The 72,089-nt window shown below is 49.1% G+C and overlaps 1 pseudogene across 1 annotated transcript; it reads left to right on the forward strand.

Annotated features, from left to right (window-relative positions):
• The first annotated feature begins 10,876 nt into the window (after positions 1-10,876).
• LOC144130127 (methionine-R-sulfoxide reductase B1-like) lies at positions 10,877-52,596 on the forward strand (annotated as a pseudogene). Its single transcript, XR_013313980.1, has 4 exons — positions 10,877-11,020; positions 18,803-18,951; positions 38,182-38,293; positions 52,193-52,596. The product of XR_013313980.1 is annotated as a methionine-R-sulfoxide reductase B1-like (transcript).
• Positions 52,597-72,089: the final 19,493 nt, after the last annotated feature.

A 72,089-nucleotide genomic window follows, 5' to 3' on the forward strand; every position in this document is an offset into this window, starting at 1 on the left:
TAGGTGTACCCGGCGCACTTGCCTTTACTGGAGTCGCTCGACTCCCACTTGGACACCCAGCGGCCAATCTCATCTAGGCCACTCTCACGAAACGCGCCTGACACGAAATATATTTGCCAGCGTCTTCTTAACGCGTTCGTCTTACGTCGCCACAAGCCCCTTTCTGAACCAACCAGGCTCCAGAATAACTCGCTCTAACCTCGTCGGTGCCCCGCAGAATTACCGCATTCGCTTCGAACGACCAACGCGGACGCGTTAATCGCGCTTATCGGCTGAAAGTGATCTTCGGCGCTCTTTGCTTCCGGCCGCCGGACAAGTGGGCTGCGTCCCTGCCCACCTCGCCGCCATTGTTTCGTGCATCTTCTTGTGTACTCGGAATCCTTCACTCGAGCCCCATTAAGTCGTTCGCCGGTGCCACATGGACTGGGCGCCCACCACTAGCATGATCGCACCCTTTCCCTGCCGCTCGTGGTGCGCTGCACACCGAAAGCTTGACGGCGCACTGCACGGCTACACTCTTAATCTCGGCTCCACATAAACTGGCGTGGTTCCACATAGGTTCAGGCTAAAATCTGTGTTCCATTTATTTTATCTGGAACGAGGCTGGTTTCGTTTTTTCTAAAGTGAGACGCACACTTTTGCAGCACTTTCTCTCTTTTATAAATGAAACTTGCGTGGAACACGTTCATATTACTGGAACAGCCAGCTCGTCGGTTTTCTCGAAACGGCTATGTGCAACACAGGTTCCAGTTCCAGATAGAACTAGGTCACTGCTCACGAGATGAAAAGGTGGCGAGCGCCGCACTGGGAGACTGCTTGTTTTTTCCGCCTTTGGACACTTGACCAGTGTGCGCGTGATGTCTGGGATCTAATGTCCTGAAAGTTCCCGCCGAAGCGGGGCCGTCGCTGGCTTCGTCTCAGCCGGCAGCGGCGCTCTATCTTCCTTTACTGCACGATTTTTTTTTGCGCTTGGATTCCTTGAGAGGGATGGGGATAAAAAGAAGGACGAAAAGGCAGGGAGGTTAACTAGGCGATGCCCACTAGGCTACACTACACGTGGGGAGGGGAACAAAAGGGAAAGAAAGGGAAGAAAGAGCAGCAATGAAATGAATTTTTCACGTGTCCATCGACCACTGTGACAAGGGGACAGAGGGCGCACGCTTAAAACTCAAGGTTTATATTTGGGAACTCAACCCCGACTCCTTTATGAACTTCAGGAGCGCCTTCACCGCTTTCCTTTGTGGTGAAGTTTTAGACAAGGCCGCAGATAATTGGTTTTTGTAAGGGGACGAGGGTCCAAGCTGCGGAGTGTGGCAGCCAGGAAGCAACGCTCTCGCTCAAAACGAGGGCAGTCGCAGAGTAAGTGTCCGATCGTTTCATCACATCCGAACTGCTCACACGCTTGATAGTCTGTCATTGTCATGGGATAGAATTATGCGTTTGTGAACACCGCTCCCAGCCACAGGCGGCACAACTGCGCAGTATCACAGTGGGGGAGGCCGAATGGTATTTGAAATTCAAGTAAGGAGTCCAAGTGGTGCGAGCCTCCAGGGGTATACCACGACAGTACAGCCACGTTTCCCGCCAGCAGTTGAAGGTGCCTTGCTGCCTCAGCTCTTGTTAGTGTTATGTGGACAATGTTGGTTGCATTGCGAGCCGATCGAGCAGCATCGTCAGCTATGTCGTTGCCAACAATGCCACTATGGCCTGGTGCCCACTGGAAGATGGTTTTCTGACCCTCCTCTAATGCCCGATGGCGCAGATGTCGTACCTCCTCTACAAGTTGCTCATGGTCGCTATGGCTCAAGGAATATAGAAGACATCGTAGGGTAGGTTTAGAATCGCAGAAAACAGCCCATTTTTGACGAGATTGTTGAGAGATGTACTTTACCGCCACAAGAAGTGCGGTCAAATCTTTTCCAGTAGAGGTAGTCTTATGCGACATTTGTTGGTTAAGGTTGGTCTGTCTCGCATGAACGACCACGGCGCAAGCAGAACTTGTAGAGGTTACCGAGCTATCCATACAGACGTGAGTGCGGTCCCAATATTCAAAGTGTAGCATGGACAGTGTCAGTTTTTTAATGGCTGGCGTTGATACATTTGATTTCTTCGCTATCTCCGGAATAGCAAGGCGCACACATGGGAGCCGCAGACACCACACTGGAGAGGAAGGTCGTGCTGCCGGAGTGAACTGTTTTGGGATGGACGACATTTTTATTACCTTTGCAAATGCAGATTGTGCTCTCTGCAGAGGCACAGGCGCGAGGTGACGCCGTGGAATCCTTGAAATATGACGTATGTGCATTAGCAAGGAGTCTAGGGAACTATACGTCGAAATCGGATGGTCTTTTGGAAGTGCAATGCCTCGCAGTGTTGATGCGCTCCGAGGGAGATCCAGGCATTTGTGAATGGCCTGAACCTGGACTTTCTAGATGGTACGCAAATTAGTATTGCACGTAAAAAAAGTAAGGCTGTACTGTACCACAAGAATCCCAGAAATAGTGTTCTGTACAACACTACCATCGACTGGACTGACGAGCCCCCTGATTTTCTGCCTAGAAATGGGAGTAAGTGAGCGATAGATGTTAGCCTTTTTTTCAGTACGGTGCAATCCGGGCTCCATGATAGGTTGCGGTTTTTCGAAATACTTAAGAAATGATGACATTTGCAGTAAGAAATGGTGTGACCGTCGACGCATACCAGATAGCGAGCCATACATTTGCATTTAAATGCAACTAGCGCGCACTTTTCCGGTGAAACGCTGAGACCTTGCTTCTGGAGATAGGAAGAAGTTTTTGTTGATGCCCATTGAATTCTTGCACGCACCTGGAGAGCGATAAGTGCCAGATTAAACAAAGTAGGGCTAAGAGAACTGCCCTGGGGAACACCACGGTAGGTGTAATGCGCAGGTGACGGGCCACCTTCACACTGAATAAAAATGATGTTTTGATCAGATAGCCCTCTATCCACGCAAACATCCGACCACCGATGCCCACAGTTCGCAGCGCATCAAGGATGGAATCATGGGCCACGTTGTCGCAGGCCCCTTTCACACCAAGAAAGAGTGCGACGGACAAACGTTTCATTCGCTTCTGTTGTTGAACCGTGGATACGAGATCAACAGCCGAAAATCGGCCATTGCATTGGGGTCTATTTTACAGTGCTCGAGATACTACTCAAGGCGCGTCAAAATCATTCTCCATGACCTTTGCCACGCAACTGCCAAGGCTGTTGGCCTGTGCGATGTGATCTCGAGCGGAGATTTCCCTGGTTAGAGTACGGGTATGGGCCGACCGGATTTCCATTCGTGAGGAACCACACCGTCGAGCCAGGAGTGGTTGCGATGTTTGAGGAGCTCTTCTCGCACGTTGTGGCCAAGGTGGGAGAGTGCAACTTATGCGATTCCATCTGGCCCTGGTTAAAACGAACGCTTACATCCCGAAAGAGCAGCGTAGAGTTCCTCACGAGAAAAAATGACATCCATAGCTGAAGTTCTCATCAAGTGCTGAGCCTTGGAATATCATCACCTAGACTGCCTCGCTGAGCAGCAATGAACTTCGTGTTCGTAGCTGCTCGGCGGATGCATACTCCCGCGCCGTCGCCCGCAAGCCTCAATACCACAACGGCTTCCATTATGGCCTTCTGGCTTCCCTGCTGACAGGTGGCCATCTTGGTATTCCTTTTCGCTCCACCGCTTCTGCGGTGGTCTCGCGAGAACCTTTCGCAGCCCATGCGCTTCTCCCGTCGTGCGGCGACCTCTACTTCCTGGACTCATACTCCTCTGCTATTTGTCGGCCCTCAACTTATCCTGCGCGCACCTTGACGGGCACTTCCCATCGTGAAGGTTGCCGCGGTGTCTGCTAACTCCTGGGGCGGTGACGGTGGTGGCGTCCCTGCCCGTGGGTCGCGGTTCCTGCAGGGGCTGCAGCATCCCCCCCCCTTTTGTCCCCCTTCCAGTGTCTTTCGTCCCTACGCGATGGATTTTCTACCAAAATCAGCTGCAGCTTCCCCCCGTGTCTCAGATGATTGGAGATCCTGGGAGGCAGAAATATTGGTTTCTACCTGCGGCTACTCAATGCCCGTTCGCCTTCGCTGCTCTACGCGGACTGCCGGGCGGGTTGCCGCCGCTCGTCACTTCGATGATTTGGTTCCTTTCGAAGCACAGCATCTCTTCTGTCTTCCATCTTTTTTTTACTTGCACTATGCTCCTTTTTTACATTTTATGGGACCTGCAGTTCACTCTTCTTCTTTTCTTCTTTTAGCTTCTAAGAAAGTACCGGCGGAACGACGGCGACATCAGGCCTATTCGCTGTGATGTACTCAACACAAGTGCAGGCTGGGTTGAAACCAGTGCATAGGCAGCTCCAGGTGAGGACAATACTGTGCGTACATGTAATTTGCGTAGTATTTCCTAGTGTGTCGGCCTCGAGCGCTGCGTATTCAGGGCGTTCAATCAAATGCAGCAACATATGGTGCTTTGTTGCGTGGCAACTTGTGCTCTGCTTTGCACGGTAAGCGCTTCATTAGACTATACGGTGCATCTTTCTCGTTCCTCAACGAATGGATGCTTACGATAAGTGCGCATCATTTCAGCGACTGTCAGGTAAGAAGGCACATTTTTAAAATTTATTTATGTCCAAGGCTACTCTTAGCAGTATACTATACATGCTTAATCTACTTCCACATAAGTTCCAGTTACTAACTGGAACTTAATTGGAAACGATGTTCCAGATAGAAAACTGAGAAAATATGTAGAGCAGCATTTCTGTTAAACGGGCAAGGTTTTAAGTTAAACACAAAGCTCCACATACATGTGTCTTGAACACATGTTCCACATGCAGACAGTCCGCGAGTACCGACCTAATTGACGGCTTCGCTGCTCCGTGTCCTGCACGACAGGGACGCCCAACTCTGCTGGGTGTTCAGCGACCTCACATTGCGTGTTTTGGACACTGTAGACACTAACCCGAAGGCATGTTGAGGCATCAGTGAACTGGATCAAAAGAACCCTTTGCACGAAGCGTACATTTCCGCAAATGACACTGCTTGGCCATACATATAGCGAGAAATCTCAGTGGTTAAAGATGATGCGATTTTATGGCCCGAAGCTGCACTGTTTACGTGACCATACATCTGCTCGCATTTGCATAGAGTGTTATCTGTTATTTTCGTTGGGAGGAAATAGACGCGCTGAATTTCAACCTCAGCTGCTGAAGCACTAACGAAAGCCACAAGAGAAGTGCAGGTGTTGGGTGAATCACCATATGGAATAAATTACATCTCCTACAGACTCAAAAAAGCCAAATAACAAATCTCATCAAACGCGTATCCAAACACAATAACCGAGTGAAGGAAAACAGCAATCTGCGCTTCGTAGACACACTAATAAACAATAGACTGCCATACCACCTACCATGCCATAACCCAGCCATTAAGACACAACTGACTAAACTCAACACAAAACACCAAACAGCTTTCTAGGCAGCGCTACACCTACCCCTTTATTGTAAAAGTCTCAGGAAATCCATAAAATAACACTGAATAAACTCAACCCAATACACCAAACAGCTTTCAAGGCAGCGCTACACCTACCCCTTTATTGTAAAACTCTCAAGCAATACATAAAATAACACTGACTAAACTCTGCACAATACACCAAACAGCTTTCAAGGCAGCGCTACACCTACCCCTTTATTGCAAAACTCCCAGGAAATACATAAAATAACACTGACTAAACTCAACACAATAAACCAAACAGCTTTCAAAACAGCGCTACACCTACCCCTTTATTGTAAAACTCCCAGGAAATACATAAAATAACGCTGAGAGAAAGCCGGCACCGAAGCAGAGGTCATCGAAGACGAAAAAATGAAAATAAAAGAAAAAAAAGCAAATGCCCAAGTGAAATTTAAGCAAAACCAATTAGAAAAAAAAATGGCACAAATGACGGCCGGGCAAGGGTGGTTTTTAGGGCAGAGAGGCCCCACAAGGATTAATAATCAACTTGGAAGAACAGAAAGATGGCTGGATACAAAGTGTCCGGGAGCTTCAGATATGATCGCAGGTGGCCAGGAGGAGAGAAGGTGCGGGGATCTGTAGGAATGAAGAGGAGGCGAATAAAGAAGAGGAAAGTAAAAACAGGAGATAAATGGGCCAAAGAAAGCAGAAGGGGTATATAAAAAGTGGGAGAGAGAATAGTGAACCAGGAGAAATGAGAAAAAGGTGTTGGGTAGGTGCTATCACCATGATATCTGATACCTGATTTAATATCTGCGGCGGGTCATTGGACCTAAGATATTAAACTTATTTTTTATTATTGAATACTTATATTATTTATTTCCGCCACGCTGAAGGCACGAAATGCTAGCGTAATGCAGCTGTCGCTACAAAAAAAAAAGAAATAACTGTGGGTGCATGCAGGGCGGCGCAAACTGCAAGACCCTCATGCCCGCGTGGCAGGGGCAGAGCCACGGCCCACGAAAATTGGTCACATGGTGCCCCCGACCACATGAGACATGTGGGAAGCTCAGTAATGGCAGGCAGGCCTACGAACCATCGGGGCGGGAATGAACAGGATAGACGGGTGTAAGGAAAGAAGAAACGCGAACGGCAATGCGAATAAGCAACGCACGAGACCGAGGGGAGGATAACAAAGACGAGAAGTCGTGAGGGGAAAGTGCGGATAGCCGCAGAGCCGCGCTGCTATGTCCGCGGTAAGAGGACAGGCGAATAGGTAATGGAGAACGTCACCCACATCGGCACCGCATGGACAGGATGGCGAAGGACGGAGTGAAAAGCGATGGAAGTACGAAGAAAAGTGGCCGTGTCCAGTTAGCAGAGGGGCAAGAGATCGGGGTGGGAGGGCAAGAGAGCGGGAGACGGGGAATGGAGGGGACAAAAACAGACAAGAGGGTTTCAGAGTGATCCGCGGTCCAGGCGGATTCCCAGAGCCTGAGGACGGTTGTGGGCATGCGTGTGCGCACAGACAAGGGCGACAGCCGCGACAGAAGCAGGAAGCCGTGCGCCGAAGCCGCAGAAGAGGCCCGGCCTGCTAGCTCGCTGCTCCAGACACCACAATTGGTGGGTACATGATACAGGAAGACGGGACGGTGAAGAGAAATGGTCGAAAGGGTGCGCTTTATTTCTCGGATGCAGAAAGAGAAGGTGGAAAGAGAGTGAAGAGCCTGAAGGAGAGAAATGCAATCAGAGTAGACGTACAAGTGTAAAGGAGAGGGGACGCGCCGGGCATAACAAGCCTCTTGAACAGCCTCTGCGCAGAAGGCGCTGAAGGCTGTCTCAAGACGAAACTGGGCTACATGCCGCAGCGCGCCAGAACACGATAATGAGACATAGGCAGCGCTTGCAGACTGCGAGGTGTAGGAACCGTCCATGAAGATGTGAAGGGCGGGAAGGAAGGAATGACAGGGAAAGCGAGACGAGAGAAGACGGGCAAAGGAGGAGCCGGAGGCCAGAGAGGGATGGTTGCACCAGGTATGCGGTGCAACCACGGCCAGATAACAGCACCAAACTGCTACAGCTGGGATTACATAGCGCAGAGGAAATAATTGAAGCCCACATATCCGATCAGCGATGCAGACTCACAAAAACACCCACTGGGCTCCACTTACTCAGAACACTGGGCTACAACCCGTCTTATACCGCCGCCCCGAAGCTAACAAGCCGCACTCCTCACCTACAAAGCAACCTGCATCAAAAGCCATTCTCATGAAACATGGACCTTGACCACCACAAAAGTCAGGGAAGCACGCGCGTCTCACCACCCAAAACTATACAACTGAACGCAAGGAATTCTATATACCTACGCATCACTGCGACCCCAGTTCTAAGGCACCCACGCAGCCATCTGTACAGATGCCCAAGCAGCAGAAAGGCAATGTTCCTTCATCTTCAGCCCACATGCCGTTGTAACGCCACCGCTGAGACTCGCGGAGACGAAGTGGTGGCACGCGCCCGCTCGGTAGTACACGCCAGGTTACCGGTGTTAGCGGATTGAATTGAATTGCCTTTATCTCCATAAATATACAATTTATGGGGGATTTTGGGAAAAAGTTGCCTGCCATTGAGTCCCAGCATCGACGCCCGCGGTCCCGGCCGTTCAGCCACAACGACTGCGGGCCATGGGCCTACCGCCGGACGAGTGGCGCCCGCCCATCGTCGCAAATCCCGCTACGCTGCGCCTCCCGCCTTTCTGGTTGTCAGGTTTGTGCAGGCCGACTCTCTGCTATGAGTCAACGGCATCAGTTCATCGTCCCGGCACTTCCTGTTGGTCCAGTGCAGCCTGTCTGATGAGCTGTACCATCAGCTCGAACTGCCGCCTCCAGACGAAGGCCTCCGGAATTACTGTATCTCCCCTCTCGTCTCACCACCCGACAACGACCTCGACGCGGACTCATTCAGCCCAAAACACTACTGAGTTCTTTTTCCCCCACTGCTCCACACTTTTATTTGCTTCGTTTACTCGACATGCGGTCTGGGAGGGGGGCCTATGTAGCGACACCGCTGAGGCTCGTGGAGACGAAGAAGAGGTGGGGGCATGCGCGCGCTCGGTAGAACACTCCAGGCTATGGTGTCAGCGGATGCGGCCTCTAAGGCGCCCGCCTCGCAGCCTTCAAATAAATGTGGCCCCTGCTGCCACACCATCTGTTATGCCAGCAACACAGCAAAAAATCCCCATTACATGGGGCCCTGGGAACGAGGGCGCCTAAGAAATGAGCGCTTTCTTGCGTTTGCCCAGGAACGTAGCGTCCGGGAGCCGGTGAATAGCCTTTTCCAATCCACAGCCATATGCGCACACCGAAAATGAGCCCCTTGACTACCACACTGTCATTCTCATCCGCTAAGTTTGCCTACTTGTTCCACTCCACCCTCTTCGCTTCGTACTGTACCACCTTGAATTAGAGAAAACTTAGCGCCAGAACCATGCAAACCACAAGGACGAACGACGACGAGACATCAGCGCTTGTGTCTCGTCGTTGTTCGTCCTTGTGGTTTGCATGGTTTTGGCGCTAGGTTTTCTTTATTTCAAGTATGCACCAACTAGCCCAAAAAGAGGTGTTAATGCACTGTACCACCTGCGAAGCAACCCCCCCCCCTTCCCTTTATCACTACGTCTGGGAATTCCCGTATTCCATCTGCGCTCTTCGTCCGTCCGCGCAGTGCAAGGGCCGCATAAAAAATCCTGACACTGCAGATCGACGGCACCAATCTGCCCTGGAAACCGCAAGTGAGGTACCTCGGTCTCACCGTTGACCATCGCCTCACGTGGATTCCGGCAGACAAGCCCCACTTATACCCCTGCCACACGGCAATTTAATGTCATTCCCATCGAATGACATTAGCACCTAATGCCATTAATCGGCTGCTACACGGGAACATTTAATTTCATTAGGTTGGAATGACATTCGCCATCGAATGAGTTTGGGGAACTCATTCGCATTCGATCTCGAACCCAATGTGTACTCTGGACACCAGATGCGGAGCAGAAACAGGCGACGCGAAAAAATAGCATCCGCACTGCCAAAGTTAGAAATTGTATTTATTTAGTTCTGCTAAAGAAATATTAATTTTGGTGCGAACCTTTTGACACTAGAAGCTGTCGTGGATAGCTGTTACTCTTGGTCCCAGTAGCAGCCAACGGCAGCGGCCGACCATGAAGCAGGGCCTTTCCCACGACTGTCGATCATTTTGGGTTGCGTGTTTCTTGTTGGTTGGCATTCCATGTTCGTTTAGCTCGCAAGTATATAAATACGTAACTGAGCACTTCACCTTTTGGAAGGTTTCTATGCTACACGCGCCTGCCATTTTGCTTGTTTACGTTTATCGAATGGTTGACTTTGTACTTGGCTTGGCTTTTTATGGCTAAAGTGCTGTAGAATTGCCAGAAATAATACTTTAAGCTTATATTATTGCACTGAAATGTTCTCACCCACTTGTGAAACACTACATAACAATTTCAAACATCTTTTATGCGCGCTGATGTCTTTCAATTGTACTATTTTTTTCATTGATCGTCACTGCCATCATTTTCGAATGACATTTTTTACCTTGTAGCACCGAAGGAGGCCGAATGGCATTCCATTCGAATCACATTAACTTTGTCGTGTGGCAGAGGTATTAGTCCACCTGAACGCCGTCGGCCGAGCAGCCGACGTAGTCATCACAACCTGCCCACCGGATTGTGAGAAAACTGCCCACCATGGCAGGAGCCAGTATAATTAATGATTGCTCGGAAGAGATTGCCTGCGAAGAGCAACCTTGGTCGCACAAGCCCCACCGGTGGCAGCACCTACCATCGCAGGGCAGCGGCTCATCGCCAGTGGGCAGTTCACAGCAGACACCACGAAATGCTAAACTTTAACAAAAACGAGAATGCGGAAATTGTAGGTGCGTATTTGCTGCGGGTTTCATTGAAGAGGAGCGGAGATATTTTCGCACATTCAACGTTCGCATTGAAAGGGGTGCAATAGAAAGCTTTTCTTTTCTTCATTGCTTTTGTGACGAATCTCTATAGGCAAGCGAGGAAGGAAAGCAGTTCGGGAATATTCCTTAACACTCCGTCATGCAGATCTCCTCAAATCTCGATGTTATGCGGCCATGGTTCGTTGGTGAATTCTGTACAACGCGACTTTGTTTTCCTTCCCGTTGACAGACGGCGCTGCCGAGCTTCGGAATCGTCTTCAACTTTTCGCAAACACATTAATCACCAATGTCGCCAGATTCATGTAGTGTAGAATAGTTTCATTAACAACATTGTCTCACTGATGTTTCACGGACGCTCCCGTTTTGTATGAGTGTCTACTTTCACTTGGCGTGGATTATCGCTGCGACAGCGGGTAAACACGACACAGCGAGAAGGAAGTTGTCTCGACCTGCGAGCGACAGAGGGCGGTGCTCGCGATAGTCCGGTGCAGGTCGACGTTGCGCTGCTCTCAGACGTCCTCCGCGATGTCCCACGGCAGCTGGAAGGAGGATGAGGTGTATCGTGACCACTTCGAGCCCGGTGAGCGGCGCCCGCCTTTGGGCGCGCCAACTTCGTCGAGAGCGCTCTTGCACGTCGCCTATTACGCACCTGACAGCACAGCGAGCTTCTTTGTTTTCTTTCTTTTTGCTGTCAGGTCGCTCCAACGCTGAAAGCTTCAAGGGAGACTGAGGATAAGTTGAAGTTGATATGTGTCGATATGATACCGCGTTCTGATAACAAAAATACCACTCTAAAAGAAAACTGAGCGTTTGCGCTCTACACACGAGCACGGCTATATGGTCGTAAATAGCGATAAAAAACATTCTTTAGCACACTTTCTTTATAAATCAGCTTACTCTCTTATCGCTCCTTTCTGTTTAGAATGTATAAGCTATAGAAAAGACCAAAAGCGAAATACACTTGCCGCCACAGCCAGTGCCCTCATGAATGTAAACTCTCAATAATGAAAAACGATGACGCATTGATTAATGTGGCTGGTTTAGAGAAAAACAAAACAGTGTATTATATGCGTAGCGTAGAGCCTTGGAATATTAAGACATATCGTACAAGTTATGGCCATCAGATGTTGGAATACATTTTACCTAACTTATTTAACCGCCGCCGCGGTGGCTGAGTGGTTACGGCGCTCGGCTGTCGGCCCGAAAGACGCGGGTTCGATCCCGGCCGCGGCGGTCGAATTTCGATGGAGGCGAAATTCTAGAGGCCCGTGTACTGTGCGATGTCAGTGCACGTTAAAGAACCCCAGGTGGTCGAAATTTCCGGAGCCCTTCACTACGGCGTCTCTCATAGCCTGAGTCGCTTTGGGACGTTAAACCCCCATAAACCAAACCTAAGTTATTGAACCAGTTACACAGCCGTGACAATCTTGACTTGTCTGATGTTTCTCTACAAGAATTTCGACAAAGATTCATGTATGTTTATGAGCCGCCGCGGTGGCTTAGTGGTTATGGCAGTCGGCTGCCGGCCAGAAAGACGCGGGTTCGATCCCGGCCGCGGCGGTCTAATTTTGATGGAGGCGAAATTCTAGAGGCGCGTGTGCTGTGCGATGTCAGTGCACGTTAAAGAACCCCAGGTGGTCGAAATTTCCGGAGCCCTTCACTACGGTGTCTCTCATTGCCGGAGTCACTTTGGGACGTTAAACCCCCATAAAACCAAACAAATCTTGTATGTTTATGTTGCTATTGTCGTGAGTACCCCCCCCCCTTTCCTGTAGTCCTTTTTTTCTTTTGCGTGCTGCATCCAGATATTTATTTTTATTTACAAGTATATATGTATTATGTGACGCATATGCTTTCATGATGTTCCCAGTTTTTACTTTATCTGTTCTTTGCTCTCGTGCTTCCGCCACCGTCAATGCTGCTGTGTAGAGGGGAAGTCAGGATCCCTCAAGCTGTTTATACAGCTTTTTTCCTGGCTTTCCTCGCAACACTTTGTTGCAAAATAAACTTCAACTTCAACTTTTGGGTGCGGATCCTGGAGACTACTCTACAGGGGAGTGCATATTGCAACCGCTCAAAACGACGAGGGACGAAGAGAAGAATGCACAAGACACAACGCTTACTCTTCGTCCCTCGTTGTTTTGCGCGGTTGCAATATGCACTCCCCTGTTAACCACCAACTAGCCCGCCTTTGCCTTTAAAAAAAAAGACTACTCTACAGCGGCACTCACTTCTAAACGGTGTAAACGCCATTTTTTTCGGTAAGGACGCCTAGAGTGGGAATCGGCTGGTGAGCAATAACATTTTTAAATCCAAATTTCTTGTCAATAAATATGTCCTTCACTGGCGGACAATCGTCAGCATAGACAGAAATACCCAGGTAATAAGTTTGAGCTGACAAGAGTAATTGGATAAAGTTTCCCCCACTGTTTTCAGTGGTGGACTACGCCGTAGATGGCTTCTTATTAGCGGTGACCAGCTATGAACATATGGTGTTATTGGAAATGAGTGATATGGGTCATATGGATATGGATAATATTGGTAGTATGAGAAATATGGTTCACGTGGGGAGCGCATATTTTGAAAATGTTGGAGCCATGGCCACATGATTCCGATCTACGTGGTAACTTAAGGATACACCTGCAAAATAAGTAGAACGCAATAAAAAAGACGAGAAAAAAGAAGGTGGCAGAACCCGCTTTCTCCCAGCCGCCTTTAGATTCTCAGCTGAGCACGCCAACGACTAAGCCGCGTCGAGAGTCGGGAGGAAATGCATTATTTTTGCATGCCTATAGCAAATGCGCCTTTTCGCACTATATTTGAGCACAGTGCGGTCGTAGCTAGCTGGTTGCTTTTCAGATGTGCTCTAATATTCTTGGTGTCTATCAGGAGGTGTGACCTACACCATGCATCTTTATTAAGCCTCGCATGTGGTAGTACCACCTGAGAATGTCATAATTACACAATGCGAGGTCTCATTTTGTCCTCTCAGAATCCACGTAATTCTTCCTCTACGCACAGCTATCCGGCTCATCAATTCCTGTCATAATGGGACATTTACCTTCACACGTGTCCAGCGGAAGAGCGTCGCCGGGAATGAAGTTCGTAGTAAGCATTTAAAGGCACGCAAATACACAAGATACCAAGGAATGGGGGCAGGGTGCATTATTGTTTACACATAGCCATGCACGTTATGTACATTTCCACCTAAGCAGGACTCATATGGGCGTATGGGCACATATGCCCGTAGGCCACATATCACCTTTCGTATCAACTACATACTTGCTCCCCTGTGCCCTACAAGAAGTGATACTGGTCCACATATGGGACACATATGTCTTGTTATGTATGCCATATGAATTTATTTGTCCCATATGAATTCATAGGTTTGCGCATGAATTTTTATGTGTCCGATATAAAGTCATATGGGTTTATTCCAATAGGAAATGACCAGTGTACACGGCTGTTTAGGTTCGTTTGTGTGGAACTACGGCTTCTGACACTGCGTTCAAACCATGACGCATATCAAAATGATGCTGCTACTGCAGTGGCGCCTTACACCCTGAACACGAACAGGCTTCTATGGGAGTAAAAAGGAACCGCTTACTCTCTTCTTACTCCTTTCTATTTAGAGTGATAGACCTGTTTCTTATGCGACAATATCAGCTTCTCAGGCGCCGCAAATTCACTTCTTAGACATTGCATACGCCTTGTCAGTCAAACGTGCCGCAACACCTGAGTTTGGAAACGGGGAGTGCATGCACAACATACGCGCATCTTTTCACGAGACTTATTACTGGTCTAAGTTTCTGCACTGAAATTCCGTTTGCTGCCTTCCGTGTGACTACCTGCTAACCGGCGACAAGTGAATGCATGCATCCTGGCCGCAGTTTTTAGGCGTACTTTAACGCCGAGCGAGCAGTGGGAAGCCTGCGCGTATCTCCTGTAAGAGACCCTGACCTTGCTAAAGTCACGATTAGAAGAGCTGAGAATTGAGCGAGTTGGTGGCGATCCATCGTATTAAAAGCCAGCGCTAAAAACCCTGACAAAGGACGAGACTAGAGACACAGAAAGCGCTGAACTTACAACTGAATTTTATTGGATGGTAAGAAGTCAATTTATACAATACTTATACAATACAAGAAGGGTCTGCAAAATCACGAAGAGCGAGTGGTGGCGCCAGGCCAGATTCTTCAAGGATGTGCTACGGACGAAATGCGGCGGCCATAATATTCATCAGAACGTGTGGTGCTTTCGCGATTGGTGTAGGGCCACTGACCAACTTACTGAATTCCTATGGAATGCCGTCCGCCCTTATCTTCCCAAGCCTCCTAAACGACCTCCATCAGAAGGGAAGCTTCCTGCCCTCGGCGACATCGACTTGGCTCCCGATCATATCAGGACTTTACGTCTGGGACCTAAGCATTGCCTGGAGCCAGGTGTGAACGTTGAAAAATTGGCCTTCGCGCGTCACGTTGCGTCTTAAGGCCCCGTTGAGGAGAGACCGAGATGTGTGTCTGAGTGCATTGATGCTGTTGCCGGTGGCGGCAGTACGAATGATCAACGTAACAAAATCTGTTCCTTGGGTAACTATCTATGTGAAAATCGGTTGCGCGCCATGCAAGCAGACAAAGAGGGGTTTTTTGTAGTACCCTCTGAGAATGCGTTTGGTAAGAAAGCACATGATGCGGTGCTAAAGAATTTTAGAGCCATTAAAGCCAATCCATCTCGGTGCAAACAGAAGGCATTAGCTTTACTTCAGAGTTTTAGTCTCGAGGGTTTGGCAAGAAAGGTGAAGGGGGCTGAATCTTCTGCACTAGAAATTTTCTTCACAGCCAAAACCCATAAACCAAACGTACCGTTCAGAACTATCTTGTCTGAGCATAACTCGTGGCCGATGATTGTTTCCACCTTTCTTTCCAAGCACCTTTCGGCCCTTAAGGTTAATGACCCGTTCCTTATTCCCAACTCGGAAGCCCTTGCAAACTTTCCCCTGAAGGAGAATCCTGCCACATGCCTGGGTTTTAGTATTGATGTTGTTGATTTGTTCTTTTCGCTTCCACATGTTCAACTTATGCAGTATGTTCAAGAGTGCATCACAGATGACGATGATGAATGCAGTTTTAAAAAACCGTTGTGGCATTAGTACTGCATCTTTCATGGAACTGTTTTTTTTTTACCTTAACAACACGTATGTAGAATGGGATGGTCAGGTGTGTTTGCAAAAACCTGGGGTCTGCATAGGTTCCGTAGTAGCCCCCATTCTTAGTAACATTTTTCTAGGCAGGGTTGACAGATTAGTTGGGGAAGAGCTGGCCGGAAGTAACACTCGCATTTTCCGCTATGTCGACGATTTTTTTTGTACTAGGCAGGTCTCTATTCCCGGGTATTATTTCTCACGTTCTCTATGTTTCTTTACCGCAGTGGGTCAGGACTAGAGTTTACACATGAAGTTCCTCATCAAAGACCCTTGCAGTTTCTGGATTTGAAATGAAACTTTGATCCTGAGCATGTCTGTTGGGAGTACTCCCCTCTGAGCTAAAAACTTTTGCTCAACTGCGGTTCTTTCCATTATAAACTTGTAAAAACTGGTATTGTAAACAACCGCATTGGTATGGCATTGAAAAAATCTTGCCCCATGGAATGGAATCAAGCCTCAAGGCACAGGTCAGCAGGTGCAGGGATGCAGGTTACCCGGATGCTCTTATCGTGTGCTGTGCGGAAAAGGTGTCTAAAACGCTGAAGACAACCGGGCTCCCCTCAGAACCCGGCTCTGGTCCAAAAGAAAGGAAGTTGGCGGTAATGCCGTACATTCACGCCCTGTCTCACTGGCTTAAAACAGAAGGAGCCCGACACGGAGTAAGCTTGGTTTTTTCTGCTCCCAGTAAACTGGGAAAAGTAGGGGCTGCAGTAAAGAGGAAATGTGAGGGGAAGATTAGTGAGAAACAATGCATTATTAAGCATGGGGACAAATATGTTTGCTGTAAGAAAAACTTGGTGCATCTTATCCCTTCGTCTTCTGGGCGTATATGCATCGGCCAAACTGGGCGGTGTATCAACGTTCGCCTTGCCGAGCATGCCAATTCCGTCAGCAGCAAAGAAAATAGAAATGTAGCACAACACTGCCTTGCGTGGAACTGTTCTCCTGTTCTCCGTTTTTTGTTGACACGACAGTGCTGTTTGTACATGATGACCAGCGCAAAGAGAGATCGCTGAGGCATTCGACATCCTCAGAAAGGGCGATGGATGCGTGAACAAAACCTCGATTAACTTGTCAATCAGGAAAATGAGCTTGCTTCATTGTGGGTAGCGGGGTTGACGATATCGCATGTGCCTTGTAAATTTGTTTCATGCTCTCTTTCTTGGTTTTAACGCATGTGGGTGATTGCAGTACGTCTATGTTTGACAAGACATCCTCACACGTGTTTGTGTATTGTATAAATTGATTTCTTACTATCGAATAAAATTCAATTGTAAGTTCAGCGCCTTCTGTGTGTCTAGTCTCGTCCTTTGTCTGTGTTTTTTAGCGCTGGTTTTTAATACGATGGATCACGATTAGAGATAAGCGTCAAATAAGGTCGACTGAGGAGGTAACGCCAGTGCACTCGCTATTTCTTTTCTTTTTATTGCGAAAGCACTGCGTGGCTGATTGGCAACGAAACCTCGAGTCGGCGTTGACCAGCAGCAGTGCTCCCGAAAATCCCAGATGACGTCACAGTAATGTCAAAGGAAAGCGAAATTTCTTCCGAAGGTGCGGGGAATTGAACCCAGGACCTTCATAATGCGAGACGAGCATGCAAACCATGGGCCGAGAAACGACGTTGCTTCGTAGCAAAGGCAAACCTTGTATCTGCGCTGCCTTACTACTCTATGCTAATGATTCGAAAAGAATATAAAAATAAACAAAAATGAAATAAAAACAATAAAACAATGCTTTAGCATTCAGATCACGCAAGCAGTCTCTGAAATTTTTCTATTTCTCCGGAACTAATGCCGTTTGAAATGTTCTCGCGGTGGGTGCAACTTCGCAAGCCTTTGTGAGCACTGCACGAGGCGCCAGTTGTACGTGTGAAGGACTGTGTTTCGTTCGAACCTCTCTAGAGCATTCTGAATGCGTACCGTATTCGCATGACGGAAGCCAACTGTCACCGAAACCAACGAGCATTGGGCATGCTTTTTATTAATTCTGCAGTTTTTCATCAATGGGACATTAAGAAAATCAGAAGAAAAACAACCGCATGCGCAGACGGAATCCGAACCCACGACCTCTGAATTTTGCGTCTGCTGCTCTACCGACAGAGCTGCGGCTGTCCAATCCTCTGCTTTCGGGACTATTTACGCGTATTGTAACCGAACCGTCTTATGCTACTAATGGCATCAAGACTGCCAGATTCGAGGCCCTCGTTAAACTGTTCAGCTGAAAAGAGAATGGAAAGAGGTGCTCGCTATGACATACATGGCGGAAGCCAACAGTCACCGACACGAAGCGACATATGGGACTCTCAACGTGCGGTTATATACTGCACATAAATACCCCCGACAGCAGAATTTTGGACAGCCGTCGCCGTAGCTCAGTTGGGCACCGGACGGGAAATTCGAAAGTCGTGGGTTTGGATCCCACCGGCGGCATGTGGTTGTTTTTTGTAGCGATAGCTACATTACGCTAGCATTTCGAGCCTTCAGGGTGGCGGCGCAGCCACGTTGTCACGTGGTTGGTGACGTGGTTGGTCGCCTGGTGCGGAGCAGCTGCCGGCGGCGCGGCGCGCCGGCGAAACCGAATTGAGAGGGGGAGAGGGGGAGAGTGTGAATCACGTCTAGGGACGAAGATGAAGGAATGCCCAGCAAAAAGGAGCGGCGAAACACTGGCTTTGCAACTCGACTGAGCGAGTTCCACTCAGCCAGCTGTAGCTATCGCGTCACTCCAGGTTTAGCCAGAGCTAAACCACTGCCATTTTTTTTATTCATCACCCATTGATTAAAGATCCGCTATGCTCCTTGGTTTCTGTGATTCTTGGCTTCCGTCATGTCGGTCACGACGAGCACCTTTTTCCTCCCCTTATCTGCTGGAGCGTACATGAAGTTTTTCATGGTCTGCTTCTCCAACTTCAGTCGTTACTGCTTTCTTCTTGCATGAATTTGTGGGTATTAATATGCCTGTATTCACATTGTCTATCAAGGATATGTGACGACAGTAGCCAACAAGTGCAGTATGTGCTAGAAATGCTTCAGAACTAAGGCATAAAACACCGAGCCGCATGCCACTTTTTTCTCGATCTAATCCCCAGTCCCTTACTCCTCATCGGATCATATTCGTTTCGTGGTGTCACCGCACCTTAATCGGGGGTCGTTCATTCAAGCGCAGGTGTGTACGTATGCGCCTCATGTGACAACAAGCTGTTTGAGAGCGGATCCAAGTTTGCGCACAAGTCGCCCTGGCCGGCATTCAGCCGCACAGTGCACGCCGGCAGCGTCAAGAAGGAGCCAGAACCTAACAAGCCCAAGACTCTCAGGGTGAGCTCCGGATTTTTTCTGAACATGTTTTGCAATTACGCGTGTGTCAAGAAAGAACTCGCTGTGGCGGCTGAACGCAGCCAGATAACGGGCAAATCGCCGTGATTGTAATTATAATGTAGGGCTGCGAATATTTATGAAATGTAACGCTTTCTCGACTTGCATCGGGACTGGTCCGCTTCAATGGCTAACCTGTAAACCACTGCTCAGCCGAATGTGTTTCTTGGCACAGTGACCTCCAGCGGCTTCGCAGCCTTATGTACATGCCAACAGGAGTGCACTCGAAAACAAGATACTCCCAATGGTGAAGATGAGATAACAATGTTCAAGAATAAGTTAATTTCGATCAGGCATGAAATCCCCAATTTTCGGCTACGTCCACACCGGTGCCGAAAACTTAGCAGGAAGACGAAGAAGCCGTAATTGAGGCAGGCCGTCAGAGGACCGGCAAATCTGGTTAGAAAGAGAGTCGAAATGGAATATTAAATCAAAAAGTTCTGCTGCAATGCTTCCTTGCGTTTCTGGGACACTAGCGTGGAGGGCGCGTCGCACGGGGCACGTGAGAACGGCCATTTTCGCGTATTTGTCGGTCAGCAACGATACATTTCACGGAGTGCTGAGTTGATACGCACCGGTAATGTCGAATTGTTACAAATCAAATTCTGCAGTTGCGGCAGCTTCCTGTGATAATTTTAAAATTTTTTTAGCGTTCCCCAAAAATTTTCTTCACTTTTATGCGCTCAATCATGATTTTCCGATTTTTCTTGCCACGTAAAATTTTTAAATCAGGCGTAAAGCATTACTGAAGACATTATTACACTGCTGATTAGCATCGTGCCACACAAACGAAAAAGTTGGCACTGCCGTTAAGGCTTCGGTGCTGCCTTCTCACCGTCTTTAACGAAGGTCTTTCTTCTTTTTTGACTGATACTGTCAGACCTACTGAAGGGCCATTACAGGAGTGGAAACGAAAGAAAATGTCATAAATTCGAGCGCGGAATACATATAGATTAAGAACTAATTACAACGAATAACAGAAGTTTCATGTCCAACGATTAATCACAAACACCATATTACCACATTAAAATAAGATACCTATTATCTGTCAGCAGTATTATTCACATGCACTATAATTGCACAGAGGAACAGTAGAGTTACTGTATTAGTACCTAGGGTTGCGCGTTCGTTTTCTCTGCGCCGCTCGCCCTCTATTGGATAAATGCGATCACATGGTTAAAAAGTATCCTTGAATTGCGGAGAAGCCAACTCCTTTGCATCATTTAGCACTAGACCAATGCTGGCAGTCCATCAGTATACCTTATGCTGTCACACATTGCGGAATTTTATTTTCTGCGAGTGGACACGTTCACTGAAAGCTGTTGTAGGCAGTAGCCACGTGCAGTGGCTAGGCGTCTGCGTGGCTTGGCTTGGCTGTGGGCGGCGGCCCACGGGCGGCCCGCGGCGGCTGGCGCGCGTCTCGTGCTCGTGCCGGCATTAGCTGGGCTGGAATAGAACTGTCCGGCTGGCGTCTCAACGCTCTAGCTTTTCCTCAACCCAACATGGTGTCAGAAGTAACGGAATTCCCACAGTAAGCCTAGCCGGGGCTGCTTCATCTCGCTCGGATACGCGTCAACGGTGGCACACGTCACAGCAGCGTCTACGGCCTGGACTACGCTGCCAGTACATGGCGTCCTTCGTCATTCAACCGCCCGAGGCCTTCTGCTTCACGACTCCTGCTGACTGGCCGAAATGGAGGAAGCGGTTCGAGCGTTTCTACACGGCTTCCGGTCTCTGCGACAAATCAGGGTCACATCAGGTCGACGCGCTCCTTTACGTGATGGGCGACCAGGCCGAGGACGTCTTCGCAACCTGCAAACTCTCAGGTGAGAACGCTCAGAACTTGGAAGTCGTCCTAAAGCAGTTCGACAGCTACTCCATACCGCGGCGCAACGTCATTTTTGAACGGGCACGCTTCAACACGAGGGTCCAAAACGACGGCGAATCCGTGGAAGACTTCGTAACTGCGCTTCACACGCTTTCCAATTATTGTGAGTACGACATCCCCCAAAAGGAACTGGTTCGAGACAGACTGGTCGTCGGCATTGAAGACCAGAAATTGTCAGCGAGACTGCAACTAGACGCTGATCTTACTCTTCAGGAGGCGCTTGAGAGTATCAGACAGGTCAAAAGCGTTCGTCAGCAGCAAGCGGAGCTTCACCCCGAAACGCTGACCGTCAACAAAGTTGCATCAGGCAAACAGCAAGTCAGGCACCCCACGAACGCTGCTCACGTCAACGACAGCCAAGATCACTTTGAATCAAGGCCACATCCGCGTCCAGCTCATATCGTTCCGTCATCGTGTCGTTGGTGTGGGAAAGAACGGCACCCGCGTTCCCAGCGCGGACGCAGGTATGCAGGGGCTGCTACAAAAAGGGCCACTACGCGTCTATCTGGATGTCACGCCGGGTTGGCATCGTTGAAGCATCAGAACCCGACAGCCAAGGGGGATTTCTCGGAAACTTCTCGTCCTTCGATACGTCGACATTGGAGACAATCATCCTCGTGCAAGGCCAACCTGTCAAATTCAATATCGACACAGGTGCCGACGAATCTGTCCTCCCACCTACGACTTTCAGGATGCTCCGACATCAGCCTCCATTGTCTGTAGCTCCTCGGAAGCTGTACGGTCCTGATGAGAGACCTCTGGCAGCCAAGGGCGTTGCGCGTCGTCAACTAACCTACCATGAACGTGAAACGCTTCAAGACGTCTACGTGCTGGGAGATGTCCACACTCCCTTACTCGGCAAGCCCGCTATCAGAGACTTGCAGGTGCTAACCCTCGTCAGCGCCGTCGCAAAGAAGGTGAGCCCAAGTGGCGAATTTCCTTCGTTGTTTCAAGGCCTCGGCAAGCTGCTAAGATAGCACCACATTCGCCTGCGCGAAGCAGCGAAACCATTTGCTTTGAGCACCCCCCGCCATATACCAATTCTGCTCTACACGAAAACAAGGCTTGAACTGCAGCAAGTGGAAAATATTGGCGCAATTTCACCTGTTCATGAGCCGACTGAATGGTGTGCACCAATGGTGGTAGTCCAAAAACCAAACGGTGATGTTAGAATTTGCGCCGACTTCACCGAGCTCAAATGTCACGTCCTAAGAGAGTGGCATCCGATTCCCTCTGTTGGGCATACACTCGGGCTGCTCCATTGAGGCAACGTGTTTTCGAAGCTGGATGCCAATTCAGGGTTCTGGCAGATATCTGGTTCTGGCACCCAGGGCAGGCAGCAAGAAGCTCACTCCCTTCATCACGCCATTCGGGAGGTTTTCCTTCAACAGGCTTCCATTTAGCATCGCGTCCTCTCCCGAGTGCTTCCAAAAGCAGATGTCAAAAATTCTGGAAGGTGTTAACAGAGTTGTGTGTCATATGGACGACATCCTTATCTGGGGCTCAGACGAAACAGAACACAACCAGACACTCCGCACCGTTCTTCAACGACTAACTAAGGCAGTTGTCACGCTAAACGAGAACAAGTGCCTGTTTAACGTCGACCAGCTCACGTTCCTGGGTCACAAGCATGACCAGCAAGGAATCAAACCCGACGACAAAAAGGTTGAGGCCATCTTAAAGATGAACAGCCCGACCAACAGAAGCGAGCTTCAAAGGGTGCTTGGTATGGCAACCTATCTTGTCCGCTTTGTCCCCAACCTCCATGACGTGCTCCAACCGCTCACTGGCTTGCTGTCAAAAAAGCAGGAATTTGTTTGAAACATTCCTCAGCAGCAAGCGTTTGACAAGTGGAAGCGACTACTTTCGTCATGCCCAGTGCTAGGGGTGTACGACCCTGCGAAGGATACAGTAGTCAGTGCAGACGCTTCTTCCTATGGTCTGGGGGTGGTGATTCGACAGAAACAGGCCAATGGCAAGTTTTCGCTCATCGCTTATGCCTCCCGGCTTCTATCTGATACAGAGAAACGCTATGCGCAAATAGAGAAAGGGGCTCTTGCCTTGGTTTGGGCTTGCGGAAAGTTCAACTATCTCGTCGGCAAGTTCTTCACACTCGAGACCGACCATAAGCCGCTGGTACCAATCTTTATGTCAAAGAGTCTTGATGACCTTACACCTGGACTACAGAGGCTCGAAATGAGGATGATGTGGGGCCAGTACGAGGCGGCGTGCGTCCCTGGTAAATATTTCCTCGCCGCTGACACGCTTTCCAAAGCGCCGGTTCAACAGACCGGTGACACCGAGCTAGAGGGCGACATAGAAGCTTTCGTCCGCTGTGTGAGGACAAATCTCCGCATTAAGCAGCACTGCCTTGAGTGGCTGAAAGAGTCCCAAAAATCAGATCACGTGTGCTTGTATCACCGAGAACTCCACAAGAAAATCTAGCCTTACAGACAGGATTTGCCCCTTGAGGTCAGGCCTCTCTACGAGAATCGTGGCCAACTCACCGTGGAGGACGATCTGCTACTCTACGCAGCCCGGGTGGTTGTCCCACTCACGTGCAGGAACGAAATTCTGCGTCTTCTGCACGAAGACCACATCGGCATTACGAAGACGCAAGCTCGCGCCAAGGACACCGTTTGGTGACCTACAGTGGCCAAAGACATCGCAACCACGAAAAAACACTGTCCGGAATGTGAAATGTGTCAAGACGTCCAGCAACCGAAAAATGTCCCTTCGAAGCACCGAGTTTTCTTCAAGACTATGGGAGAGAGTTGCAATGGACCCGTTTTTCTTCAACAGCCACTGGTGGTTAATCGCGACTGATTATTACTCCAGATATCCGAAACTGACTCGTGTAGAGAAGCTGTCATCTAGTAGAGTGATCAATCACTGCAAATCAATTTTCGCCCGGCACAGCATTCCAGAGGTGGTAGCCTCCGATAATGGGCCTGTTTTTCTTCAACAGCCACTGGTGGTTAATCGCGACTGATTATTACTCCAGATATCCGGAACTGACTCGTGTAGAGAAGCTGTCATCTAGTAGAGTGATCAATCACTGCAAATCAATTTTCGCCCGGCACGGCATTCCAGAGGTGGTAGCCTCCGATAATGGTCGGCAGTTCTCGTCCTCCGACTTCGCAAAGTTTGCTCAATAATAGGGGTTCAAACACGTCACATCAAGCCGACAATACCCTCAGGGCAACGGACTCGCTGAGGCTGCGGTAAAAATCATCAAAACTTCAATGAAGACCCAAGACCCGTACCTGACCCTCTTGTCCTACAGGTCAACTCCATTGAAAAATGGATACACCCCCTCTGAACAATTGATGGGGAGGCGGTTGCAGACCAAGATTCCTCTGACTCCCGGAAGGCTTGCTCCCCGTTTGCCAGACGCCACTAAACTTCGGAATTAATTGAAACCCAATACCGCGAACAGCAGCGAAGAGATTACGATAGACGACATCGGTAACTTCCGACCCTTCTGGAAGGAGATGAAGGCTGGATGACAGACTTAAAGCGAAAAGGCAACGTGGTGTCGCCCGCAAGCGAGGCTAGGTCATGTATAGTTGACACTGGGAACGGCACTATACGGCGAAATCGAAGCCATCTTATCCCTTTTCTCAAGCCCGCGAAAGAGGAGAGGGACCACCAAGACGACGTATACAACGAATCTCTCCCTGGGACTTCAGTTTCTCAGGAAGATTCCCAAACAACCTGTGCTGACGTCTCCTACGAGAAATCTCCCCCTGGGATGTCAGTTTCGCTAGAAGATTCTAAAACAACCTGCGCTGACGCCTCCCACCGGCACACCAAGTGCGGACGTTTGGATGTTGCGTCATTCCTCCCAAGAGGTTGCTTTTTTGTCGGGGGAGATGATGTAGGCAGTAGCCACATGCAGCGGCTAGGCGTCTGCGTGGCTTGGCTTGACTGCGGGCGGCGGCCCACGGGCGGCTGGCGCGTGTCTCGCGCTCGTGCCGGCATTCGCTGGGCTGGAATAGAACTGTTCGGTTGGCGTCTCAACGCTCTCGTTTTTCCTCAACCCAACAAAAACGATGTTTTTTGCGTGTGATTTGGGGCGTTTACAAGTGATGGCGCTATTTATCCATAACATGGAGAGTATTTTGTTCGTCACTTATTGAGATAGGTCTTGGTGCAGTCGAGCATTTCTAGCAAGCTGTGTCATTCAATGCAACAGTAATCTGCCTAGAATGAAGCATGTACGGCAGACAGAATCATGCGGATTGAGCCTGCACTTGCCACTGCACCAAGTCTGCCTCTTGCATGCGTTACTTGCGGCGTTCCCTCGTAGTATGGATGCTTGGGGGAGCAATATGGCCCGCCTACGCACAACTCTAGGTACTGTACAGTAACTCTATGAAACACAAGCTTCCGCCGAGTATTAGACATATTTCTGTACCATGGTACCATGTACCCTGTACCTGTACCATAGCTGTTCGCGCGATGTAATGTTGCATGTTTAGCCATATCGTAACGATAGCTACATTACGGTAGCATTTCGAGCCTTCATCTTGGTGGCGCCGCGGCGGTGGGTACGCCGTTGGCTGATCACTTGGTTGGTCACGTGACCAGCCACGTGGTGCGGAGCAGCTGCTGTTGCCGGCGCCGCGCCGCGCCGACGAAACCGAGCTGCCGCAGCTGTGCGCACGCGCCGTGTTAAGTGGGTCTGAGATGAAGAAAGTACGCCCAACGAAACGCAGCGGCGAAAGACTGACTTTGCAATTCACTGAGCAAGTTTCACTCGGCCAGCTGTAGCTATCGTGTCACTCCAGGTCTAACCAGAGCGAAACCACCGCCATTTTTTTCACCATCGCGGGCAACGCATTCGCTACAATCGAAGCAGCGCTGGTTATTCAAGCTGCACAAGTTACACGGTCCAGTTAGCCACGAAGGATCCCTAGTTGCAAACTCTTATTAGCACGTTGATCTGATTCACTACTGACCTGAAATTATGGAGTACTATATGGGACTTCAGACATGTGATCGTAGGGCTACTGACGGTTATGTCCCACTAGTGGAAAGGAAAACATTGGGAATACACTGTGAACAATGACGAACGTGTGGTGTAATGTTGTGTTCTTGAACAGCAGATTAGACGAAATACGAGGTACATGCAGGAATGAGGCTACAAATTGGCGGCATTTGTAGCTACCACTTCAGCGCCAGAAAAATGTGACCGAGTTTAATTTTCACTATGCAAGGAAATTCAAGAGGAGAGAGAATGTCCAAGAGATGGAAAGAGTAACTTTCTCACATGAGGATAAACATATTTTCTCACTCGGGAACACACCATTCCCTGCAGGACACGGTTTTCACTAAAACAATAACTAAATTATGAGCTGTAGTGGCAGGGCGGAATAAGAGGCTGAAAAGGACCCTGTGCTGCATCCTAAGCACTGCCATGTCAGCTCAGCAACAACATTTTGCTTTAAAGCTCTTAAGTTGGAAACACTGAACGAGGGTATTGAACAATGTACGACGGCCGTGAAAAGTGAATAGAAGGCGACTGTATAGAAAATAGTTAATTTCTGTTAATCCAAAACATAATGGTCGAGACTTATTCGCGCAAAGTGTAATTCGCGCAATCGCATTAAGTGTGCGTATAACTGGCGAAAGTAAACTACATTAGAATGAAATTTTTTCGCTAATGTTATGCAATCCATTTGCTTTTGAGAGTGCTTGCACATAATAGTTAATAAAATATTAGTGTAGCGACACTATCACCAGCAGCAGTGCTGCGCCGCCTCGGCTCGTGACATGCGCTCGCGCTGGCTACGTGGGGCCACGTGTGGAGTAGAATAAAGACAGTTGATTCCTGGTTCCCGGCCTGTTCACTTCGTCCGCGTCGCGTTTCGTTAATTTGTAGGGGACTAAGTCTCTGTCCCTCTACAGTTTGGGGAGCCCGGACGTGATGGACGCGGATAACGCCACCACGGTTGCGGCTACCAGGCCCCCGGCCGGTCCCGGCTCAACACCGGCTGCGGAGGACATCGCAAGCGTCCACTTTCAGCTGCCGTCATTTTGTCCTCGGAATCCTGCCATATGGTTCGCGGAAATGAAGGCTGTGTTCGACCTTCGGCGCATCGCTTCACAGCGCGTGAAGTATCTCCACGTCGTGTCGACTCACTCCCCCGAGGTAATGGACGAGCTTGACGGTGTTTTGAAGACGCCCGACCCTTCCTCCACATATGATCGTTTCAAGGCTACGGTCCTGATCCGGAAGAGCATCTCGGAGCGCAGCCGCCTGCTGCAATTGCTCAGCACTGAGTACCTTGGCGACCGTCGACCATCTCAGCTCCTCCATCGCATGCGACAGCTGCTCAGCGACCGCCCACAGGACGTCAACAGCCCGCTACTCCGCGAGCTGTTCCTTCGGCGCCTGCCTCAGAACCTCGCGGTCGTCCTGGCTGCCGCAGGTGATGTCAGCTAAGATAAGCTCGTGGAGTTGGCTGACCGTGTCTCGGACTACTCTGGCCCGCGTTCTGTGGCTGCAATTCCTTCCGCCGCGTCGTCCATTCTCGTCGACCGACAGTGAAGCCTCGAGGCTACAATCGATCGCCTCGCGAGCACCGTTGCTGCACTGCGAGCGTCGATTCCTCGTTGCTACCAGTGTTCCTCTCACCAGCGGTTGCGCCATCGTTCCAGTTCCAGTCATCGATCGAGCCCTGCCCGTGACGGGTTCTGCTGGTACCACAGCTAGTTCGGCGCCGCTGCCCGCTAGTGCCCGCAGCCTTGCCTATGGTCGGGAAACGCGCCGGCGAGTCACTGATGACGGCCCGTGACTCTGGCTCTGCATCCAGCCACCTACTATACGTCACGGACAGGATCTCGGGATGCCGCTTCCTTGTAAACCCCGGTGCACAGGTTAGCGTCGCGTCTGCCTCCCGCCTCGATCGACAACGCGGTGTTCAAGGAGCGCCTTTGCAGGTTGTCAGCACCTCCCAGATGGCTACCTACGGACAGCGCTCAGTCACCCTCGATTTGAGCTTACGCCGCACATTCCGGTGGATTATCATTATCGCGGACATGTAGTTTGCCATCCTAGGAGCTGACTTTCTCGCCACTTTTTGCCTGGCTGTCGACGTTCGATCTCGTCGACTGGTGGACCACACGACTCACTTGTCTGTGAACGGTTCCCCCGCTCCGGTGGCCACCCCCATCTTCCAAGCCACTCTGCAGATGCCGTCGTCCGCCTTTGCTGCGATTCTGGCCGATTTTCCTGACATCACGCGGCCCAGCAACCTTGAGCTTCCCGTCCGTCACACCGTCACGAGCCCACCAACGTTCTGCTGACCGCGAAGCCTTGCTGGCGGCCACCTCGTCATTGTTCGGTGCGAATTCGGCCATATGCTGCAAATGGGCATCATTCGGTCGTCGTCCAACAGTTGGTCTTCGCCGCTGCATATGCTGCCGAAACGTGACCCCGGCGATTGGCACCCCTGCGACGACTATCGTGCCCTCAACGCCCAAACTTTCCCGGATCGATATCCTCTCCCTCATATTCACGACTTTTCGGCCGACCTGCATGGCATGACCATATTTTCCAAGATTGACCTGGTGAAGGCCTACCATCAGGTTCCGCTGGAGCGTGCAGACATCCCTAAGACTGCCATTGTAACACCGTTTGGCCTCTTCGAGTACGTCCGTATGCCCTTTGGCCTGCGAAACGCTGCTCAGACATTCTAGCGCTTCATCAACGAGGTCACTCGTGGCCGGCGTTTTGTGTTCGCGTATCTCGATGATCTGCTGGTTGCCAGTTCTTCTTCAGAAGAACACGCTGAACAACTGTGCCTACTCTTTTCACGCCTCGAAGCGCACGGTCTAGTCATCAATCCGGCCAAAAGCGTTTTTGAAGTCGACGCCATCCAGTTCCTTGGCCATCACGTCACAGCGCAGGTAATTCGCTCTTTGGAGAGTAAGGTGCGCGCCATCCGCGACTTTCCTCGCCCAAAGTCGCTTCGCAGGCTTCACGAGTTCCTCGGCCTCCTGAACTTCCACCGACGTTTCTTGCCCGGCATTGCCCGCATTACCCTGCCCCTCACTGATCTCTTAAAGTCACCGCATGGTCCTCACACTCCTCTCGAGTGGACGTCAGCTGCCGAACCCGCCTTCCAAGCCGCCAAGAACACCCTAACCGATGCTATTCTGCTCATGCACCCGCTGGCCTACGCCCCGTTGCGTCTCATCACCGACGCCTCTTGTGCAGCTGTAGGTGCCGTGCTGCAACAGCTTCAGGAAGACTGCTGGTGCCCGCTGGGTTTCTTCTCCCAGAGGCTCAAGCCCACATAGAGGCGCTACAGTACTTTCGGCTAGCTATCTCGCCATTCGAAACTTCCGTCACATTTTGGAAGCAGCCGTTTTTTATGTGCTCATGGACCACAAGCCCTTAACTTTTGCTTTTCGTGTGAACCAAAGGTCATACACTGCACGAGAGATACGGCGCCTTGAGTTTTATTTCTGAATTTAGAGTAGATATAAGACACATCGAAGTACCCGTGAACCGTGCCGCCGATGCGCCCTTCTGCGTCGCTGCTCTTGCATCAGGCGCGCTTGACTTCGCAGCGCTGGCTGCCGCACAGGCGTTAGGCAGTGAGCTTCAAGCCCTCCAAGCCAACCCCGGTTCTCTGACCTTGTCGCCAGTGCCCCTGCCGTTTTGCTCAGACACCATCGTGTGGGACGTTTCCAGTGGTTCTCCACGGCCTTTTGTACCCACCTCGTTCCGCCGCCGCCAAGTCTTCGAAGAGCTGCACTACGCAAGCCATACCGACATTCGTGCTACACAGCGGCTCGTGACGTCTAGGTTCGTCTGGCCAAACGTCAAACGAGATGTCCGCCGCTGGGCTTGTGAGTGCCTGCAATGTCAGCGTGCAAAAACAACGCACCACACGCGGTCACCTCAGCACCCTTTCCGGCACCCCCCGACTGTCGTTTAGACCATGTCCACGTCGACATCGTTGGCCCTCTTCCTCCATCACGAGGTTTTCACTACGTCTTTACGTGTGTTGACCGCTACACACGGTGGCCCGAAACCTTTCCGCTGCCCGATATCACGGTGTCTATACAGTGGCGTCAATTTTTGTCAGTGGATGGATTTCCTGTTACGGCTGCCCCATTGTAGTGATGACGGATCGTGGCCGCCAGTTTCAGTGCGCCTTGTTTCGCGCCCTGACATCTCTGCTTGGCGTGCGCCATGTTCACACAACAGCGTATCATCCCTCCGCGAACGGCATGATGTAACGCTTACACCAACAGCTGAAGGCTGCCCTTGTTGCACGCGAAGCTCGCACCTCTTGGCCCGATTCTCTTGCTTCTCGGCCTTCGATCAGCCTTTAAAGAAGATCTGCGGTGCACGGCGGCGGAAATGGTCTACGGTACTACCGTCCATTTGCCAGGCGAGTTCTCCGTTTCGGCCCGCAACGAGGGCATATCTCCACCTGCATACGTTGTACAACTACGCCTGCTCTTCAGCCGCCTGCAACCTGTCCCCACACGTCCATCGACTCCCAAAGTCGTCGTAAGCAAAGACCTCGCCACGTCCGCACAAGTCTTTGTATGCCGAGACGTCATCAAGCCTTCGCTCACCCCTCCCTACGGTGGCCCTTATCCCGTCCTGCAGCGGGGTGAGAAAACTCTGAAGCTGTCCGTTTATAGACGAGAAGAAATCGTTGCCATCGACCGCGTGATACCCGCCTACATAGCGCATGTTTTTCTTTCAACGCGCCAACACGAAATCTCAAGATCCAGTGCTTCCACTGACGAAGTACGCGCAGCCAGCAAGCATGTCTCATGGATGCCGGCGCTGTTGACTGCCATTCCCCTTCGTGTCCGCGGAGGGGGGGGGGGGGGGGGGGGGGGGCTTGTAGCGCGCTATCACCACATGTGCTCGAGCTGGCTACGTGGGGCCACGTGCGGTGTAGAATAAAGACAGTTGATTCCTGGTGCCCGGCCTGTTCGCTTCATCCTAGTCGCGCTCCGATAATTTGTAGGGGAATAAGTCTCTGTCGCTCAATAATTAGCAACATCCAGTTCACAGAGTTGCACAGGTATGTAGTTTGTGTTGGCTTTCAACATGTCCAAACTCAAAGTCGCCGCGGTGGCTCAGTGGATTTGGCGCTCGGCTGCTGACCCGAAAGACGTGGGTTCGATTCCGGCAGCGGCGTGCGCATGTCGATGGAGACGAAATGCTAGAGGCCTGTGTACTGTGGGATGTCAGTGCACGTTAAAGAACCCCAGGTGGTCGAAATTATCCGAGCCCTCCACTACGCGTCCCTCATATCCAGGGTTGCTTTGGTGGCGTTAAATTCCGCAATACATGTCAAAACTAATGATCTGGATGTTAGCTTTCCTAAGCCTTAGAAGGTGATTTTGGAGCTGGCTAGACACCTTTTTCTTTCAGCTTTTAAGCTCTTTGCATGGCCGGAAACGCTCTTCGTGCCCCAGAATATCAAAGGGCAATGAGAACAACTGGATTACAATTTTGTTCTTAGTACAAATCGATTATTTGCGGGAATGTTTGCGTTTGTCCGACCAGAAGATACCTTTATTAATGCGAATTCAATAGAAGCCCGGTTCAGCCGCGAAACTGGTGTGGTCACGAAAACTGGCGGCACAGAACTTAATGAAGTCACAGGGACTGCCAATAGTCAAATATAGTTAAGAGTTGTCAATAAATAATAGCCAGTTATTTGGCGATAGTCAACAAGGCCTAAGTGATAATTAGCAGACACTAAGTCATCATCATCATCCTCATAAGCTTGACTACGCCCACTGCAGATCAAAGGCCTCTCCCATATATCTCCAATGAACCCTGTCCCGCGCCAGCCGCGGTCACCCTAGGCCCGCGAACTTCTTAAAGAAGAACCGCGATGCTTTTATCAGTACCGATTAATATCCCTAAATAGGTACAGCATGTTCTCCAGGGACCAGTGCAAAAACAATTACTGAAATCGGAGCATGCAAACAAAATTTATTCCACTTTGAAAATAAAAAAAAAGATCAGACGAAAATGCGTTGCAATCACCCATTTCAATCACCCAGTACCGAGATTGGACGCTAAAAATCAGAACCGCGCCTAGGGCGCATGGAGCGGAAAATTGCATGCATTGCTCCTTTGTCGCGGCAGCCCACAGCCGTGCATTTTAACGGCGTCGTCCTGTCGTGTACGCGGCGGTGTGGACAGGACAGGGGTGACTGATAAAAAAGGACGCTTCCAGACGTTTCTTTCTTGGTAAGATTGGAAGGCTATCGGCTCCGTCTCGCTTGCAATAGGACCGGAGTTAAAATCTCGGTGCCGCGAAATCCTCCAACGGATAAAAAAAATCCGCGCGTCGATGGATTTGCATAACTTGGCCTGGGGTGCGACCTGATCTCGGCGACCAGAACCGGCAACGCACTCACTCACCAGAGCAGGATATGGCCACCCTGGTGTAGTACTTGGCCGCTACCTGTTTATATTTATACACCTATTAACCCTCTGCCCTCAGTCCCCATCGGCTGCGGAGCAACTGACCGAGGTGGTGGTCAGAGCTGCGACGCCGCGGAGGGTGCTAAGAATCACCGTCTTTGGACAGGCGGCCATTGGAGTCTGAACCCAGAGACGTTTAACGCTAGAACCTTATCCAGTGAGACTAGTCTGGCAGGGCTGTTCGAGGAACTAGCCGGTATTAATTAGGATGTCATAGGCCTCAGTGAGGTTAGGAGGGGAGGTGAGGCCTAAACAATGTTAAAATGCGTGCACGTACTCTTCTGTCGTAGATTAGCGGACAGAGGAGAACTACGTGTGGGATTATTCATCAATCAGGATATAGCTGGCAATATAGAGAAATTCTATCGCTATCGAAATTAAGCTTAAAAAGAGATACAAAATGAAGGTGGTACAGGCCTACGCGCCCACATTCAGCCTGATGACCAAATCGTCGAAAGCGTCTATGAAGACGTGTAATCGGCAATGAGGAAAGTAAAAACAGAGTACACTGTATGGATGGCGACTTCAATGCGAAGGTGGGCAAGAAGCAGGCTGTAGACCAGGCGGTGGGCGACTATGGCATAGGCTCTAGGAATAGCAGGCGCGAGTTATTAGTAGAGTCCGCACACACAAATAATTTAGGCACCATGAATACCTTCTTCGGCAGACGAGAGAACAGGAAGTGCACGTGGGAGAGCCCCAGTGGTTAAGTAGAAATGAAATATACTATGCGCTCACCCTGGCCTCGTGCAGGACGTGGAGGTCCTCGGAAAGGTGCGCTGTAGCGACCACAGAATGGTAAGGTCTCGAATTAGCTTAGACTTGAAGAGGGAACGGAGGAACCAAGTGAAGAGGAAGTCCATTAACGAGCTATCGGTAAGGGGGAAATTAGAGGAATTCAGGATTTCGCTGCAGAACTGAAGTTCATCTCTAAGTGAGGACCACGACCTTAATGTTCAAGCAGTGAACGATGATCTCGCAACTATCATTACAGAGTGCGCAGTAGAGGCCCAGCGGCGGCCTAGCGGTTTGAGCATCTGCCTCGTAAGCGGGAGGTGCGGGGTTCGATCCCCATTGCCGCCGGGTACCCACCAGTGATACAATGGGCACAAGCTTTCCCCTGCCTGGTGCTAGGCTTGTTAGGGTGAAAATGCTTGGGAAATGGGTCTTTGACCTTACCTTGTGAAATGAAAAACTACCTTGTGCCATGGCGCTCTTTAGCCAAAGCTGCCCTTGCACCATAAAAATTCATCTTCATCATCAAGACAGCGCAGTAGAAGCAGGCCGTAAGATGTTTAAACAGGATACCGGCAAGCTCTCACAGGAAACGAAAGATATGATTAAAACCAAACCGTCAAAGCCGCTAACCCCACAGAAAAAAATACAACTGGCAGGACTACCAAAGTTAATCAGTAAGCGCAAGGTTAGCGACAAAAGGAAGTTTAATACGAAGACAATCGAGCATGCTGTAAATAAAAGAGGCAGCCTAACAGGGGTGAAGAGGAAGCTAAATATAAGTAAAAATCAGATGTATGCGCTAATAGACAAACATGGCAATGTCATTAGTATTATGGATAAGATTGTTAAAGTAGCCGAAGAGTTCTACACAAATCTATAGAGCTGCTAATGTAATCAGGGCCTTAATAATAAGAGAGGCAGTAGCGCAAAGCAAGGAGACATCGCGGCAATAACAAAAGATGAGGTAAAGAGAGCCTTAGGAGCAATGCAAAGAGAGAAATCAGCTGGTGAGGATCAACTAACAACAGATATTGTGCTAGAAAAAGTAGCCACCCTCTGTCCGCAATGCCTTACGACCCCGAGCGTATCGGATGCTTGGAAGAACGCTAACATAATGTTATTTCATAAGAAAGGAGACGTCAAGGAGTTGAAAATTACAGACCGATCAGCGTACTGTCCGGTTCCTACAAGGTATTTACTAAGGTAATCACAAATAGAATCAAGACAACCATAGACTTCAATAAACCAAACGATCAGGCTTTCGTAACAGATACTGGAATATAGACTACATTCACACAGTCAATCAGGTGACAGAAAAATGCGCAGAATTTAACCAAAACCTATATAGGTATAGTCTTCAGAGATTAATGGTGTCTTCGGCTGACGGCACTCGTGGAGTTTTCCACGCACTCGTGCGGTGCTCCACATTTGGCTGGATGCCACTCGTGCAGTGCCTTACGTTCGGCTGGGACGAGCACGACACGAGTGCGCGCCACCGCGCCACCGTGGAGACCGACGGTGGAGCGCGGTGCAATCCCGTCGTGCAGCTCGCGCTAGCAGACGTCGCGGGCGGACGATGCTGTTGGCGCAGACAATATCACTACACAGTGGCCGATAGGAAGCATCGACGAAGCGGAAACGCGAAGCATCACAAGTGGGCATATTTTAAAGAAATGTTGAATATTGTAGCGGCTGCAATGCATGTATTCGCGCTGCAATCATGCAGCCACCGGCCGGCGAGCGCTGTGCCTTGACCGTTTGAAAAAAATTAAAGGTTCGTCAATATATTTAGTGCGGAGAACGGCAAATGCGGTTCATCTGGCACGCCTGCACTTTATGACATCATACTTTTTGTCAACGTGAGCATAGGTTAAAAGATATATCAATACAGTGACAATGTGGGGAGCTGAGATTGGATTGAGAATCGTCAGCAGATATTTTCGGAAGTCACTCTAGCTGCTCTAAAGCGTATGCGTCAACACCAGCAAGCATAAAGCCGTGGTGTGTCTGACAAACCTGCACAAGCACAGTCGCAGTATTTCATGAGCATGGTCGTGGTTCCCGCATAGCCCACCGTCGCTATGAACGCCGGTCCTGCGCGCTGTTACTGAAGAGGTTGTTGCTAACTGTACAAATTGCTGACTGCAGTCGTTGGCGTCGGCCGCTCATAAAAATGGCCTCTGAGATCTGTGAGAGTCTCAGAGGCCACGGTGAACAGAGGGCAGAAAGAGCAACGGCACTCTGACAATGTTTTGCACGTTCGGCTGAGGTGCAAGTGGACGTGCCACTCGTGTAGTATTTGACGTCACTTCCTGAGCACCGGCACGGAGGCAGTGCGGCTCAGCCGAAGACACCATAAGAGAAAGCATTTGACTCAGTCGAAACCTCAGCAGTCCTGCAGGCATTGCGGAACCAGGGTGTAGAAGAGTCTTATGTGAAAATACTGGAATATATCTATAACCGCTGTACAGCCACAATAGTCCTCCATAAAATCAGCAAGAAAATTCTAATAAGGAAGAGTGACAGGCAGGGAGACATGATCTCGCCGATGCTATTCGCAGCCTGTCTAGAGGAGGTATTCAGAGGTCTTCATTCGGAGCAGTTGGTGATATGAGTGAATAGAGAAATAGCTGATGACATTGTTTTGCTAAGTTACTCGAGGATGACTTGCAAACCACGATCAAATGTACACGGGCTGCTGAATCGGGCATTTAAAATTAATATGCGAAAAGCCGAAGTACTGTTCAACACTCTCGGAAGGGAACAACACTCTACAATTGATAGCGAGGTGCTGGAAGTGGTAAGGGAAAACGTCTAGTTAGGGCAGGTAGTGACCGCAGATCCGGATCACGAGAGTGAAATAACTAGAAGAATAAGAGTGGCATGAAACGCATATGGAAGGGTTTTTTTCATATCAGGAGTGGCATTTTACCAATACCTCAGAAGGGAAAAGTATTTAACAGCTGTCTTACACCTACTCACTTATTATGCAGGAACGTGGAGGCTAACGAAAATGGTTAAGCTTAAATTGAGGATAACGCAGCGAGCTATGGAAGGAAAAATGGCAGGTGTAACGTTAAGATAAAGAAAAAGGGCAGAGTGGGTGAAAAAAGAAATGCAAGTTAATGACATCCTAGTCGAAATCAAGAGGAAGATATGGGCTTTTGCAGGGCATGTAATGCGAAGGCAAGATAACCGCTGGTCCTTAAGGGTGACGAAGTGGATACCAAGAGAAGACAAGCTTAGCAGGGGGAGGCAGACAGTTAGGTGTGCGAATGAGATGAACAAGTTTGTGGGGTAGGGTAGCGGCAGCTGGCGCAGCATACATGGGATAGGCGTTTGTCCAGCAGTGGGCGTATTCAGGCTGATGACAATAATGTTAAGGCGGCGTTGTGCATTATTAACCAGCGTCCGGCATAATTGCTGTTTACCGAGAAGAAAACCTGCTGTCCCACTGCTTTCCTCCAATATGCCATTCATATCTCCTGACAACGAGTGCATGTAGCTGCCTGCGCTACGCCAAGCGCTATCACCTTGGGCTCCGGACTGCGCTGCCAGACTCGCACTTCGAGCACTTAATCATTCCATGTCTTGCTGCTGTAGGTTACAGGCAGAGTAGATCCGATCCCGGCCCAACTAAATGCCGTGTCTTTGATAAGTATTGATCATTATTGAACTGCTATAAGAAACCACTAAGCTTATTGCGAAAAACGCACTCCCTCTCAGTGTGTGGCTCAACTTGTCTTCAAAGATCCCCGCAAATGTCGGGCCGCTGGAATATAATTTCAGAAAGATAAAGTGTTACGTACTGCCACGCCAACAAAATCGAGTTGTTTGTAAACATTGATCGGTACATGCTATTGGACAATTGTCATAGCTTATGTGTTATCATATCTAGTCGGCCAGTTTAGGGTCTTGGCGTCTTTCTTGGAGAATTTGGTCATGTAAAAAAACAGCCAATTTCAAAATGTGCACTTGCAATTTGGAAGGCATCGACTGGGAATGCTTGAGAAGCAGAGAGGTTTCCTATTCTGAGAAGGCACAACTGCAACTGTAATGGTTTCTCTTCGAGCAAAACTGAGGTCTCCCGGAATGTGCCAACAGAAAATTCTGCTTAATAGCTGTTTCGCGATGACGGAAGCTTGGCCGCTTGTCAAAATGTAGCTGGGTAACGGATTCGTTCAACCGCTGCATCACATTTGCGCCCAGCACCATTTCGAAGTGAACAAGTGTTATGATGCGGGTCGCTGTTGGTTTTATTTGTGCTCGAGAGAAAGTGTGGTGGAGTCACCTGTTGGAAATGTCGAAGACTTCGATGTACAACGAAACAACTGTTTCCCGTTATGTAGGGAACTAGAAGTGAATTTGTTGTTTCTGCATATCTTATTTCTGGCATGCTCTTTCAAGTAACGAAGCTTTGGATCTATACATGCCGTTAAGAGGAACACAGAGAGAAGGTTTATGCCGAGAAATGCTGTGGGGCGATGCATGATTGATAGAGCATCGTCAGAACTGTTGCTTTCATTCTGTCACAAGGTCCTAGTAATGCTAAGTAGACGCTAATGAAAGATACGCTCCACTGGTTACGGTTTTAATGCGAAATCGCTCAGCTGCTGAATTCACCTAAAAAGTGGCCGAACATATCTTTTGCTCCAGCAGTGTTTTTATCCATCTTCAATACTACAATTTACTTACCCATGCAGCTGTAATATCTGCTCAGTTTTCTAGCGAGAGGATCACATTTTTGCTCAGTGGTATCAACAAAAAAATTGCGGCTTCTCCGTAAAAGAATGCCCTGATTTCTCAATTCCCAGATGAGTTCACTGAGTCCCGTGGCCCCACTTGACCAATCAGAGAGCACCGCAAAATTTGAAATTCTCCACGCGATTTTCTGATTGGCTGAAAGAGGTCACGTGGCCTTGTTACTCACACTAACTAAATGCAATCTCATTTTCTTAATTAATAATGTGGTCAGGAAGGCCCCAGGTTTCTTGATTTTGTTTTACAGCCATTATTGAAGTTGTGCTATGAATCAATATAGAAAATTGCACAAAATGCGCAGGTCTACTGTGGCCAGTGCGAGATTCGTCTAGGCCACGAGTTCTTGGGCGAAGGACCGAAAGGAAGGTCGCGATTCTGAATAACATCGGAATCCCTCAAGTTCTTCCCCAAAAGTAAGAGTTCAGTGTGTGCACAGCAGCCAATAATAGAATGCACGCTGCAGTACTTCTGTTCCACAACGCCCGTAGTGCCATAAATTTCAGTCACTTCCCTCCCCCCCCCCCCCCCCCCCCCCCACCGGCCAGTTCACGGGGTTTACAGATGGCCTATTTGCGTCAGTCTAGAAACGGTGCAGCAAATATTTAATGTCGTGAGTATGGGCACTGTAGAATGCTGCTGAGACAGCCATAAAGAAAAGGAGGGATTTTAGTCATGGCTCCTTGCGTTCGGTATGCTTCGCCGGTGCTGGCCCTCACAATTTCCAGCATGCTAGCATAAGCAAGAGGAGAGCGAAAGACCTCAAGAGAGGAGGCCCAAACCGGAACAAAGCGTGTTACCCCAGTGGAATTGAGAACATTACCGATGTTGAGCACTAACGGCTTGCATAACACACCTAAGAACGAAAGAGTGGCATTAGGAAAGACATTAAGAACACCACCAAAGAAGTGAAGAAAGTAAAAGTGACTGAAACAGGCACATAAATTGAGAGCACACCTGGCACAGGCAACAGAGGCATTTCACTGACAGTTAAGAGACGGCAAACTGGAGACGAAATAATTGTTAAACATCAACTGGGCTATTTCACACGGCCATGCTGCGCATGCGCGTTTCTAATCCGCTGCCCTCTCTCACGCTTCACTAGTTAACCAAACCGCCACGACCTGAGCGCAGACAGGTGCAAGCCGCTCTGCGTAGGCAGTTGTCGCCTTGCGGAACCGGATAACGCCTGTGACTTTCACAAGCGTGTGCTTTCCACGAGATTTATGTGCAGCAGACAAATCTTTCGCGCCCTTCCAAGTCGGCGCAGCATCTCATGAAAATAGACAAACAGAATGGTTAGAAGACCTGCTTCACACTGTAGTAGTATGCCGTGTGGAAGACGAATACTACAGTAGTAACTGCATGATCCACTACGATAGCACCATTACATTTGCCGGAAAAAGGCCAGGGCAAGCAGCACTACTTGTGCCTCGTAAAATTTCTTACCTGGCCCCCGCCGACACCCTTAACGGTAAGCTACCGCATACGGCTTGGTCGTAGAGGGCTTGAGCTCGAACTAAGATATTTTCTATGTTTTCAAGGTAACAGCGTCTTCGTCTTGACCGTCCTCTTTTCACGCCGTTGTAGGAAGGTGAACCGCGAACTTGCAAATTGAGCTACACTTTTATTTCATCATTGTTATCCGGTAGCTACGGCATCTACATTCTAAACACGATAAAGCCTATGTGGGATTAAAAAGAGAGTAAGCTGTCCTCTAACGCACTCCTTTTCAGGGTTGGGATATGTTTAACTCCCAGAGCAGATAGTTTTTTTTTAAGCGAAATTTATTGCCCCAGAGCATCAATGATAGGTGAAGGTGTGATGAATGATGTAGTAGACATTAAATGAATGGAAAAAGGTTAGCTGATTTGATGAAGTCCAGTAGAGAACGTTAGTAGGCTGTGCTTGATCTCAGATCGTTACCACATATTCAGGGTAACAGCTATTATGCGCAATGATTGGCAGCGCAGGCATATGCTCTTTGCAGAGCATAGAAACTTGATGCAGTTAGGAATGGGAGAGACTTTTGAACACAGCGCAGAAGATAGTGAGGTTAGTAAATATAGAGAATTGAGCCTCGGTTATGAGTAACTGCCACAACTTTGCATGTTTTGAAGGGAAAATTTGTATCCGCGGTCATCGGTAAGTATTCCCTATATTTAGCGATGGAAATATACCGCAGAAAAATATACCTTGTCACTAAAAACCAGATACATGGTTGGCTCATTAGATGCTCTCATGTAGATGGGAGGCGGCCGGTTCAATGTCCCAGCTGCAGGTGGCAAATGTAGCCCAGGTTGGCCCGCACGAGTGGAGCCGTGGATACTCGGCGAGGCGACGTCTTCCTTCGTACGGAGAAGCGGAGAAGGTGTCAAATAGGGTGCTGCGACAGAGAGTGCCTGGGTGCGGCAGAAGCGTCGCGTTCAGCGGAAATATGCGGGACACCTCGGATCTCTTGAGTTTCTTGCCGTCCCGCGTTGCACCTTTGAGTTGGAGCGCGCACACGCTGCAGGCCTGCTTTGCTGCGAGATAGCGCAGGCACCTCAACGAGTGAAGCGTGGTCGGACAGTGCCGGTAAACAGAGTGGACCTTCGCCAACGTGCCAGCATGCAATATGGTCGGTGGCTGAGGACACTTCACCGAGGTACTGGGGAAGTGGCAAAGTCACAGAATGGAATGCTTGTTGGCGGGAAACAGCTCCCAGAGGTACTGGGGAGGTGCAGGTGCCAGTAGCGGACCTTCTACAACACCTCTCTCTTGTCCATGAAAAAGATTCCACTAGAAGGCAGCTTACTCAGTTTTTTATATATGTTGGGCTTTTTTATCGGGTGATATAAATACGTCTTCCCCGCTTTAACCGCGGCTGACGCTGTTCAAGTCGCCCGGACCCCACCCCGTGATCGCGTACGCTACCGAGCGCATGCAAAACCACGGTGGGTCTTGCTCTGAGGGAACAAAGGAACGAAACACTCTGGCTGACACAAACAGGCATTTACAGCTACAACAACAATAAAGCCAGCTAGCAACAAGACACGCTAAGGAATCGAGGTCGTCCGACTCACCAGCAGGGTTACGAGCGAATGTTCGCCCACGCTAGGGCAACGGATACTCCGAGGCCGGACGAGACGAGATACGGGAGCAAGTCTCCCGCTGGCGAAGAGCGGAGCCACGAGCCACACATTCGCCTCCTTAAGCGAATCTCCAACAAGCATCATGGCATGCGAGAGTCCAACCTCCTGCGCCTTGTTCAAGCTTTCGTCTGCTCCCGCATCACCTACTCTGGACCCTACTTACGTCTCACTCGTGCCGAAAGCGAACGGCTAGACGCGTCACTTCGAAAAGCATACAAGACGGCCCTAGGTCTTCCCATGTCCACAGCTACCCATAAGCTCATGGCTCTCGGAATCTCCAATACCGTGAGCGAACTGATCGAAGCAACCCTCACCGCCCAGTATGAGCGGCTCTCACTCACACACGCTGGCCGAGCGGTACTGCAGCAAGTTGGGATCTCCCCGCCGAGATCGGCCCCAAGTTACGCTGAACTTACATCGGAATATCGCCTAAATCTCCGCATTCCTCCCATTCCCAAACGGATGCACCCGGAACACCACGCCGAGAGACGGGCCGACCGGGCTCGTCAGTTCGAGAAACGCTTCAGCGGACGTCCGGACGTCACGTATACGGACGCCTCTTACCATCCATCGAGGCCAGCGATGGTGGCGGTAGCTCTCGCCCCTCACCGCAGCTGGTACACAGCCTGCAGCCTTCGCAATGCAGAAACAGTCACCGCAGCTGAGGAGGTTGCCATTGCGCTCGCGCTAGCCGACCCTAATACCAAAGTCGTCATCAGTGACTCTCAACAGGCTATTCGCAATTACGATGCTGGCCGTATCTCTTGCCAGGCGTTACACATTCTACGTTCTACAGCACCCTCTTCCACATCTCGCTTACTTCTTTGGGCTCCAGCCCACGAGTCGCTCAGCGGAAACGCCCAGGCACACACTCTCGCTCGAGATCTCAGCTGCCGAGCCGAGAGTATGATGAGCCACCCTGCTTCCGCTGACACTAATATCCCACGCGCTTCACTATCTCTACTCACCACTTACACGGACATACTCCAGCACTACAGACTCCAAAGGTGCACATATCCTCCCGCACACCGCGATCTAACAAGACGCGAGGCCGTCCAATGGCGCAAACTACAAACTGGCAGCTTCCCACACCCCCTCTTATACAGCAGGATCTTTCCGGAACAGATAGCCCCCATGTGTAAACACTGCTCAACTCCGGCCACACTCATACACATGGTGTGGACTTGTACACATTACAACAGAGACAACGCAAACACCCCAGAGACGTGGGAGTCTCTCCTGTGTACTTCCAAGCCAGCAGACCAACGCTGGCTTATCCAGCGCGCGGTGGAGGCCGCGGCATCCCAAGGGATCCCCGCCGACCTCCTCTAAGTCAGCGCAACCGGTCCTTTGACTGGTCCCCTGTTTTTGGGCGCAATAAAAGAGTTTACCTACCTACCACACATTCGCTCGCGCCGACGATCCCAGGCTCCCAGGTGAAGAGTCCGCTTTCCCGCGCGCAGCAACATCGCCTTCTGTCGCGCTCGTGTCGCCGTCTCCTGTTAGTTACGTTAAGTAGAGAAAATCACGCGGCACGTCCTGCCTCTAGGCGAAGCCGTTGCTGCAGAGGGCATCGCGGGAAAGCCAGGAAAGGGGACAGCGGGACAGTCCCCACAATGTATGTATGTATGTATGTATGTATGTATGTATGTATGCATGTATGTATGTATGTATGTATGTATGTATGTGTGTGTGTGTGTGTGTGTGTGTGTGTGTGTGTGTGTGTGTGTGTGTGTGTGTGTGTGTGTGTGTGTGTTTGTGTGTTTGTGTGTGTGTGTGTGTGTGTGTGTGTGTGTGTGTGTGTGTGTGTGTGTGTGTGTGTGTGTGTGTGTGTGTGTGTGTGTATGTATGTATGTATGTATGTATGTATGTATGTATGCAAGTATGGATGGATGGATGTATATTTCACTGCCGTGAGGCGGTGAACCTTGAAATATATATACCTGGAAAAGTTTATATATATATATATATATATATATATATATATATATATATATATATATATATATATATATATATATATATATATATATATATATATATATATATATATATATATATATATATATATATATAGTCTTGAGAAAGGACAGGCGCTGTCTGAAACGTCGACTCAAAATAAATCTATGGCTAATTGAAGCGTTTTCAACTTTGAATTTTTGCCTCTAGCAACCAAATACGTTTATCTTTCTATATATATATATATATATATATATATATATATATATATATATATATATATATATATATATATATATATATATATATATATATATATATATACTTATGAAGGGAGTCAACAGTCACCGAAACCAAGGTGGATAGGGGAACGTTTTTTTAAATGTGTTGTGCTTATCAGTGGGATAATAGCTGGTAAGAGGATGTCGTCCTTCGGTGGTCTGTATGACTGTGGAGTAAAATCTGCTGTAGGAGGTCAGCCATGAAAGCTGTACCCTTGTCGGTGATTAGGCTCTCCGGGGCACCGTGACGTAAAACGATCTGATGGATGAAAAATTTTGCTACGTCAAGGGCTGTGGCACTTGGCAGAGCTGATGTTTCCGCGTATCGGGTCAGATAGTCAGTTGCCACGATGACCCACTTGTTTCCCGAATGAGAAAGAGGGAATGGGCCCAGCATGTCCATCCCGATCTGCTGGAAAGGCCGCGATGGTGGTGCTATAGGCTTCAAGAATCCAGCAGGTTTTGTTGAGGGCACTTTGCGACGCTGACAGCCTCGGCACGTTCTGACGTAGTGTGCAACGGCCGACTGAAGGCGGGGCCAGTAATACTTCTCTTTGATTCTTGCAATCGTGCGGGCTACACCCAAATGTCCAGAAGTCGGTTCATCGTGTGAAGCTTGAAGGATTTCGTCCCTTAGGCTCGTCGGTATAACAATAAGGTATTGCTGATTGTTTGCGGCGAAATTTTTCTTTACGAGGACACCATGGCGAACGCAGAGAGACGCTACCGAGCGCTTGAAAGCCTTCGGGACAGTCGGGCGGGTCCCGTTAAGGAACTCAATGAGGTCCCGAAGTTCTGGGTCGGCGTATTGTTTGTCAGCAAGGCTCGTTGCACTGATCGCATTTAAGGTGATGTCGTCGTCGTAGTTGCCGTCCTCCGTTGGGGATTCGACGGGGGCACGCGAGAGGCAATCGGCATCCGAGTGTTTTCGGCCGGACTTGTACGCCACTGTCATGTCGTATTCTTGGAGGCGCAGACTCCATCTGACAAGGCGGGCTGATGGATCTTTGAGGGTCGCAAGCCAACACAAGGCATGATGGTCCGTAACTACAATAAAACGTTTTCCATAAAGGTAGGGTCAAAAATTCGACGTCGCCCACACGATCGCTAGACACTCTTTCTCAGTTGCTGAGTAGTTGGCTTCAGCGCGAGTCAAAGAGCGGCTGGCGTAAGCGATGACTCGCTCTCGACTGCTGTGGATTTGAACCAGAACGGCACCCAGGCCTACGTTGCTTGCGTCAGTATGAAGCTCCGTATCTGCGTTTTCGTCGAAGTGAGCCAGAACTGGAGGTCCTTGCAGGTGGCGTTGAAGAGTTTCAAATGCTTGTGCTTGAGGGGCATCCCACGTGAAAGGCGTGTCTGTCCTTGTAAAACGCGTCAGGGGCTCGGCGATTTGAGCGAAATCTTTCACAAAGCGACGGTAGTAGGCACATAATCATAGAAAGCGGCGGACTTCCTTTTGGTCCTGCGGTGGAGGGAAATTGGCAATTGCTTTGGTTTTGTCCGGGTCCGGCCGAACTCCCTCGCAACTGACGACATGACCCAAGAACTTTAGCTCAGTGTAAGCAAAGCGGCATTTCTCATTTTTTAACGTTAGCCCAGAAGACTTTATGGCTTGCAGCACAACTTCAAGGCGCCGAAGGTGCTCCTCGAACGTTGGGGCGAACACAACAACGTCATCAAGGTAGGCGAGGCATGTCTGCCACTTCAGGTCTGCCAGAACTGTGTTCATCAGCCGTTGGAACGTCGCGGGTGCAGAGCACAAACCAAATGGCATTGCCTTAAACTCATAGAGCCTGTCCGGAGTAATAAATGCGGTTTTCTCTCGGTCCCGTTCATCTACCTCGATTTGCCAATATCCTGATTTGAGGCCTATGCATGAGAAATATTTTGCATAGCAGAGGCGATCGAGAGCATCGTCGATTCGAGGAAGGGGATAAACATCTTTTTTAGTTACTTTGTTTAGGCGACGGTAGTCCACACAAAACCGCAGTGTACCATCTTTTTTCTTCACGAGGACGACAGGTGCCGCCCAGGGACTACGAGAGGGCTGAATGACATCGTCTCGAAGCATCTCCTTAACTTGACGGCTGATTGCGGCGCGTTCCGTGGAAGACATGCGGTAAGGTGACTGTCTGAGAGGGTGCACGGCGTCATCTGTAATTATCCGATGCTTGGCCAAGTGTTTTCTGCCGACGCGGGAAGAAGTCGAGAAGGTATCGCCGTAGCGCTGGAGGAGATTTTCTACTTGGCCTTTCTGCTGCGGCGAAAGTGCGGGGATAATGTCGTACTGGAAGTCGGGAACACCGGCTTGAACTTCTGTTGACGACACCATGGCAAGACTGGGCGCTCGTCGAATGTCGGCGATACCATGAACGTGGGCCATAGTAGTCCCAAGGCTAAGATGTTGGTGCTCACTGCCAAAATTCGTAAGCAGGACTTCGGTTTCTCCGTTTTCGAGGTAAACGACCCCTCTGGCGACAGCAAGGCAGCGGTCGAAAAGCATAATTGGTTTGCTTTCGACGACACCTTCAAACTTTCGCAGCGTCTTCGCGCCGACAGAGACCACAACGCTCGAACGGGGTGGAATGGTGACGTCATCAAGGGTGGAAAGAGCCGCGGGACGTTCGAAAGCACTGTGGATTGCGTTCTCGGTGGAGAACGTCACTGACTTCGATTTAAGGTCAATGACCGCGCCATTTTCTGTCAAAAAATCTATTCCGAGGATTACGTTCCGGGAACACTGGTCGAGTACGACGAAGGTGGCCAGGTACGTGTCCTCTTCGATGGTTAATCGTGATGTGCACGTGCCAGCTGGGGTGATCAAATGACCCCCGGCAGTACAAAGCTGCGGGCCCGTCCAAGGTGTGGTCACCTTTTTCAGAGTCGCGGCAAAAGTTCCACTGATTACCGAGCAGTCGGCGCCGGTGTCCACAAGTGCGGTGACGTCGGTACCGTCGATTGAAATGTTCAGATCAGCAGTTGTAGTCATAGGTTTACGGGAACGTCGCGGAGTCCGCTCACGGCTGCGGTGCGGCACCAGGCGGTTTCGTTGCGGCGAAGAATTGATGCGGGGAAGCGTGTTATCGGTCTGGTGATCGTCGGTGCGTCGCATAAGCGGTCGGTCATGTTTGTGCTGCAGTGGAGGATCTTGGACATGTCGCAGGTGAGCAACCTTGCCCCCAAAGGTTGCCGCTTCTAGTTTTCCCGACGGGGACTAGGAGACCTTCAACGCGAAATGTCGGCGGAAAAACGTCGCGGAGACGAGAAACGACGTGGAGACGGCGACCGGGCATAGCAGTGTGGTGCTTCGGGTGTCGCGGCCAGGTAATCGCTTATTTCTGGAGGCCATTGACCACGCTGCGGTCGGGGCGCATCGACACGATATCCCTGCAGACCCATACGTCGGTAACGACAGTTGCGGTAGACGTGACCGGACCCGCCGCAGTGATAGCACAGAGGGCGATAATCAGCGGTACGCCAGACGTCGCTCTTCCGAGGGAGAACCTGAGAAGGGTGAGGTGGGTGTGGTTGGCGGTGAATGTGGCCAGGTGTATCCGGGCGACTTGGAGGCGGCGGTGGACGGCGAACGGCTGCGGCGTATGTCATCATCTGGGGTGTTGTGTTCGGGTGAAGAGGGGCTGGCGGCGTGAGCGCCTGTTGGACCTCTTCACGAATAATGTCCGAAATGGAAGAAACTTGCGGCGACTCCGGGGCTGGAAAGAGCTTTTGAAGCTCTTCGCGTACGACGGTCCGAATGGTTTCCCGAAGGATGTCGTGGCTAGAAGCATCGACACCGCTGGTAGACATCAGCGACGGCGGACGCTCGTACTGTCTGGATCTCATGTCGAGCATCTTTTCCATCGTAGTGGTTTCGGAAACAAATTCAGCGACCGTTTTGGGCGGGCTTCGAGCTAACCCAGCGAAGATCTGCTCCTTGATGCCCCTCATAAGAAAACACAGCTTCGTCTCTTCGGACATGTTGGGATCAGCCCGGCGGAAGAGCTTCGCCACGTCCTCGGAGTAAACGAGGACGGTCTCATTTGGTAGTTGGACGCGTGTCTGGAGGAGCAGCTCGGAACGTTCTTTCCTGAGGACGGTGGTAAAAGCCTTCAAGAACTGAGTCTTGAAGGAGCCCCATGTTGTTATTGTGGCTTCTCGGTTCTCAAACCAAATACGAGCTGCACCCTCCAGTGACAAAAACACGTGCTGCAGCTTCGAGTCGTCAGTCCACCTGCTGTATTGGGCTATGCGCTCGAACTTCTCGAGCCAGTACTCCGGGTCCTCACCTGGGAAACCTTGAAAGGTGGGTGGTTCGCGTGGCTGCTGCAGCACGACCGACGGCAAAGGGATGGCATCCGGCATGCTCACGGAGGTGTTTGTGGGCACTGACAGTCGCGCTGAGGTCAGTTTCCTGGCGGTCGGACGAGACTGCAGAGGCCCGAACTCTGGTTGCAGTCCTTGCAGCCGCCGGCTACTTTTATGGGTGGGCGTAACTTCGACTCTCAAGGTGTCAAGCAGGCTGAAGTCCCGGCTTCTTGGAGGGGTCTCGAGCATGGGGTGCACTACCCAGCACCTCCACCAAAAATGTCACCCGTGAATGCGGTGATCACTGAACACAGGAACGCAGGATCCGACGAACGTCTGCACCACAGCTCAAGATCGCTGACACCTCCGCTTCCTCTTCTTCGAGACGGCGCGCGCTTCAGGTCAGCGCTAAGCGAAAATGCGGAATGCACTGTGTCAATATATATATATATATATATATATATATATATATATATATATATATATATATATATATATATATATATATATATATATATATATATATATATATATATATATATATATATATATATATATATATTGGAGAACCTCCGGAGACTGCGGCGGTCCCTAAGTGGTCCGAGCGCGCGAGCGGGAGTGCAACATCTTCTTTCTCCACGGATGCAGGCGCTTTTTCTTCTTCTTCCACGGTGGCACGTATCACTGCCCTCTCTTCTGCAGCATCGCCACGATGCGGCTAGGAGGGAAATATCAGCAAAATACAGCTGCAGTGAACCTCTGTTCTGTCAGGGAGTCTGTCGTGGTAAGGCTTCATGCGAACAATGTGCACGACTTCAGTACGATGCGACCGGCGCGATGAGCAAGCCGCTTGGACGGGAGAACTGCATACGTTACATCGCTGATGCGGCGCACTACTTCGTAGGGGCCGAAGTATCTGCGCAGGAACTTTTCAGAAAGGCCGCGGCGACGAACAGGTGTCCACACCCACACCAAGTCGCCAGGCGCGTAACTGACGAAGCGGCGTCTGAGGTTGTACCTTGCGGCGTCAGTCTCCAGTTGGCGGTTAATTCGCAGGCGTGCCAATTGCCGCGCTTCGTCAGCACGCTGAACGAAGGTGTCTACGTCGAGGTCAGCGTCAGAGTCGCAGTAGAGGTCACCGGGCAACATAGCATCCTACGGAGTGGTCACTTGCCGACAGAAGACAAGCTGAAAGGGGGTTAGTCGGGTTGTCTCCTGCAGGGCAGTGTTGTAGGCAAACGTTACGTGCGGAAGAATGGTATCTCAAGTTCGATGCTCGACGTCAACATACATAGAAAGCATGTCGGCTAGAGTGCGGTTGAGTCGCTCTACCAATCCGTTTGTCTGTGGGTGATAGGCCGTAGCACGTCGATGGCTGGTGTGCGTCAGAGTTACCACGGACTGGGTTAAGCGGGCAGGGAAAGCAGTTCCCCGGTCAGTGACAACAACGGCGGGGGCTCCATGACACAGGACAAAGTTGTGTACGAAGAACTGCGCCACTTCAGCAGCAGTGCCTTTGACAAGAGACGTGGTCGCAGCGTACCGTATCAGGTAGTCGGTGGCAACGACGATCCAACGCTTTCCAGATGAAGACTTCGGAAAAGGGCCAAGGAGGTCCATGCCCACTTGGTGAAAAGGGGTCTTCGGTGATTCGACGGGGTGAAGAAATCCGGCTGGTTTCAGCGGAAGAGACTTACGACGTTGGCAGTCGCGGCATGTTTTTACATAGGCCAGCACTGATTGGAGTAACCTGGGCCAATAATACTTCTGCTTAATGCGCGCGAGTGTACGAGTTACTCCGAGATGGCCGGCGGAGGGTGCATCATCACAGGCACTCAAAATCTCTGGCCGCAGCTGTGATGGTACGACAAGCAGGAACGCTTCTGTGTTGCTGGAAAAGTTGCGCTTGTAGAGAAAACCATATTGTAAACTGAAGGTGAGGAGCCCGCGACGAAAAACATGCGGGATGCGAGCGTCGATGCCTTCGAGGTAATCGATGAGCGGCGCGAACTCCGAGTCCGTTCGCTAACGATGTGCCATTTGGGTGGTACTAATAGCGCCCAGGAAAGGAGGAGGGGGCAGTTGCATAATATGGGGTGGTGCTACTGACAGCAGACGTCGAGGGAACAGCGGAGCCAGGTGCGGTTGCGTGACATGTGCCAATGCTGCTCATGGCAGGTGTCGGAGTAGCGAGACCGTAGCCAGCCGAGCGACGTACAACGGATACATATGTGGGTCGGGTATCGAACTGGGGCGGCGCTTCGGAAACAGGAGGCGCCTGCGCAACCTGCCGCACTTCGTCCCTGACGACTTCTGTCAGCGCCGTCAGGGGCCCAGGTGCAACCTGGTGCAGACGGAACCGTTGGAGTTCCTCCCGGACAACTGACCGAATCAGTTCGCGCAATGTGTCTGTACTGCCACCTAGGCTCGACGAAAAGGTTTCGGGCACAATGCTGTTGATGTCCCGATTGCACTGGCGGGTCCGTTGTTGGAGCGTCGTCTCCATGGTGGTCGCCTCGGTGAGAAATTCCGCTGCAGTGCGGGGTGGGCTGCGTACGAGGCCTGCGAAGAGCTCCTGCTTAACCCCTCGCATGAGATAGCGAAGCTGCTTCTCCTCAGTCATGCTGAGATCGGCACGCTTGAATAGACGGGCCATGTCCTCGATGTACATGCGCACACTTTCATTCGTGCGCTGATTTCGGCAGTGCAGAGCAGCTTCAGCCTTCTCCCGGCGGTCGGCGTTGGGGAATGTAGCCACGAGATTCCGGCAAAATGTCTACCAGGTGGGAAGGGTAGTCTCGTGGTTTTCAAACCACGTCCGGGCAGATTCTTCCGGAGCAAAATATACGTTGTGGTGCTTGCGCTCGTCGCTCCAGCCGTTGTAGCGGGCGACCCGCTCGAAGGCCTCCAGCCAAACCTCAGCGTCTTCGAAAACGTCACCGTGAAAAGATGGCGTTGTTCGCGGTGGGTGGCAAAGGATCGGCGTCAGGAGCCGGAGGTCAGTGGCCATGGCAGTTGGACTCACCGGGCTAGGCTGGGTCGGCGCCGGGGACCCGGTGTCTGTGGCCATGTCAGACTCGGTGGCCGAGGCTGCGTCGTTCTTTTGGGAGGGGGAAGGGGCCCAATTTCAGACGACTCTCCGCGGATACGGCGGCTGGGTCGCTGGTGGACAGGTGTGAGGTCCGTTGTGATGCTGTGCGGAGTGCGGTAGTCGGGAAGCACTACCCAGCACCTCCGCCAAATGTTACGAGCAACTCGAAGGAACACCTCTGGAGACTGCGGCGGTCCCTAAGAGGTCCGAGCGCGCGGGCGGGAGTGCAACATCTTCTTTCTCCACGGATGCAGGCGCTTTTTCTTCTTCTTCCACAGTGGCACATATATATATATATATATATATATATATATATATATATATATATATATATATATATATATATATAATGGAAGCCAACAATCACCTAAACGAAAGTGCATAGGGGAAAGGTTTTTCTTTTTAATTTGTAGTGCTGAATTATGAGAGAATAATAGTTCGATCAATCTGTCGCTTAGAGGAAATTAATTATAAAGCAGCAGAAAAAACAACCATGCAGCCGGTGGGATCCGAACCCATGACCGCCGGATATCGCGTCCGGTGCTGTGCCAACTGAGCTACGGTGACAGCTGTCCAGTCTGCTTTTCTTGTGGATATTTATGTTTTAGCATGTAAGTGAACCTTGAGAGTGTTCACCAGCCCCACCCTCGCACATATCGGCGGACGTAGCATGTCCTGTAATACCGCGAGCGTGACGTGGAACGTCATCTAACAGCGAGGGCGGACACTGTGCGAGAGCCCTCTTATCCTACCTATGGCATCTAGACTGCCAGAACCGAGACCCTCGTTAAGCTATTTGCAGACAAGGTAAGGGAAAGGAGGGGCTCGTTTGACAAACATATGACAGAGCCAGCAGTCACCAAAACCAAGGTGCGTAGGAGAATGTTCTTCTCTTTTTTTTTAATTTGTAGTGCTGGGCGATGGCAGGTTAATAGTTCGATCAATCAGTCGCTCAAAGGCAATTAATTATAACGCAGCAGAAAAACAACCATGCTGCTGGTGGGATCCGAACCCACGACCTCCGAAGTTCGCGGGGTTCAGATCCCACCGACGGCATGGTTGTTTTTTTCTGCTGCTTTATAATTAATTTCCTTTAAGCGACAGATCGATCGAACTATTAAACTATTATTGTCCCATCGTTCAGCAGTACAAATTAAAAACAAAAGGAAAAAAAACTTTCCCTTATGCACCTTGGTTTCGCTGACGGTTGGCTTCCTTCATGTTTGTCAAACAAGCCCCTCATTCCATTTGCCTTTTATATATATATATATATATATATATATATATATATATATATATATATATATATATATATATATATATATATATATATATATGCTAATTTGTGTCCAGGGTCTTTTCATGTTTAAATGTGCGCGAACGCACAGAGTCACGCCTGTGATCCTCGATCAGATGCTAACGTGGAGAATGTGCTTCCTCTGAAGAAAAAAGCATGGAAGCGCCCAGTAATTTGAGGTGCTGGCAGCGCGATTGACGCCAGATGTCACACTTTCCGCAACGGCTGGCGCATCTGTTTCGCAGCTGCAAGAGGAGCTGGACCGAGCAAGGGATGAGGCGCAAAGTAAGGGCAGCGATGTGTTGACCACCGTTGCACTCTAAACAAAAAGGACTAAAAAGGGGTTAAGATGTCCTCCACCCCGGACAGATTACTCCCTTTTTACTCCGGTATAGGCGTACTCGTGTTTAGAGTGTGTCGGAGGTGCCGCATGACTGCCCTTGATTGAACAACGGCGCCAACGAGCAAGGCCTAGAGGACGCGGGCGGGCGACAACGCACTCATGACGGTGGCCGGCAAATCCCTTCAGAAGGAACCGGACCGCTCGATGGAAGCCGCCTGCGCTCTTGGCGAGTTTGCACCAGTTTCATTTAGCGGGCTCGGGGTACACTGATGGGAAACCACACGAGCGAAAAATTCAATAAACGAATGCATGTTTATACTCTCACATCGGAGTCTCTTGTATCGTGGCATGCAGTGTCCAGCGTCTTCGCTGATGGAGTGTTCGATAACGACAGTAGAAAGCTTGTTAAGATATCTGTAGCTGGGTTGCGTTCGCACACCAGTAGAAAACTGGTTTAGCCCGCTTCAGCAAGGAAGCGCTCATTCCAGTAAGCGACCTTAGGACCGTTGTATGATCGCTTTTTTGCTGCGCCTGCAGCGCGGCGAGCGGACGACGGACCGCTCACTCCAGCCAATAGGCGTCCGCCCCGTTCGGCGACCGGAATGCGTCTGTTGGCTGCTTTTTACGTGACGCCACTGACGTCTCGAGCCCCTCCATCCCGCTTCTGCCGGGGCAAGATGGCCGTCCGTCGACTGAACTGGGGGGCGAGGCCTAGGCGGTGGCAGCTGTGTCGCAAAGCATATTATATTGGCTACCTCTTGATGTTACGAGTGTTCAGAGCGACTGCGAACTTCGCTGCGTGCCGCAGTGGCGAGCGACAGTTCCCCTAAATGAGTTCTGTAATCATCTACGCTGATGGAGTTAACAGAGCGCCTCTTCAAACCGACGCAAGACCTACGGGTTGGCGGTGTCACGAAGTGTTTATATGGAACAGTTTGTGGTTGTTGCAAGCGTTCCTAATTCCTGCGAGGATCATCAGGGACAGCGGCGAGTAACAGCTGCTCACGGTGAATTTCTTGTGCGTGCATGAGCTGCATAGCCCAGTGACAAGTGTCCGCGTAGTGAACGTGATTGCGATCGGAGCAAGTGCTTTTCCGTCAAGGCAGCGAAGTGTGTAGCTGAGAAAGCTCACTACGAACGCCGTGCTTTCCGAATGCTGAAATGAGCATGGCGCTATGCAGCTAGTCGCATTCGTTGCGATGGTTACAGTGATCGCGACCGAAGCGATCTCACGACGTTGTTTCTACTACGTATTCATTATCATTTTGCTCGACAACTGCCGTGTGTGCGACGTGACACAATCTTGGCTGCACCGTCGTCGGACTGTTTTCTGCGGCGACAACAACAACGTCGCCATCCTTTTGCGCCTTGGTGCTCCGTTCAGTATATTTTGTGGTGATGAGTGCTCGGGTTACGACTGACCGGCGGCGCTGTGTAACATGTGCGAAAACATGAGTGTGCAGTGCAGATGTATCTTCGGGAGCGTCATTTCCTTTTATTTCCTGCCCGCTGTGCGGACATAAGTCTGCAATAAATATTTCCGCGATGAATGGGTGACTGGACACTTCCTCTAGCCATTTCGGTTTAAGGTGTGACAACCTGGTATTACGCGATTAAAAACAAGAATCATTGCCGCATTTAAATCACCGCTGTTTCACAGTGTAGAAATCTCTACTATGTGCTAACTCATGAGTCGGTTTTTCAGTGAGCATTTGACTTGATGTTACGCAGACAAAAACGAACGGGCTGCAGCTTATGCGATAAAAAACTGTCGACAGAGCAAGTTGGATATAACGAGGCTTAAATAAAAACCAAAACTATTAAGAAAACCTTTCCCATTGCTTTTTCTCTTTTTGTTTTGACAAATGCTTGGCGATATGAAGTTAATGCGGGATCTAGGTTTCCATTGTAATCAGAAAAATGCGGTGGTCTTGAAGCACTTCGTGGGACATTGTTTGTCGTTGATTTTGCTCACGGTTCCTTTTCAACGGGAGATCAGCTGTACGAAACTGGACGATGTGTGCACAATGTCATTGCTGCGGAGCAGCTTGCGAACTCTGCTTTAGTGGTGTTCAGTGGACTTTCAGCAGCGCTCCCTGTGTCAGCCACACCAACTTGTTTAACAAGACACATTCGGAGCCTTGAGAAGGAGATGTAATCAATGCACATTCACACGTCTATCTGCTACATTGAATTGCCTGTGCCTACTTGATACGAACATGATTACTTGCCTGCTGAGCGACGGCGATTGTGAGCACAATCAGCCGTGTGTCGGCAGTGCAGAACGCTACTGAGATCACCTTAATTCTGCTTGCATTTTACACGTGTAAAAATTTATTTGCTCACATATAGAAGCATATTTGCACCTTCCTGAGTGATTGGCTAGGTTTCCTTACAGACTTATCCATTCACATTCGTGTGGTCACGACCATTGCTGCACACATTTCAAAGTTACAATAACAAGGCTTTTCAGTTCTTTGAAATGTGCTAGGCTCTGTTGCATGGTGGTTGGCTCTGCAATGCCGACGTTGCACCGCTTCCGAGAGTCCTGTAGTATCAATGGAACCGTCGACCTGCTGAGGCAGATACCACGTTTAATTTGAACTCATTCACTTACTCCCTTACTTGCTCTTGTTCTTCATGACATGCGCCTTGACTGCATTATACCCTTCGATGCTTTTTTTTCTTGGCTTTGAAGAAGCATGCGATTCAATTTATGTAAAGCTGGTTTGCTCGTGCTTTAATTTTCATCCACTAGCTCTATTTTCTTGCCAATTATTGCGCATCCTGCTTTTTTTCTCTGTAATCTCGGACTTCCCCCAAGGCATTGGTCTCGGGTCTCAGCTTTTTATTACTCACATTAGGACCTTCCCTTCAGTGTTTTGTCACATGCCTTCACTGATGGCTGTGTGGTACCTGCCATCTTGCAATCAATGCCAGCGTTTCAGTATTCAAAAACAAAATTTTTCATGACCTAGAATGATTTGTTTGCTGTTACTAGGAATGCACTCATGTTTTTCTATTGTCAGCACAACTACATTTTGCATACTTATAAAGCCTCGCCGAGGAATGTATACTCACTGTATACTGTTCGAAACATTCAGTCATTTTATGTCTTACAACTTAGCATGGTCTCACCTAATAATCGTTATATATCCACCCACAACCTAGGATAATTACACCGTAACATGTACTCAGCATCCCCGTCTTCCGAGTTACTTGAGATAAAATCTCCTGTGTGGCATCGCGCTTGGGTATTCTAATGGCACATGGCACAAATGTAACTTAAATATAACCCTGGAATGAGTTCAGACTTGAGCCGCTTGATTTATTCTCTCAGATTATTGTTGAAACTCCAGTGTCGCAGCACTGACGGTGAATCTTCAAATTTCTTCATCTGGTGCACAGGTTTCTTTTACTCTTTACCGTCACCTAACCAACTAATCCTTTCAGACTCATGGCTAATTCTGCATTAGCCGCACAAGCACTGTTGTACCTCAGTTAGCTCATGCCACTGCATTTCAAATTATGTTTTTGTTTTTGCCTCGAAAGGCTGGAATGGCCTTCTACCGCACAAGGCTTCTAACCTTTTGCCTTTTGAGCTGGTCATTGCAGATATCCTCGCCGTGAATGGTGATGTTCATCCACTGGTTTAGGTAAATCCTCCAAGGTGGAGAAGATTTGTAATAAGGAAGCAATTACTTATTAGCATCCACCCAAGTTTAACATAAGGCTGCAGAGAGGAACTACAATGCTTTCCTTTTGTAGCCGTGTGGCTCTGTTTTGATGCTAATGGTGAATTATTTCTTATTAGTTAATTACAAACTCATCAAGTTTCTACTTGCCACATCGTGTCAAAGCTCACCAGTCAAGTAGTGTCATTTCTTACTGTTCAGGTATAATAAATGTTAAAAGAAATTGTTTTAATGAAGTGCTTAGTCGTTTGCTCAGCTTGGCAAACCACTACAATGTTCTGCTATGCGCAAGAACTTTCCTCACCATCTATTTCAAGTTATTTCGGGGCAGATATACACAATATGCTTCTCGGACGGTAAACAGTTGCATTTAGGCTAACTTGCACATTGCGCACAAACTACGTCTAGCCAGCTAAACTCGTGAATCGAAAAGCTAAGCATGCATTATTGTTCTTATCTGTGTCAGATTTCCTTTGGTGCTTCTCTCTTATCGTCTGTTCCCCTAAACACACAGATTTCGTAACGTGGCTCATCATAACATGGCTCAGTGAGGAAGCTACAAATAAACGTTTATGCATGTCACTTTTAGATATTCAAGATAGTGTTAACAAGCCTGTTGGTTCATTTTAGGCACAAAAGCCGTCAACTTCAAGTAGGAGCAAAGAGGTACCACTTAAGACAAAAGCCATCACTGCTTTTCTTTTTTACTTTGGCATTCTTCGGCCTAACTTCAAATTGGTATTTTCCAAATGTCTGATGGCTAACCATGCCTCCATTAATTTCTTTCTTTGAGAACCGGACTGGCAGTGAAATAGGTGTATTTTGCTGAAAATGATGATAGTCAGCAACTAATAGCATATAAACATCATTTAACAGTTAGCAATGCTCATTTTTCTGACTAGCTTGGGAACTGGTCACCTTTACATTCAGTCATTCTAAATTTTACTGATGAGTAAAAATAACTCTTAAACGTTGCTTCAAAGCTGTATCGGAGAACATACGCATATATGTCTGTCACATGCTTAAACAACTTGTTTTTAATTTCAATTTACTGTGCGACATCATATCTCTCGTACTGAATATCCAATTTTACAATTTCTGCTTGAGATGTTAGTGTTTGCTCGAGATAACCAGATAATGGTCATCATGTCCTGTTTCTCTGTCTATACGAAGTATTTTTTTTCTGCCTAAGCCAGGAACCACTGCCTCCTTTTGGTTCTTGATTTTGCTCTACCTGTAATCCAGTTTACTGGCTCCTATATCTTATTATGTTTATATTAATGAGAATGAGATGTGTAGACTTATATGCAATAGAAAGGCCCCCACTTTGTTTTCCATTCACAGCGACATTTGAGAATTCTTTGGAGTTTCACAGAGTACTAGCCAGATTATTTTGTACTTAGCAACAATGACATGGCCTTCAGCAGAACATTCCATATTTGTTTTCAACTCTGTAGTCTGACTTGTGCAACTAAAATATGAGCTCAGGAAGGAATATGCTAAACGACAACCTGACAGCCTGCTGTCACTGCGCAGAAGAAAGCCTTGCACTTCAGTCAAGTGATGCACGTCCAAGCCCCTTTGCAGCCACACAGTGCTAGTTCTATTTTCACTTTAATAACGGCTTGAAAAAACACGACAAAAATTAGTCACTATTGTTGCATTGTCAATGTTCTGTGAAATGCAGAACTGCTCTAATTACAACTGAGTTTACCTGTTCCAAATAGCTGGACACGTCATAATTTCTCATGTACATTTGCGTTTGTGTTTGACAGCAGTGTGCTAAGATGTGAAGTTTTAATGTGTGCACAATTCAGGCGCACACACACCACTATATTTTAAATAGACGTCTTTTACATTAACCGTCAGCTGACTAGGGAGCCGGGAAGGAGGCTGTTTACATATTACGGTGACAACTACGATGCAAATAATTGGGAAAGGCTGCAAGTGTAATAATTTTCTTCTCTATAAGCAATGAAAAAAACTGCAGTGTGCAATTTTGAACAACTGACTAAAAATTTCGAGTATGTAATCTAAACTATTTGAAATATGTGATTATCTCAATTATAATTACGGACGGTTGTTAGCAACCTGTACTGTGGCCTGGCCCGATCAAGAAATCGCAATAAGAATTGCGTTTTCACTCAGAAATCGTGAGGGCAGCGTAACTTTCAGAGGGGGTAGCCCTCTTTTATTTGGGGCAACTGTAGACCATTGTAAGAACATAGCGATCGAATGAGTAGGAGCACGCGATCGCGATGTGACGCGTTTTTCAGTCTCTTTGTTAGAAATGGCCCAAATATCGTTTCCCACTACAACGCTTCAGATGATCAGGCTCTCGTACGATGTTGCAAAGTTTTGTCATGAATTGGTTCGCGCCGATCAGGGTCGGCCGCACCTAGATCCGTGTCATTACAGTTGACCACGATTTTACCTTTGGCGAATATCCCGCGGCAAAACAAAAAAAAAACGTTGGCGCTACGGATGTCCCGAGTACGCCGCAATTAATACGGGCAATATGTAATGCAAAGCATATGCGTGTTTCGCTACAAGCACATGACTGTACCGCCACACGAGATTAGATGAGAGGCACTGCCGGAAGCACGCTGGAACCATCCGGCTCACTCGCAAGCAGCAAAGTGAGCGTGCAACACCTTTCCGCCCCACGTCCGCGCGGAGGCCGAAAACGGGCGGTCCGCACGCGTGCTGAAACCGAGCGAAAAACGATCGTACGACGGGCTTAAGGGACGTCGTACGATCGTTTTTCGTGCTGATGCGCTAGCATGCGGACGTCGGAGCGCACAGGCCAGACAATACGCATCCGGCCGGTCCGGCGACCTGATGGAAAGTTGGTTCAACTTCAACCTTTGTACGAATGTGGGAGTCCGGGCAGCGGACGGATTGTAGCTATTGGCCGCTTTCTACTTGTCGTCCTAGGTCCCTCCACCTCGCTTACGCCGGGGCAAGATTGCCGTCGGTCGATTGAATTGGGGAGCGAGTCATATGAGGGGACATCTGTGCTGCGAGACACATTATATTGGCCACATGTTGATATTACGGGTGTTCAGAGCGACTGCGAACTTCGTCGCGTGCAGCAGCGGTGAGCGGCAGTTCTTCTACATGAATTTTGTAATCATCTACACTGATACTCGGAGTTGACAGAGCGCGCATCTTCAAACTGACGGAAGGCCTACGCTGCGGCGGTGTGACGAAGTGTTCATTTGGAGGTGTGTGGTTGTTCCCAAGAAACAAACATCTGAGAAACATCCTGAAACAGCTCGAAATACCTTCACATGTCTTGCGCTAGATTAAGACGTTTCATGGACTTCGACGGCATAGAGTCTTTTTAGAAACTTCTTTAAGACTTCTGCAGTAAGGCGTTTCTTCAGCAAGTTTTCTAAAACTCGCCGCTTTCTTCCATGAAAATTGAAAATTGGTCGTTGGGGAAAGACTCAAGACGATGTTAAGAAGACGAGCATATATGTTCAGGCGATTGGCAGGAAGCTAGCTGCCACCATGGATTAAAAATGATGTAAATCACCGTAAGCGTTTTCAACCTTCCCATTTTTATTCAAACCAATGAATGAAACATGCAATCACGGCACAAACAATCGAATGGCTGTGCGTTGCACCGCTGTTTGCATTTTTGAAGAGCAGGCGCACCGGTGCAATGACCGCAGTTTGTACTCTGACGCCGCGTTTTATCGTATGCAGTCCGAAATCACGTTAATCAAGGTTAACATAGAGTACAACTAGCCCAACACACGTAAGGGTGAATTAAAGTTACGCGATCATGAAATCTGTTGCCTGTTGCCAACGCCTCTTCGTTCCGACTAACCTGGCCACGAGCAGCGGAGGCTGCCTTCGTGTCATCGCCGCTTTCTTTATGAAATTTGAAAATTGGTTGTTGAGGAAAGGAAATGGCGCATTATCTGTCTCAAATCTCGACGGACACCTGAACCACGCCGTAAGGGAAGGGACAAAGCAGGGAATGAGAGAAAAAAAGGGAGAAAGAGGTGCCGTAGATAAGGCCTCCGGAATAATTTCGACCACCTGGGGATCTTTAACGTACCCTGACATCGAACAGCACACGGGTGCCTTTGCGTTTCGCCTCCATCGAAACCCCGCCGCCGCGGTCGGGTTCGAACCCGGGTACTCAGGATCAGTAGCCGAGCGCCCTAACCACTGAGCCACCGCAGATGGTTCTCCCATGCCGCCGTCGCCAAGTTGGTGCAAACTGCTCGCGCCAGTCTTCCATACGTCATGGCCGTTCTCTAGTGCGCGCGCTCCCCTCGAGACCGGACGTCCATACTGGTCCCGGACGCCGCAGCTTGCTGCTTGGTGTCGCTCCGCTCGGTGGTGGTACAGTCTACAGTCTGTCTATGTGGGTTTAACCGTTTCTAACGAAAATAATTCTTTTTACAAGTTGAAAGTGCTTAGCGTTACTTAAATGTAAGAGATGCAATTTATTAACTGTTTTATGCTTTTGCCTTGTTTATTTTGCATATTTAGAATGTAGCACTTCGTCTGGTCATACGCCGTTGCAGTCGCTAATAATTGGTTTTTTGGGGAAAGGAAATGGCGCAGTATTTGTCTCATATATCGTTGGACACCTGAACCGCGCCGTAAGGGGAGGGATAAGAGAGGGAGTGAAAGAAGAAAGGAAGAATTAGGTGCCGTAGTGGAGGGCTCCTGAATAATTTCGACCACCTGGGGATCTTTAACGTGCACTGACATAGCACAGCACACGGGCGCCTTGGCGTTTTTCCTCCATAAAAACGCAGCCGCCGCGGTCGGGTTCGAACCCGGGAACTCCGGATCAGTAAGTCGCTAGCGGTTGCTTAGCGACTACACGCGCGAAGTGAACGTTTCTTACGTTTCTCTGCCTTCTTAGTCTGGCGCTTGTAGGCGCTTCACGCTGCTGTTTGCAGTTTTCCCGCGATATATCTTACTACAAACACTGCCCTGAAATGTGAACCTCGTTTTCCGCAAAAGTAAGTCACCTTCCATTTCCACTGTGTGCTGAAAGCATCAACCTTACTGCGGCTAAGCCGCTAATGCGCCTGATTGGACCGTCGGCTAGTGCACCTGATTGAACCGTCGGCTAGTGTGTTTGCACGTGTTTGAGCTTTAGTTAAGTGGGTGCAGGTAGGTTGCTCTTGCATATTTAACACCCTCTTTGAGTTCCTTTCTTACGAAGGCGGTCAATAAATTTGAGTCCTATAAAAATCGCCATCATTAGCGGCATAGCTTCAAATTGACCATCTTTTTTTAAACACAGGTAGGAAAGGCACAATTTTTTTCTAAACATTGAAGTCCGCTCGATTGAATCCTGGCTGGATTTTATTCTTGCCAACAACTATCTTCTATCCTCGCGAGTGTTCCAATTCAGTTTAATTTGATTACCACCAGTGATACTCGTGTTAAGAAGTGTTTGTTAGTGCTTATAATGGCGGAATAGAATGTTCTGCGTCCATTATCATGAAGCGATCATAAAGCCCGTCGTGGTGGCTGTGGCTTGGCGTTCGGCTTCCGATCCCAAGATCGCACTTTATTTGACGCCGGCCGCGGCGGCCGTATGTCGATAGAGTCGAAATACAAAAACTCCCATGGGCTGTGTTAATTCAACGCACGTTAAAGAACACATAGTTCAAATTAATCTGGAGCCCTTCACTACTGCGTCCCTCGTTGGCCATGTGTCCCTTGCCGATGTTTAACCCCACAGTTTATAATTTACAAGTAATTATGTAGTGGAAGTTTTATTCGTTTAATCAAATTCATTGACTGCATGCATAAGGCAAGCAAAACAAAGAACTCAAGAAATATATAATGGGTCGCTTGTTTTGTTCCAGGTCTTGATGAAAATATGGAGGAATACTTTTTCAGCCAACTATGATTGCCTGATTTTTGTTTATTTGAGCAGGGCTACTCTGAGAGAGTTCATTTGCACTTTGAACTTTTATATGCTTAGTTGCTAAAGAATATGGAAGTGTTGTGTTTTGCCTTAGGTGTGCTCCTGGTTATGAACCCAAAGAAAAAATAAAGGAGCTCAGGGAACCGCGAAAATTCATACGCATTACTGCATGGACATGATGGACTTGTCAAGCTTTTGTTTCATCGCGATTAAAAGTTACGACACTGAGGAAATCTACTCAGGGGTACCCTGCAGTGCTCAGCATGTATTCTGGCTGTTTGACGACGTAAGCAAGTAGCCCCTTAGCAGGCAGGCCTCCTTCAATATTTTGGTAAGCCAGTGCAGTGTACACAGCTGGTGTCGTCAATGAATTCACTCTGTACTTTTCTTTTTAGGCGCAGGCTGTTCGACAGTGGTTTTCAGAGAACCTCCTGGCCTGCTCAACTTGTTAAACACTCTTCACATGAGACACTGTTTTTCTTTGACTTCATCCTTTCTTGAATAGGTGCCGGCTGCTTGCAAAAATTTATTTCACAAATTCTGTTGTTCACTTGACGTGACCTTTTGGTTTTGTTAGGCCAGCTACAGTTGGCCAAAGGATCAAGGGCTTTGGTTAGTTTCAAGGAAATAATGAAAGAGAGAGAGAGAGCGCCAATTGTCTCCTCCTCCCCCCTGGCCAGATTGAAAACTGTGTGTATGTGAACTTATCGGAATTAGTTACTGCACGAGCACAGGTATGCAAGCGAGCCGATTACGAACACTGGAAACTTAACATCGCATTGTTCAAGATTTGAAGACAGTAATAACTGGAATACTGAAGGTAAAATAGCAGTGCCTTTAAAATGACTCAACAAAGAGAAGGCAAATATGAAAGCCTTCTAGAAAGAGCAGTGGTTTATAAAGCGAGAGAAATTGGACTAATCTCATCAAAGCTTCAAAACTGAAGCAAGATTTTCATTATTTCTACTCTTTCACTCTACTTACAGCACCATGTATAAGAGCCGTGAATGGAACATAATGTACAGTTATTAGTTGCTGGCTGCCGTGGATACTTGTATCTATTTTCATACACGCAGACAGACCCAAATATTGACTGCGGAAAATTGAGATTAATTTTTCTGTTCGCCCATTCACAATGGCCTTTTTTGTGCCCACTGTGGAGTGCGACTGCAAACATCTGTGTTGGAGTCTTCATGGGAGGCATGGACCTGGCACCTCCCATGTATATAAGGAACAGTTGACAGCCGTCTGCTGTCAACTGTTCCTTCCAAGTGGCACTTTTTGTTTTCTTGAGGTATTCGTCATGTGTTTTGATTCAGCGTTTCACCTTTTTATTCTTCAGTAGCGGGTATGTTTTACTGAGGCAATAAAATGTTTGATTCTTTATTTGAAGCCATTTCTTGCTCTTTTTTTTGTACTGAGAACACTGCTTGCATTGAGAACCAACCACATCGGTTCTAATTATTACTTTATGCTTTCATTTAATTTACACAGTTTGCCTTTCCAAAGCTTTAATCTTGCAGCAAGCATAGGAAGAATATGTCAAGTTCGCACCATTCACTTACTGGTACGCAGCAGCCAAAGTGAAAGGTGCTTTACGAAGAGCTCTTCCTGATGGCTCACGAGCAATAAGAGCTCAGTTTGAAGAAATTACGGATGTATTGCACGCTTGGCAGGAAAAATTCGCGTACTGAGATGTGTGAGAAAATTTGTTGCTGTGCCCTCGTGTCCCTTTTGCCAGGCATTTGGCCAGTTGTCTACAGATTAAAGGAGTCTTTGCACTTAGCAGATGTCTAGGCACCTGGTAGTCAATACATGAAACGACAGAACAGCTTCTTTTGCACTCTTGATATGCAAAATTTTGTTGCCAAAGAGACTGCGACATTATCTCCAGAACTAATTACCTGCTACCTAGACTTGTACTGAAGCAAATTCGTCTTTAATCTGCAGACAACGTGCCAAACGTCAGACAAGAGCGGCAAGAGACAGCACAGCACTAAGCTTTCTCACACACCCCAAATGCACACATTTTGTTTTGGAAGGATGCAAGATGTTTGTATTTTCTCCACAGTTCTTATAGCTTGTGATACATCACGGATTGGCTCTTCGTAAAGTGCCTTTAATTTAACAGCATTACATTACCAGCATTACATTACCAGAGATACAAAACGGGAAAAATACATCTATACAGCTAGGTAAGACCTCTATTAGCCAACAACTATATAATCGGATACACAGCTACAAAGGAGCTAAAATGCTTTTTCCAGCTAAACAAGGTATCACCCGGAGGTCCACAAGGTGTCAAAGAAAACCTCTTGTTTTCGACAGATAGCGTTGCATTAACCTAGGCTACAGCTAGGAGGTCTTCAAGACTTCGAACGGCTATATAAAATCTTGGTTATACTTCTCTAAGACGTCAAAACTTCTTCCTGTAGATGACTTACAAACTTCTACAAGCACTTTTTGTGTTTTGTTTGTTGCAAGCGTTCCTAATTCCTGCGAGGATCATCACGGATAGCGGCTAGTAACAGCTGCTCACGGTGAATTGCTTGTGCGTGCATGAGCTGCATACCACAGTGACAAGTGTCCGCGTAGTGAACGTGATTGCGATCGGATCAACTGCTTTTACGTGAAGGCAGCGAATTGTGCACCTCCGAAAGCTCGCTACGAACGCCGTGCTTTCCAAATGCTGAATTGAGCATGGTGTTGTGCAGCTAGTCGCATTCGTTGCGATGGTTGCAGTGATTGTGACCGAGGCGATCACACGACGTCGTTTCTACTACGTATTCATTGCCATTTTCATCGCGATTCGTGCGCTCACCGTACTTGAGAACTACCGTGTACGCGACGTGACACAATTTTGGCTGCACGGCTCACCAGCTGCGAGCTCGCCGCCCAAAGGGCAATGGTGCAGCAGGCAAGCGAAGCAGCGCGACTCAGTGGAGCCCTGGACTAGGGGCCCAACCCTGCTTTGAAGGTCAAGAGTCTGCAGCGATGCAGACGAAGACCGGACGCTAAACACTTAATGGACCAAATAAAGTTTTTTTTCTCTCTCTCTCTCTGCGGCGAAAACAACAATGTCGCAATCCTTCTTCGCCTTGGTTCTCCATTCAGTATATTTTTTGATGATGAGTGCTCGGCTTACGACTGGCCGGCGGAACTGTGTAACATGTGCGAAAACATCGGTGTGCAGTGCGAATGTATCTTCGGGAGCGTCATTTCCTTTCATTTCCTGCCGGCTGTACGGACATATGTCTGCAATAAATATTTCCGTGATGAATGGCTGTGTAAACACTTCCTGTAGCCGTTTCGGTTTAGGTTGTGATTATGGTATTACGCGATTACGATCAAGAATCATTGCCGAAATTAAATCGCGGCTCGTTCACAGTATACAATTCGGTAATGTGCCAACTCATGTGTCTGTTTTTAATGAGCATTTCACTTAATGTTACGCAAAAAATGAGTGGGAGCAGCTTATACTTCTGAATGCAAGCAACCCATGTACTTTGTTCCCGACGAAAACTGTCTACAGAGCAAGTTGTCATAACGACTCTTGTTGAAAATCAAAAAATGCCTTTCGCCCGGGGGGAATTGTAAGACTGGACACGGGCTTTAGAATCTTCAGAGGCTGGCGCTCAACGAAGAAGACGACGAGAAGCGCCGAACATTGCGAAGCTCGAGCGCCGAACACTCCGAAGCTCGAGCGCCGAACGCTCGGTCGCTCGTGCGTGCTCTGGACTGAACGCGGTCTCTGTTCTGTGCCTGGAAGGTTCGGCTGGTTGTTCGTGACGCTGTGCTTATTACCGTGCTGTGCTCTTATTACTGTGCTGTGCTGTGGTGTGCTGTGTGTGCTGTATTAGTAGTGTGCTATGTTCTTATTACAGCACAGTAAATACTCGAGAAATGGTTGGCAATATGAAGTTTCAGAGAGATCTTGGTTTCCATTGTAATCAGAAAAATGCAGTGATGTTGCAGCGTCTCATGGGCCGTGACAGTGTTTGCTGTTGATTTTGCTCACGGTCGCTTTCGATGGAGATATGAGCGGTATGAAACTGGATGATGTGTTCACAACGCTATTGTTGCACAGCTGTTCGCGAAATCGGCTTTACTGGCATTTAGCTGTTGTTGAGCAGCGCTCCATGTGTCAGCCAAACCAGCTTGTTTAACAAGACACTCTCAAAGCCTTAGCAGGAGATGTTGATGCACATGCACACGTCTATCTGCTACCTTGATTTGCCTGTGCCTACTTGATACGGACATGATTACTTGCCTGCTGAGTGACGTCGATGGTGGGCACAATCAGCTGTGTATCGGCTGTGTAGGACGGTTCCCAGATTTCCTTAATGTTGCCTTCATTTTACACGAGCAGAAATATATTTTCTCACACATAAATACATATTTGCACCTTCGTCAGTGATTACTTAGGCTTCCTGGCACTCTTATATGTTCGCATTCTTGTGGTCACGACAGCACCATTCCTGAGCACATTCCGAAGCTACAATAACAAGGCTAATTTCAGTTCTTTGAAATGTGCTGAGCACTGTTGCACGGTGGTTGGCTCTGCAATGCCGACGTTGCTCCGTTTATGAGAGCAGCTGTAGTATTAATGGAACCGTTCGCCGGTCGAGTCAGAGATAACATTTAAATTGAACTGCTTGTATTGATTGAAATTCTTGTTGCTGCTTGCATTTCCGGATTTGCCGCTTTGGACGGGCGCCAAGTTGTGTTCCTGCCCGCTATGCTTCCCTGAGACCGGAGCATTCCATTTTTGTTTTCTTCGGCGGTGTATTCTGTTTAAAAAGTGCTAACTTAGCATTGTGGGCTGTGGATAGACATCTGTAATGTTATAATGTAAGCAAGCGGCTGTGTTCTTATACTTTTGGGCAGCTTAATTCATTTTGTGTCATGAGCAATCTGCGCCAGGATGCGCGTCACCGAGCCCTGATAAATGATTTTTACACCAGAAAGAGAAGTGTTTTGGCAACCAGAAAGTGTGTGAGCAGGAAAAGTTTGTCTGGAAGTTCGCAAGTTAACATAAAAGTCTGTGCACACAGTGGGGCAAGCAGTGTGATGGCAGTTCCAGTGTGCAAGGAAGGTATATTATTCAGTCAGTGTTTGATTTTTATACTCAGATCCAAACCCACTCAACACAATAATGCGACAAGAACACGTGCGACAATAGGCTCTATGCATTTCATTCCGTTCACTCTGATCATCAAGTTTCCATGTTAGCGAAGCGTTAGTTAGTGGATTGAAAAAGATTCGTCCCAGAAAAACTGTCCATGATTTTAGTCCATATTGACGGCGTATTTGTATTTGCAGAATATGAAATATGATTAGAAGGATGTGTTGAATGGCACAGCAGTTTGTTGGTTGATGAATAACGATTGGTTTTACCTGACACCCCTTTTGAACAGCAAATTGCGAAATGACCCCTTTGCAGCTGGTAAAACTACTTTAGGAACAAAGAAGACGGGAAACAACACCACAGCACAGAGTAGCAAAAGGCCACTGCACAGGGCAGCAATTATTGCTCTATCGTCCTCGTTCCTTAGCGCAGTTTCGACAAGCCAACTTGCCTCCGGTTCACCCGACAGTACACTAGGATCAAGCTCTGTGAAACTTACAGAAAGCAACAACAGGACAAAAAGCAGGGTGTACGCATATCCAGTGCATGCTGTGCAGATAGCTTCCTGCCTCATCGTAGCTTGGCCCCTGTATTTGTCTTACCCGTCATCACCCAGCACCTATGCCCTATTTGTGCCATTGGCATGTACTTCATGCAAACCACCGAACACATTTTGTACTCTTGCCCTGCTAGATTGTTTCGGCCCATTAAGTTGTTTCATCCAAATCGGCAAGCTTTTAGAATACATTCTTCCAACAGCCAATTTGCTTTTGTTGTCCATGACATGCACCTTGCCTGCAACATACCCTTCTATACTTTTTTTCTTGGCTTTGAAAAAGCATGCGATTCGCTTATGTATCTTATGTATGTAAGGCTGATTTTCTCGTGCTTTAACTTGCTTTCAATAGCTATTAACTGGATCAAAGCTTAAACAGTCAGCCGTCGGCTGATTTTCCTCGCCAATTATTGCGCAAGCTGCATTTTCCTGCAATCTCGTACGTCCCCTGAGGCATTTCCCTCGGCCCTCAGCTTTTTATTACTCACAGTATGACCTAATAATAATTGGTTTTTGGGGAAAGGAAATGGCGCAGTATCTGTCTCATATATCGTTGGACACCTGAACCACGCCGTAGGGGAAGGGATAAAGGAGGGAGTGAAAGAAGAAAGGAAGAAGAGGTGCCGTAGTGGAGGGCTCCGGAATAATTTCGACCACCTGGGGATCTTTAACGTGCACTGACATCGCACAGCACACGGGCGCCTTAGCGTTTTTCCTCCATAAAAACGCAGCCGCCGCGGTCGGGTTCGAACCCGGGAACTCCGGATCAGTAGTCGAGCGCCCTAACCACTGAGCCACCGCGGCGGGTCAGTATGACCTGCCTTTCAGTGTTTTGTCACATGCCTTCACTGATGGCTATATAACACCTTTCCAAAAAATTTTCCAAAACAACATTTTGCGTGCTCTAGAATGGCCTCCTTGCTAATGTTACTAAGAATTCACTAATGTTTTTTTAGCATAATTATATTTTGTCTACTTATAAAGCTTTACCGAGGAAGGTATATTCACTGTATATTGGTTCAAACATTCGCCCATTAAATGTCTGACAGTGTAGCATGGTCTTACCTAATAATCGATATATACCCACCCGCAGCCTAGGATAATTACACCATAACATGTACTTAGCATCGCCGTCTTCCAAGTTACTTGCGTTCAGATCCCCTGTGTGGCATCAGCTTAGGTGTTCTAATGGCACATGACACTAATTTAACTTCACTACAATTATGGAATTAGTTCTGACCTTAGCAGCTTGGTTTATTTTCTCCGACTATTGTTGAAGCTCCAGTGTCGCAGCACTAAAGGTGTATCTTCAAATTTCTTCATTTCCTGCAGAAACTGCAGGGTTTTTTTACTCTTTACCGTCACCTAACCAACTAATCTCTTCCACTCATGGTTCCTTCTGCATTAGCCGCACAAGCACTTTGGTACCTCAGTTACATCACGCCACGAAAGGCTGTAATAGCCTTTCACCTCATAAGGCTTACTATCCTATTGTCCTTTGAGTTGGTCACTGCAAAAATCCGCGCAGTAAATGATGATGCTGGTTCACTGATTTCTGTGCGATGTCAGTGCACGTGGTGGTGGTGGTGGTGAAAAACATTTATAAGCAATAAATTTTTTACAGAAAGGTGATTGGGGTAGGACCCTATTGGCCCTTTCCCCTCACAGTACTAGGTGGAGCCCCTATTCCGGGGCCCCATTGGCAAGCAACGCCGCCCGCGTCCGTTGAACCAAGGCCTTTTGGCTCTTCAGGTCTTGACAGCCGAGCAGGGCCGCCTCCCAGTCCTCTCTGGTGGGGTTGGGGTTGGGGGGGATAGATGGGTTAGATTGACACGCCCAAACCATGTGGAAGGTGTCAGACACCTCCCCACAGAACTGGCACGTGCCATCAAAGGATGTATTGAAGTGTTTAAGCACCGCCGGGCACAGTACAGTGTTAGTGAGAATTTTGATGAGGAGGCGCTCGTCAGCGCGATCCAGACCCTTACAAGGGGCCGGGTAGCGCCGGTGCTCCTCCTTGTAGTAATCGGTGATTTGTTTGAATGTAATGGCCAGATTGTCTGATTGGGAGTACCCTTCCAAGGACAGGGAGATAGCCCGGGGAGAGAGTGCGCGGGCGGCCTGATCGGCCTGTTCGTTTCCCTGGAGGCCCTGGTGACCGGGGGCCCAAATCAGGTTGCGTGGAGTTGGATCTTCAGATCGACAGCGATATTCCAGTATGCGCCAGGCAAGCGGGGGAGCCCAGCCCAACTCGTAGTTCCGACAGGCCCCTCGCGAGTCGGTGATGATGTGTTTTGACTTGGGATTCGTGAGAGCCAGAGCAATGGCAATCTCCTCCGCGTGTGTTGCGCTGTAGGCTTTGAAAGTGAGCCCGTTAACTGTGTTTGTGTTGTGTACGACTGCGGCCGTGTACCACCCCCCGTGGTGGGGGCCGGCAACGTCTACGTAATACACATGTTCTTGGTTACCATAGTATCGCGCCAACGCTTCCGCGCGCGCCTGGCGACGACCGCTATGGTCTTCACTGGACATGTTGCGGGGAAGGGGTCGGACCCGGAGGGCGCGTCTCCAGGGTTCTGGCACTCTCTCCCTTTCCTCAATGTGGTAGTCGTGTTTGATGTGTAGCCGGTCCAAGAGGCGGCGACCGGACGTGGTCTGTGCAAGACGCGTGTATTGGTTGCATAAGTGGGCCTCTCGAAGCTCTCGAAATGTGTTCACCACGCCCAAGGCCAGAAGCCTCTGGTTGGACGTGGCGATCGGAAGATCGAGAGCCCGCTTGATGACTTTCCGCAGGATGACCTCCAGTTGGTCATCATCATGTTTGCGCAGGTGCAAGTAGGGAGTTGAGTAGAGGATTCTACTCGTTACGAAAGCATGGGCAAGCCGCAGTGCATCCTTGCTTCGTAATCCGCCCCGCTTGTTTGAGACCCGGCGGACCATTCGGCCCACCTGGTCACCCACCGTGCGAAGTTTGGCTATGGTGGTGTCGACTCTGCGTTGGTGGTGTATGAAGAGGCCAAGGACGCGGATCTCCTTGGCCTCCCGGATCGGTCCCGAGGGGAGACTGATGCGAAGCGGAGTTGTGTCCCGGGGGGAGGGACGTAAGTGCACAAATTCTGATTTAGCTGGGGCGCACTGGAGTCCGCAGTAGGCCGCGTAGTCGTCGACTAGGGTCGCTGCTGCTTGCAGGCAGGACTCCATGTGGCCCAGGTTGCCTTGCGTGGCCCAGATTGTAATGTCATCCGCATAAAGAGCGTGATGTATCCCGGGCAGAGAAGACAATTTGGAGGGAAGGCGAAGCATTGCCAAATTGAAGAGCAGGGGAGACAGGACCGCGCCTTGAGGTGTTCCCCTCGAGCCGATGGTGTATGGCCCGTGTTCCGCATCTTGTATGCGTATATAGGCTTGACGGTCTGTAAGAAATTGACTTATGTAATGGAATGTTTTGTGGCCACAGTTGGTGTTACTGAGGTGGTCCAGGATTACTGCATGTTTGACGTTGTCGAATGCGCCTTTAAGATCCAAGGCCAGGACCACCTTGTCGTTTTGGGGACATTCGACAGGATCTAAGATGTCGTGGTGGAGCTGCAGAAGTATATCCTGTGCTGACTTGTGAGGACGAAAACCGAACATGGTGTCCGCGAAAATGTGCTGTGTTTCGAGATAATCGGAGAGTCTGTCGCGCACCATCGTCTCCATCAGCTTGCCGACACAAGACGTAAGAGAGATGGGGCGAAGGTTCTCCACATCGATAGGTTTGCCGGCCTTCGGAATGAAGGTCACGAGAGCCGATTTCCAATCGAGAGGGAGAGGAGTCTCTCCGTCCCAAATGCTATTGATGTATTTGAGGAGCGCGTTGTAGGCTGCGTCGGGAAGGTTGGCCAAAAGCTTGACCGTAACCTTGTCGCGCCCAGGTGCAGTGCCCCGCTTCATCTTGCTTAAGGCCGCCCGGAGGTCGTGGAGCTGGAACGGCTTGTCCAGCTCCGCGTTCTCTTCGCCTGCATACGAGTACGCCGCCTGCCGGGGGTCCTTAGTGGTACAAAGGTATCGATCCCTGAGCGTGTGCGCTAGCTGTGTTGTCGTTCCTGTAAAGTTGTGCAATGCCCTATGTAAGTGGCGTTGGGTTTCCGTGCGTGTTTGTATTGGATCGATGAGAGCGCGGAATAGGCGCCACGTGTTGCGGCCAGACATCTGGCGCGCAGCCGCGTTGCACCGGTCCACCCAGTTAGTGTCGGCTAGCTGAGTAGCATATTCCGCTGCTTGTTGTGTGAGTTCGAGGATGCGTTTCTTTAGGCGTCTGTTATGTTTCTGTTTCTTCCATCGTTTGGTGAGGCTGCGGCGGGCCTCCCAAAGGTGGAGCAAGTGGTTGTCCACGTCCGTTTGTGTTTCTGTGAGCTGTATCTGCTTCTCGTGTTGCCTGAGTGTAGACGTGAGCGATTTGGACCATGCGTCGTATCCCGACTGGAGGGGATCTACGATAGGTAGAGATGTGCGGAAAGTCGTCCA

Source organism: Amblyomma americanum, chromosome 4, assembly GCF_052857255.1.
Source record: "Amblyomma americanum isolate KBUSLIRL-KWMA chromosome 4, ASM5285725v1, whole genome shotgun sequence".
NCBI lineage: Eukaryota > Metazoa > Arthropoda > Arachnida > Ixodida > Ixodidae > Amblyomma > Amblyomma americanum.